The sequence below is a fragment of the Sceloporus occidentalis genome, unplaced genomic scaffold, assembly GCF_023333645.1.
Source record: "Sceloporus occidentalis isolate IW3139 unplaced genomic scaffold, rSceOcc1.0.p SCAF_9, whole genome shotgun sequence".
Taxonomy (NCBI): domain Eukaryota; kingdom Metazoa; phylum Chordata; class Lepidosauria; order Squamata; family Phrynosomatidae; genus Sceloporus; species Sceloporus occidentalis.
This window is the reverse complement of record NW_028316989.1, coordinates 20,533,011-20,605,099: the sequence shown is the minus strand read 5'-3', so window position 1 is coordinate 20,605,099 and position 72,089 is coordinate 20,533,011. Positions and strand designations below refer to the sequence as shown.

Here is a 72,089-nt window from a genome sequence, read left to right as displayed (position 1 = left end):
TAAAATATAATGGCTGAAATCCTACATAGTTTCAGCATAATGTAAATATCTACCGGTGGAGTTACATTATGCATCCTCTGTACTGGATAGCAACCTAGGGCATGGCCAACAACCCACTCTGAAACTTCAATGCACAATGTATGAAGGCAATGCACATCAACACTCTAATGTACAACCACATGTGCAAATGCAAATGTGTTTTACACATCAGTGTAAATAAATAAATAAACTTCATATGTATAGTGCAACCTTTGCCTGCAAGATGTTGGCCAATGAAAGCAGTTCAACCAAACAGCCGAATTCAAACATTTGCTTATTCCCCGAAAAGCTGAACCAATAGGTATGTTTTTCTCTGGCTCCTGAAAGGGAAGAATGAGTTGGGGAGACCCTTAAATTTCTAACAGAAGGGAGTTCCATAACCCAGGTGCCCCTTTATGGCTCAGATTACTGAGTCCTGAAGAAACATAAGCCCGTTACAGATGGGCATAAAGTACAGACTGGGTCCATATTAGGGTTAGAAAGGGGCATCCCAAAATGGTGGCACCCGTTCCACACAGGGGCCACCATCTTTACGTAGCGGATGCGCTGCGTCCGCACGTTGCGTGGCACATATGATGCTGTGAGTGTGCCATTGGCGCCTTGCGGCATATCCGCACCACAAAGAGAAGCGCCATTTTTGCGCTTTTTATTTGCAGCACGGAGGAGCCTCGCGGTTTGGACGCTGGGGCTCCTCCGTGCTGCAAATGTTCCAGAGAATTGGATCGGGGCTGGAAAGTGAAGCAAAAGCTCTTGCTATCTGTAAGCAAGAGGAAAGCTTCATTTCAAATGGACAGCCTCCCTCTCTGGGGGAAGGAAGGCTGGGAGGCACAGAAGTGTGCTCCGAAGATGTCAGTGCGCAAAGAACTGGTGGAGATGACAGGATCCTATAGAGCAGGCGGCTTCTGCCAAACCTGTGCGCAATCACAGCTGGGAGAATGATGCTATCAAACATTCCTGAAGGAAAATCAGAGAACTTGACTCACTTGGCTTGGTGCAAACTCTTTCACACACACACACACACACACACCCATTAACTCATCTCCATTTGCATTGTCACTCGAATGTGAAGAAGTCCAACATACCCAGTAGGAAAGTTTTTATGTTCTTACCCCATAGCCCCACCCCTGGAAATGAACCAGGAGAAAGCATTTGTTCTTTTGTGCACACAGAACATGTTTCAGGTCTTCATCCCAAACACTGGAACAATGTGCGATGTTAGGAGATCTGTTTTGTTCCGAATGACCTCTTCTTGGACTCACTGTTGGCTTGGGCCAATGGGCCCAGAAGAGGTTCCACAGCTTATGCCAACAGATTTTTTTTTGGTGCTCTATGACCAGTTTATGCTTGAGTAAAAGAAAAGATCCCACACACATCCAGACCACTTGAATGTTATTCCTTCCCATCTGTGTCTGGACTGTGCAGAACACCATGTTGCTCCCCTGTTCCAGTATGTGCTCTGGGCTCAGTGTGAACTCTAAAGGAGCTATCCAATGAGCCAAATTTTATCTCCAAAATAGATCCAGCAGTTTGGATAGGTCCTTTAAAGATTGGCATTTATTTGGGACCAAGTTAGCCTGAGCAGGGAATATTAAACTTGTTTAATTCTGTACTAGGTGTAGTGGGTTGAGTATTGGACTACAACTGTATGAGACTAGGGTCTGAATGCCAGCTCAGCCATGGAAACCCATTGGGTGAACTTAGGCACGTCACACTCTCTCAGTCTCAGAGGAAGGCAATGGCAAACCCTCTCTGGACAAATCCTGCCAAGATCCCATGATAAGCTCACCTTAATTTCACCATAAGTCAGAAATGATTTGAAGGGACAAAACAACAACAACAATGACAACAACAGAAGGGACACTTAGAGTACCTTGGGAACTGTAAACATTTCCAACATAGTGGCCATGTGTCTGATGAAATAAGATGGAATACAGAAAAGCATATGGCAGATAAAACTTGTTATTTTTTAAGGAGCCACAACATTCATTTCTGAGGTTGTTTGTTGTTGTTGTTGTTGTTGTTGTTGTTGTTAGTTCTGGTGGTGGACCAGAGTTGTCTAGCAAAGAATGCTAAATTGTTGCACCAATCTACAAATCCCATAAAGATGGCAGTGTCCTTACCAAACAGACACGTTTTTGGAGGACATAAGAGAGAGCCTTCTCAGTGGCTGCTCCCTCTTTTAGTCTAAACTGGTTTTTAGCCTGAACTTTGAAGGAGCTATCCAAGGTGCTGAACTGATTTCCTAAAACAGGCTTCAGATCCTCAGAGAGCACCTTTTACTTCAGACCGAAACCCTAAGCAGATTGGCTAACTCCCTGAAATGGGTGCCACCAGCTGTCTCTCTTGCAAAGTAGGTCAAGTGGCCATCATCAGTCTAAAGGCTACAGTTCATTGCGTTGACTGGCCACATGGGGTCCAGTTTGTCCCAGTAGCCACCACTAGTTGTGACTAGTGTGTAAATGGCTTGGAGTGTGGAGGAGGCAATAAAAGAAAGGGGATGCACGTGCTTTGCTTGCACATCACCTTGAATGAGTATTGTCATTAATTCATTCATTATTCAGTTAATTAAGCATGAAGAAGAGAAAATTGGGAGATGAGATAAAAGCCATGAGCCAGAATGGCGTAATAGTTTGAGTGATGGACTATGACTATGGAGATCAGGGTTTGAATTCCTGCTTGGCCATGAAATCCACTGGGTGATCTTGAGCAAGGCACATGCTCTCAGCCTCAGAGGAAGGCAATGAAAAACCTCTTCTGAACAAATCTTGCCAAGAAAACCCCATGATAGGTTTGCCTTAGGATCACCATTAGTCAGAAACAACTTGAAGGCACACAAGAACAACAACAACAACAACAAATGAAAGCCATATTTTAATATCTGAATGGATGCCAGATGAGTAAAAGATCAAGTGAACTTGTTTTCTGCTGCTCCAGAGATGAGAGCACAAACCAGTCAGCTCAAATTACTACAAAAGACATTCCAGATAAACATTAAGAACAACTTAACTGTAAGAGCTTACCAACCATGGAATAAACTGTCCCAGAGGGTGGTAAACTCTCCTTCTTTGAAGGTTTTTAAACAGAGGTTGGATGGCCATCTTTTGGGAATGCTAGTCTAGCATGAGACTAGATGGCCCTGCAGTCTCTTCCAACCCTATGATCCTGGGATTTCCTATCTGAATTTTCTAGTGCCATGAGGTGAACGCATTGTGGAGCCAAGCATGGAAAGGAAAGAAGCTGTCTGGTGGCAGTAAATTAAAACTAGATGAAGCAGAGGAAAAATCAAATAAAGGAACAGATCTGTTGCATGGGGTGGGGTAGGGAAGAAAGGTGAGAGGTTGGACACAATGACCTTGTCCTTTTCCATCTCAATCTCAGCTTTTGTTTCCAAGGCCTTTGGACTCTGTACACAGAAGCCAGAAGGATGGATGACTTAACAGAGTGTGAGCAGTAAACAGCAGATGGTTTGGCCTGATCAGTGTCAGCTGCAAGTTTCAGGGGAAAATCCGGAAGGCTTCTAGTACCATTTCAGTGTCCTTCTAGTCAGGAAAGCAGGATGAGTTTGGAAAAGTTAGCTTTCTGGGATACAATTTCACCATGCTGGCTGGAAGTCTCTGGGAGCTATAATGCAAAAACCTACCTTTTCCAAGCTCTAGTGTTGAACTCACTCACTGTGGAAGTTTTCTCCATGTGAGGGAGAAATATCACCTTCTCCAGTACTTAGGGAAAGAATAGAAATTGCATTAACAAATTTAAGTCTCCATCCATCAATCCAAGTTATACATATGCTCTGTGTCCTAACTATAAATAGATCACAAGTTGAACATGAGTCAACAGTGCGATGCGGCAGCTAAAAAGGCCAATGTGATTTTAGGCTGCATCAATAGAAGTATAGTGTCTAGATCAAGGGAAGTAATAGTGCCACTCTATTCTGCCTTGGTCAGAGCCCACCTGGAATACTGTGTCCAGTTCTGGGCATCACAATTAAAAAAGGACATTGAGAAACTGGAGTGTGTCCAAAGGAGGGTGACTAAAATGGTGAAGGGTCTGGAAACCATGTCCTATGAGGAACGACTCAGGGAGCTGGGGATGTTTATCCTGGAGAAGAGAAGGTCAAGAGGTGATTTGATAGCCCTGTTTAAATATTTGAAGGGATGCCATATTGCGGAGGGAGCAAGCTTGTTTTCTGCTGCTCCAGAGAACAGGAAACGGAACAATGGATGCAAGTTCCAGGAAAAGAGTTTTCACCTCAACATTAGAAGGAACTTCCTGACAGTAAGGGTTCTTCGACAGTGGGACTCACTCCTTCCTCTGAAATTGTGGTGGAGTCTCCCTCCTTGGAGGTCTTTAAGCAGAGGCTGAATGGCCATCTGTCAGGGATGCTTTGAGTGAGAGTTCCTGCATGGCAGAAGGGGGTTGGACTGGATTGCCCTTGGGGTCTCTTCCAACTCTAGGATTCTATGATTCTATAACATAGAGCTTTCACCAGTTGTTCTGGTTGTGTGTCTTTAAGTCAACTCCAACTGATCACGACCAGATCACACAGTTTTCTTGGCAAGATTTATTCAAAGGAGGGTTGCCATTACCATTGTGTGTAGTTGTCACCTCGTTGCAGAATGTACAATGCACAGAGGGAGTGTGAAATAAGTCAAACATACTACTTTGGGTACATATTCAACGATTCTGCATGTGGAACTGTGACCCTATCATCACTAGCTGGATATATGTGTTCTGTAGTGCCTGGGTACAATATGTTACCAACAGTATTCTGGCCAACATCTCTTCATGGCATTGCCGTCAGGTGATGCGCATGCATGTATGAGTCAACCTTGAGAAGAGATGCAGAGGACCCAACTCTGGAATGAGTTGATGGAGAATGGTAGCCTAACACATGTTCATTTCTGTTTTTGCTTATCTCTGCCCAGAGACTCTAGTCTAGTCTATGCCAGTGGCCATGCTGGCTAGGAGATGCTGGGGACTATAATTCCCTCAAAAGCCTCTGTAAGAAGAGGAGGAAGAGGAAAAGGAGGAGGAGGACAATGGGGATAATTATACCTTCATTGGTAAATAATAAACTAAAGCTCTAATTGAACAATCTTCACTTAGCATTCACATGCATTTGGTTCTAAAAGAGAAACACCTAGTTCAGTGATGGCGAACCTTTGGCACGCGTGCCAGAGGTGGCACTCAAAGCCCTCTCTGTGGGCACATGTGCCATCGTCTCAGCACAGAGTTTGCCAGAGTTTGTTACTAGAAAGTCATAGGGACATGGCACTTTGCAATAAATAAGTGGGTTTTGGGTTGCAGTTTGGGCACTTGGCCTCAAAAAGGTTCACCATCACTGACCTAGTTCTTAACTTCCATAGACACAAATATCTAATTCTCTGTTGCAATAAAGAAGAGAACTGAAGAGATAAAAAGGAGACCTTTGGCTCTCTCAGAGCCTCAGCCAAACTTTTGCAAGCTCCCATGGGAAAGCATAGCGTAGTGAAACAGATGAATGATTGTGAAATGACTCCTCTCTTGGCCTTGCTTGCATATATTCAGAGGAAGCATGCTAAATTCTTTGGAGGCCTCACCTTCCATGTCTTCCATTGTGTGTGTGTGTGTGGGGGGGGGGGGCACAAAGTGGCTTTTAAGGACCTCCTAGTATGGAACCGGTCAGAGGAAGTACAAAATGTAACTCTGCAGGACCCAATTCCAGATTAACCACTTACTCTTAGTACAAAATCCCTTCTCAAAGATGTCATGTTTGCTGGAATAAAAGCCCCAAGTGAATGAAAAAAATATGCAATTGAGGGGCAGCTGTCTGTGTTTGGGTGACACCACTTCAGATACCAGTTGGAGAATCATGGAGGGCCCTTCCATACTGCACAATGGTAGCATTATGATTCCACTTTAAATGCTATGGAATCCTAGGAGTTGTACTTTCATGAAGTATTTAAAATTCTCGGCCAGAGAGCCCCAGCATCTCACCTCACCATGACAATTAACATTAAATAATAATAGCAATATAAATGTGTAGTGACCTATAATCCAAAATATTTGCTCTGCATAAAGTCCTGCAGGCAGAAAACTAGTATGGAAAGAAGTAGAAGTATGTAGAAGTATAGCATATCCAAGGAAGGGGTCTATGATGTACATCACATCAATATGCTATATTTCTATGTGCAAAGATTTTATTAACAAATTTTACAACACAACATATCAATCTTTTAGCATACACAACACAACATAACATAACACAACAACGTAACCCACTCCCCACCCCACCCACCCAAACCACCCTCCAACATTTAAATTAAAACCTATGACTTCCATCCTCTTTGCATAGTATGTTACTTCTAGTATCTCTTATACACAACCTATTTCTCACCTATTCTTTTATCATCTTCTTCACTATTAACTATACTTACATCTTATTCTTCCTATTTGTTCCTTTACCCCTTATTTCCTTCTCCATTACGAATGCTATACTTATTCAATAGATATTCAAATAAAAATACCCTCGAAACAAATACAATCTACAATCAAGTTAAGTGATTTCTAGTGGTGGACTAGTCTTCTAGTTGTGGATAATGGGAATGGTAGTCTAACATATCTGGGAGGCACCAGGTAGAGAGGCTCAATACTTGTCCACTTCTCAGTTGAAATATAGATGATAATGAAAAGTGAAATCTGTCCATGGGGTATAAAAAAGGAGTGGATGAGGAAACTGCAGGGATTAAGTAAAGCCAGCATTTGCGGCGTTAAGGCATACGAAAGTGAGGGATGGAATAACTAAGAGAAGTGGAATTATCTGGAATATTATGAGGTGTAAAGGATAAAACCAAAACAGAAAAAAAAATGAGTCTGTGAATCAAAGGGAAAATAACCTTAATGGGAACATAGACAAAACTGTGCCATAATCTCCCCAAGGGAAGTGAAGGAAAGTTCACCAACTCAGCACATCTAAAATTAACCCGAGGAAAGCCATGGAAGATGGGAACTTAGGAAACAACCTGGCAATGGAAGGGGGAATGGGTGAGGTGATGTAGTTTGTTACGTGCAGAGTATTTCCATGGAATTCAACCCTGTAGGGCTTGGTGTGAAGTCAGAGGAACGGTTGCTGCTTTATTGATGGGTTCAGCCAAGGTGGAAATTCTTCAAAGGGATCTCCAGTCAACCACAATCTCACTTGTTCAACCAGCGCGGAACATGTGGCCCTCCAGATATTGTTCCACTGCAACTCCCAGCAGCCCTAGCCATCATAGTCAATAGTAAGGAAGTTGCAGTTCAACATCTGGACAGGTATAATCCACCCACCTTTAGCGCTGCCACACTTTGCTTTTAGCTCACCAGGAAGAGTTAGGAAAGTTACTTTTTTTGCATCACCTTTTCCAGAATCCAGACGTATTTTCCCAAAATGCAGATTTTCCATGCTTTGCCACCAGATTCCAACATGGTTCCGGGACACAAAAATCCCTTTGGGATTATGATACCATTGCTTGACTGAGTATTTTAGTTTGGGGCTCTCCTGGAGTCATTTGATCCATTTGCACCTGCCAAGATTGTTAGTTTTCCCTTTTACAACGAAAGATCTAGATTATTCTGCTGACCAGTGTATGGAATGAAATGTTAGAAAGCAGAGATTATAAAAATGGTCTGCAAGTGAAAAACAACATTAATACCTCTCCATGCTAAAGAGCAAACTATATAGGAAGGGCTGGACCAGAAATTTTCTTCCCAATGTACTTATTTTGTATTTGCTCAGTTTTTTATTTATATAGGAGAACATCTCTTTGTATCTCATCTACTCTCTGCTTCTGCCTGAAACCTTCATAGAATGAGAGCATTCAGAGATGAGTGAGTGATCATTCGAATGACCGAAATCTTGCACTTAACTTCATGAAACTTCAAATTAAATAAACAAATTTAATAACAATAACAACAACCAGTTTCATTGCCTAACAAGTGTTACTGACTGCGATTTTGGACCACTGGTGAATCGAATTCTTCCCAAGAATCTAGAACCCTGTGAGAGATTCCCACATAATGTGGCATGTTCCAAACAGTGTTGCTTTTAGTACTTGTGCTACTGTGATCCATTTATGACCATTTTATTCAGCTATTTTGTCAGTCCATTTGAAATCGCTCCCATGGCATCTATCACTACTGGAACCACAGTTGGTTTCTTTTCCCAGAGGCACTGAATCTCAGTTTGTAGGACTGGATATTTCATAATCTTTTCCCTCTTTTTGTCTTCCATTCTACCGTCTCCTGGGATTTTCATATCTGTAAGCCAAGCTTTCTCTCTTCTCAACCACAGTTATGTCTGGCATATTATGTTCTAATGCTTTGTCACTCTGATTCTTAAAGCTCCATAGGATTTTCATGTCACCATTTTCAACAACCTTTTCAGGCTTATGTTCCCAGCAGTTCTTTGCAGACAATAAATCATGTATTTTTTTGCAGCGGTTCCAAAGTCTCATGGTAGCCACTACGTCAAGGCATTTCTTATATTCAATCTTTGCTCTTGCTAAACAAACTGATAAAGTGGTCAACAGTTCCTCCTCCTCCTTCATTTCTGTCTTGCCCTGACTCCAAAGCTTTAAGAGGCTTATATAGTTCGCCATTCTATTATGTACTTCAAGTGTACTTCAAGTTCCAGGGGTGACTGGATGATTGGACTGACACTCCCAATTGTAATAAGAGTATAGCCCAATTAGAGGTAGGATAATAGAAGTTGCAGTCCAATGAGATCTGGAGGACCATCTGTTGTCCAGCCCTGCTCCACTTGGTTTGGTTGTTTTAAATTACATTTCATTTTATTGAATAGCTTCTCCATTAGCCATTGGTCCCAGACTCTTTTCCACCAGTTTTCTAGGGACAAAAGTCCTGCCTTCCAAGATTTGGCCACTTCAAGTCGAGCTGCCGTCAAATGAAAAGTAATCAGTGTTCTGTGTCTTAGAAATTTATTGCTCTTGGTGTACATTGAAAGTAACAAAAGAGCTGGGCAGAAGTTGATTTTTCGTTTTGTAATTAAAGCAATCTGATGGAGCACTTTGTGCCAAAAAAGATTAATTTTTGGGCAGTTGATCCACATATGGTTATATGTCCCTGGAATTGGGCATCCTCTCCAATATAAAGAGGACATGGACTTTATCATCCGTGACAGTCTGATAGCAGTCATGTACCATTTGTGGACCAGCTTTAAAAAATTCTTTCTGGTCAGGGCTGATCTTGATTTCAACAAAGCTTGATCTGTTCAAGGACCCATGTGTTTGTTTTGGGATGTCCACAGTATCCTCAACACTCTCCTCCAGCATCACATCTCAAATGAGTTGATTTTCTTTTTATTTGCTTGCTTCACTGTCCAGCTTTGACATCCATTCATGGTGATAGGGAACACAATGGATTGGACGGTTCCAATTTTAGTGCTCAGTTTTATATCTTTACTCTTTAGGATTTATCTAGTTCTTTCACAGCGGTCCTTCCCATTCCTAGCCTTCTTCTTATTTCTTGTCTGCAGTCTTTGTTCTGATCAATGTTTGATCCAAGGTACAGGAAATCTTTAACTTTTTCAGTTTCCTCATTGCCTAGGTTTGAATTTACTTAGATTCTCCTTAGTTATTTTCCCCCCTTTATGTTCAGTAACAAGCCTGCTTTTGCACTTTCTTCTTTGACCTTCCTTAATAATTGTTCCAAGTCCATGTTTTCTGCTGGTAGTATGGTGTCATCCACAGATCTTAGGTTTGATGATCCACATATGTTAGATTTCTGATGTTCCTTCCTCTTATTTTCATTCCTTCTTCGTCTAAGTCTAAACCTGCTCTTCATATGATATTTCCTGCATACAAATTGAACAAATACGGTGATGAAATGCAACCTGGCCTGATCTTCTTTGCCAATTGGGAACCATTCTGTTTCTTCATGTTCTGTTCTAACAACAGCCTCTTGTCCTAAGTACAGATTTCTCATCAAATGTAGTGGCACTGTGAGAGCCATCCATAGCTTTTTGTGATCTATGCAGTCAAATGCTTTGCTGTAGTCTATAAATCACATGCTGATTTTCTTCTGGGATTTCTTGAAACGCTCCATTAACTTTCATATGTTTGCAATGTGGTCCCTAGTGCCTGTTCTTGTTACTCTATAAATTATCATGGTACAGGCCCTGCAATTTCTGATGCAGTACATCCATTTCTTCTTCTGTTTCAGGTTAATACTAGATTTGGTCATCTGAGGGCACTCTAGGGATGAAAGAGACCCCTCTCTGGCCATGGAATTTTGCCATCAATTTGAGGGGGAAACTGAGACTATTATTTCCTAAACCATGCCGGCAAGATCTGCTTTCCATTCACCAAGAAGCATAATGGAAGGGAAGAATTGTTAAGCAAACAGAGTTCAAGTATAATCCATGGGGAAGAGGGCTGTGTTCCGACACAGAATCAAAGCCTTCATCTGTAGGTTGAGCTGCGGATGGAGCAGCCCAACTATTTCCTTCCAAACTTATTTTCTTTGGAATTTTATTATACCCCATGTGAGACATCTGGCATAAAGTTTATATGACAGTTTGCTTTGGCCATGGAGCGAGTTTGGCTCCCGCTGTGTTTGAATAGGATTGCATGAACCGAACAGTCACCCTGTTTCCATTTTAATTCTTTTTTTTAGGTAATGCTTCAAATCAAGGCCCCCACATATGTATTTAATCGATTCACTTGCACACTTATGATATGTTAAATAAATATCCACTGATGAAATAAAATGCATTCATGGAGGATTAACCAAAATATAATCTGGCAGATCCAATACAGCTGTTCAACCTCAATAAAACTTTAATGCTGTAATCATGCATTTTATTAAGATAATAACTGCCCTGTTTATAATAATAACATTTCTAAGGGCTGGTTCATGAAGGGGAACAACCCCACGCGATCTCTCTTGAGTCATCTGAGACAAGAATTGTGTGGGATGTGAGAAATTGACTACTACCCAGCAAAACTAGTTGTTCACCTCATATGGTTTACTAGAGGGGTGGGTAGAAGATAGATCTGGACCTACTGACTAATATCTTGACTTTGTATGGAAGTTGACTGCTTGGGATGCACAGCAAAGACTGCCGTAAGAGAAGACAAAATATTTATTAATTAGATGTCCAATAGACACAAAATACATAACCTTCAACATTTCACAGATGAAAACTGGGAGACATGTAGACAAGCCATATCAGAGTGTGGTCAAGAGGGGGAAAGTTATTAATGAAGGAAGACACACAAGCTAAGAGAAGCTGCACCAGTTTGCTCTTGCCTAAGCCTAGTGGGAAGGTAAAGATCAATACTACTTTAACCTCAATTTTTATTGTTATTCCCTGTATTTTGTAAGTTGCCTAGAGCCTCAGATTGGGGAAAAGATTGGCTATAAATAAAGTGAGGGCTTGATGGGTGGATATTTCTGGATTCACCAGGCTCACTGCAACTGCCATTCTTCTATATCACTGAGTCCCAACCTTCACTCCTCCAGATGTTTGGAACTTCAGCTCCCAGAATTCTTGATTATTGGCCTTGTTGGCTAAGACTCCTTTAAACAGAAGTCCAAAATATCTAGAAGACCAAAGGACTGAGAACGACTGTTCCAGATACATTCCAAAAGCCTCTCTCTCTGCCTGTTGGCCAATTTGTAGGAATTGGTAGGAAACACCACACTTTCCTCTTGCTTAGTTAGTTGAATGCAAACCCAAGCTCGACTCAGGCTTGCATCCTTCCGAGGTCGCTAAAATGAGTACCCAGACTGTTGAGGGCAAATTAGCTTACTTGCTAATTAGCTTACTTGCTGTTCACCGCTATGATCTTTGGAATAGCGGTATATAAATAAAACAAATTATTATTATTATTATTATTATTATTATTATTATTTACTTTGAACTCAGTTTGCAGCAACTGAGTTGGCAGCAGGGGCCAAATGGGGACAGTGGACGGAGGTGAGAAAAACTGGGACATTTTAAAAACAGCTGAAAAAGTGGGACAACAAAGGATTGAGACTGTTCTTTCCAAATCAGGACAGTTGGAGGGTATGAGAATGATGAGCTTTGATTGATACATAGCCCTAAATCCTATTAGTAGTCCTAATTAGAGTAGAGTTATTGAATCAAATATTGGATGGCAAGTCCACACTTACATAAATCTTATTGATTCAGTGGGTCTACGTTAGTAGGAATCACCAACAGCATTCAGGTCAAAGACTTCAGGGACAGCAGGAATAAGAGAAAGTGAGGTCCAATCTGAAAGTATCAGTCTATAGGCAAGGAAGCGGTACTCTTTACCTCCATTGCCCCTTGTAGGAACATAGTTGCTGGTGCAAACATAGTTTCACTGTCTCCACTTCCAACACAATCTTTTTGTAATTTATAGTAGATTAACAAAGACATCTGATCAAAGCATGGAAAGTTACTTTTTAAAAGCAATTCATTATTCATGCCCATTGCTTTTACACAAACCATTGCCGCTAGTTGTTGCACTGTTGAAAAAGTAATTCAGGACAGGTTACAGGAGTACTGAGACCATGGAGGACTGTTAGTGGATCACTGCACTGATGTTTTGTGCACCGGCTATGGGGAAGTATCCAGACACATCCCCAATCCTGCCTTCTTGCCATGAAGTGTGGCATGGCTTTGCAGGGCAGCCTTTAAATAAGTTGTGTGTCTGGGTAACTTTAGGCACTGATGCAGGAGGAAGGGAATGCCAACCTGAAAAAGGACATTTGAACACATAATGGACATGTACACATGTCAATGCTCTTAAGAAAATTCCACTGACTGTGTGAGTTCACAGACATTGTTGAGTTCCTTACTGTTGGCCATGCTAGCTGGGACTTTTTGCAGTACACATCTGACAAAGTCTAGGAACCCTAGACTTGAAACGACTGAAGCAAGTGATCATTCAGAATTGAAAACTGCTTGTCTGTGCCACTGTGTACACCTAAAACTGTCTGAGGTGGATGTGTGAAGCATGTGCTTGTATGAAATTCAACACGGAGAAATGTAAGGCAGGGACTTAGCCAAGGGGGTCCGGACCCCCCCCCTTCCATTAGAAAAATGAATGGTGCGTGCTGCTGCGCCACCGCACCCAAGCCCCATTATAATGGTGGCACTTAGTCTGGACTCCCCCCTTCCTAAAATCCTGGCTACGTCCCTGTGTAAGGTATTGCACTTAGGGTGGAAAAAAGAAATGCTAGACATACGAGGATGGGGGACACCTGGCTGAAGGAGACTACCTGTGAAAGGGATCTGGGAGTCCAAGTAAACCACAAGTGGAACATGAGTCAACAGTGTGATGCAGCAGCTAAAAAGGCCAATGCAATTTTAGGCTGCATCAAAAGTATAGTGTCTAGATCAAGGGAAGTAATAGTGCCACTCTATTCTGCTCTGGTCAGGCCTCATCTAGAATATTACTGTGTCCAGTTCTGGGCACCACAATTCAAAAAGGATGTTGAGAAACTGGAGGGTGTCCAAAGGAGGGCGACTAAAATGGTGAAGCGTATAGAAACCATCACCTATGAGGAAAGACTCAGGGAGCTGGGGATGTTTAGTCTGGAGAAGGTTAAGAGGTGATATGATAGCCCTGTTTAAATATTTGAAGAGGGAGCAAGCTTGTTTTCTGCTGCTCCAGAGAACAGGACCCAGTGGAGCAATGGATACAAGCTTCAGGAAAAGAGATTCCACCTCAACATTAGGAGGAACTTCCTGACAGTAAGGGCTGTTCGACAGTGGAACTCACTCCTTCCTTGGAGTGTAGTGGAGTCTCCTTCCTTGGAGGTCTTTAAACATAGGCTTGATGGCTATCTGTCAATGGGGATGCTTTGAGTGAGAGTTCCTGCATGGCAGAATGGGGTTGGACTGGATGACCCTTATGGTATCTTCCAACTCTATGAGTCTATGATTGTATGAATATATACATGCATCACACTGGCAGACTCACGTCTGTGACAGCTTGGGTTGATCTTGGAGTGCACAGATAGGTCGTGTGATGTGACCCTTCAATCCCAGAGTGGGGAATGTGTGGACCTCCAGTTACTGTTGGTCTAGTATTCCTATCACACACACCCCAGTCAAATGTGTGGGAGGATTGAGTTGTAGTCTGCCAACATCTGGAAGACCAGCCACATGTTGACCCACACCGTTTTAATCTATTACTGAGAAGTCAACATTTTCTCTTAGTAGATCCTGAGCGCAGTGTATTTGTTCACTGACAGTCTAATGAAATAGCTTCCAGTGTATTATTCAGTAACATTTCTATAACCTGGGAGGGGCTCTTTCCTTGGAAAGCAGACACATGCTGTCTCATCTGATCCTCCCACATATTCCACTCTAATTTGTCTGCCTTTGTTCATTGTTTCTGGTAAAATCACTTGCCTTTGGCATCTTCCTTTCTATTTCACATTTCCACACATCATGATGGGACAGTAAGGGAAGGACCTTGAAAGATTTTGGGTCTGATATGGATGAATTTGCCAACTATTTTTGCGGTCTAGGAAGAAGACAGTCAGTATTCCAAAATCTTGGAATCATTGTCCCATAAAACCCCTCCTTTCTGTGTCTAGTCCAACCCAAGAAGTCCGGGCAGAAGTTTGAGTAATGGACTAATTGTGTGAACAGAAATTTGTGAACATGTTTTATATGGTGGGCTGGAAAATTTGCCCATTGAGTCCAATAGTGTTTCTCCAATTGGCAGTGGCTCTCCATGATTTTTGAGCAGAGAATGGTTTTCTAGAGCTTGAGAATTATATTTGAGGGACTAATATCTCCAAATTCCTAGCTGCATATAGGATTCTGGGAACTGTAGTCCCAAAACATCATTGCTAAGATCCTGTATGGGGTGTAAATTTCCCCCCAGGGATAGCTCCACTTATTTCTTTCCTCCCTGGGCATGCTACCTTGCCATATGGGTCCCCCTTACTATGGCCATTTAGTGCCTGGAGAAAGCCAGTGGAGTGGAAAGGCTTTGACTTCGTAGGGGACTGGCAGAGGAATATCTGTGTGCTTTCCCCCCCAGATGTCCCCATCTTCCCAGACCTCTGGAGGACCCCTGGGAGATCCAGGAGGTATCCTGGCTAGCCAGCCAATTTGTACTTCTGGATTTTATTGGATGAATACTGTGGAGGAATATTCATTTTCTCCTGCAGTGGGGAAAAACTCCTGTAAATGTGAGGATGAAAGAGTTGAGGATTTACATCCCTAAAGCCTGGTGAAGTTTTTTTGGGATGAGGCCTGATGATGTACTTAAGCACAGTACATTAATCATCATGAATTGGACATTTGTTCAGAGCATGTCATTCAAATAACCCCCCCCCCCCACACACACACAAATGTAACAAATGAGATGAAGGATGGAGGGGAAGAAGGGCTCTGGAGAGTCTGCAGAAGTCACTCCAAAGCAGCCTGCATAGAATCATAGAATCATAGAATAGTCAGGCAGCTGGGATCCTGTGGTGACTGATTCCCTGAAATACCTTGCAAACGGGAGAGCACTGCAGTCATCATTTCCCAGCACCCTGATCTTGTGGCACCACAGAAACTCAGTTGGTGCCCTGCCTGCTTTAAGATGTATGTTTTGGGGCCCATAGCTGGTTGTTTACAACCATAAACATGAATTCCCCAAATTAAGAGACTGGAAGGAGCTAATCCCATGGTGTTTTAATCCATTTTACCTCTATCTGGTTTAAACCTTAATGTGGGCAGCATCCTGATATTATCAGATGTTTTTTGCCACCTAATTTGCCACCAGAATACAGTCTGGGTCCATCCCTGCTTCCAGAAGCACTCCGCCGGCCATTATCTCCCGAATCTGAAAAGAGCTGGGAGGAGCAGCTCCAGAAACGGGGATGGATCCAGGATGTATTTGGGTGGCAAATTAGGTGGCAATAAAGTCATCTGATAAAATCAGGATGCTGCCTGAATTAAGATTTAATTCGGATAGAGGTAAAATGAATTAAAACGCCATGGGATAAGCTCCGAAGTCTGTTTTACAGCTGAACGGGATGCTAGCCTTTATTTTCAGGGCAGTACTCCTCTCACTCCAAAGTTCAGAAAAGTGGGGGAAGGACCTGACACTCATACCAGCCCCTGGGATCTGGGAAATCTACCGCTGGATGCCTAGCCTTCCTCTATCTTCCTCTGGCCACTAAACGGTCATGAGGAGCACCCAGAGAGTAGAGGGCTAGGTTATGCAAGTAGGGGGGTTGTTGTGGACTGAAGTGCTGGTCTTTGCAACAACAAAAAAAGAAGTTGTGTATGCCACCAACAGGATTCCAGTCAATGTTTCCAAGTGGTGGTCTTTCCTTCGCCTGCTACCCAACACTTTTTGCTGGATATGGCAGGGATCAAACCTGTTCTTTGAGATATCTGCCAGTTTAATCCTTTTGAATGATGTGGTGGAGGGGCAATCTCTTGAGTTCTACAGCATGCACTGCTAGAAGGCAACCTTTCCTGTTTGCTTTGATTCTGGATATGGACTGCTACACTCCTTTGTTTTCTGAACAGGGTCCAAGGCTGACTTCCTGCGTGTCTGAATCCCTCCAGCTTGACGCAGCTTGTCCTGGCGATGAAATCACCAAGTTGGCTGGCATTCTGCCTGGAAGGAGAAGAAAAAACAACAACCCTTCCTTGAGTCTTTTATCTACACAGAGGACATTGGTTCTCAAACAGGGGTGGGACTTTGCCAAGTTCTTATGGCCTCATGCCCAAGTTGCCTGGTGCTCGTCTGTTTGGTTTTGTGCATTTTAAACCAACTTTTAGCCTGATAGGATTTTAAAATAACACTTAAAAATGTGGTTGAAGGAAGGGGCAGGGAAGAGAAAGAAAAACAGCCATTCCATTTTGTTGCCTTCTGTGAACTTTAAAGGTGTGTGTGTGATTTGCCAGCACAAATGTGAATTATGCAAAGGGAAAACCTTCATAATGTGCAAAGTGGGATTTAAAAGGCTCAGGAGGTGGGATCAAGTTCAGAAGGCCGCAAGTGCTTTCTAAGGCCCAGGACAGCATCAGATAACCTGAAATGGTGGCTAGAGATTATCTTTCCCACGGGTTAAGCTTCAGATACAGATGATTATAACTCCTATCATTCCCAGACAACACTAGAGACTCAGTGGGGATAGTAGGAAATGTATTTATTTATTTATGGGATTTATATCCTGCTTTTCTCCCAAAATGGGATTCAAGGTGGCTTACAGCAATCTAAAAAACAAAAACAAAACATCAAGTACAAAAGTTAAAGTATAATTAAACACTACTAAGCAATTGTAGTTTCCAAGAAGGTAGTTTTGGGGGTTGCTGCTCCTAGAATCCCCCCACTGGCATGGTGTTCTGGGAGATGTAGTCCAACAAATACAGTGATGCATGTCCAACAAATACATTAAGTTGGAAAAAATGAGGCCAGAAAGTTGGGTTAAAATGTGACATATGATCCTGCAATCTGTCAAAATTTTAAAAATAACCCAGTTGACCCTTGAATCTTCCTTTGCTACAGCACTGGGCTGTATTGGCAAGTGGCTATCATGTCTGTTGGGCTATGAGTGTCTGCTCCAGGTTGTATCCTGAACTTTTAAGGAGCCATTGATTCAGCACCTTGGATAGATACTGTACTGACACTGAAGACATCAAACCAGTAGTTGTGAGAAAGGGTCATGTGTGTGTATGTAGTTTCAAGTTGCCTGTGACTCATGGCAACCTCAAGAATTTCATAAGGTTTTCTTAGTCCAAGAAGATTCAGAGGGTCCTAATTCCTTTAAAATATAGCCTACAGTGGCATGAGCTTTTGTAGGCTTCAGTCTACTTCTCAGATGCATCTGAAGAAGTATACTGAAGTCTACAAAAGCTCATGCTGCCAACATCTGTTTTTCAGTTAGTCTCAAAGGTGCTACAAGATCTCTCTACATACTTATTATTACTTTGTCATTGCAGAGAGGTTGACATTTTAGAAGCCTATTGCTGAAATGATAACAGAAGGTACTCATGATGCTGAATTCTGGGCTTGAAACCAAACTCCCACCTTGTGTGATACAGTCCTGGAAACATGGGATGCAGAAGAAGCAGAACTGAGTTAATGGATTGCTGTTTGGGTGGGACTACACTGTTTTTGTTTCTTTTAAGGACGAGGAAAAAGAAAGATAGAAAGAGAAAAAACAAAGTCATGCTCAAATCCTGCTTAGCTTGTTGAGACGCAACAATACTGTGGTTGAATGGACTCAAATGAGTGGCATGTTCTGGGTACACAAATACTATGACACACCCAGTCAGCTTCAGACAATGCGGCAAGTGCTCTGCTCTTCCATGTCCTTGCAAATCCTTTTCTCTGCTGGAAAAAGGTCTGAGAGAGAGAAGTGTGAGCGAGTCTCCATATGGTTATCATTCAGTATTGGGTGTTGCGGGGAGCGCATATGGCAAAGAACCCAGCTCACATTTTCCTCTGGACCACACTCGGTCTGCCTGTTGTTTATTGCGAGGGGGAAGGCCTGGGAAATACATCCATAGAGCACTGAAAAGGCATTTAGATCCTTGCAAGGAAAGTAATTCTTCCTAGGCAAGCTTTATTTGGTGGATGAAGTGGCTTTGGAAGAAGCGTGCTGTTCTGGAGCTGGTAGAATGGAAGGGAGAAGAACAGAAGTCTGCTTCTTTCCTCCTGTGCTCCTTGCAGCCCTCCGGCTTGAGGCCAGCCCTACTGTTAGGCAACTAGCCTGAAGTAGCTAATTTTAAAAACGGGAGCCTATTGACTGTCTCTGGAACCACACAATTGTGAGGACACTGGGTGTGTAAACTGAGCTGCATGCACTCACATTGTTCCTCATAATCTTTATTCCAGGAATGCAATGAAGGACTATTGTTAATAGCTAGGATTCACTAAGAGAGCAGTTTCACAACATCTGCCCATATTCAGTAAGGGGCTGCCATGACATTTGTATGTAGGGGAGATAGTGAAGTTACCGATGCACAATGAGACTGATACACATGGGATACATGCTCAGGAGTATTGATGTTCACTGGTAGAGCACATCGGTGCACTCTTGCTGGCATCCCATTATGGGACTCTGTTAAGATGCAAATGGACTTTAAATTTCCTGGACTTTGAAAATCTTCCTATTGCCACATGGTCAGAAGGAGGAGGACCCTGCTTGCAAAAGATATCCTACCCATCATAACATCTTTACTGAAGACTGAAACAACATGCAGGCATCTGACTAACATTTCCAATTGTTTTTCCTCTCCTGTTTGGCTTGTAACATCTTGCCTGATGAAGAAGTCCATGGAGCTTTGAAAGCATGCAACAAATATATTGTGCATTTTAGTTGGTCGTTGAAGGTATCACTGATGAATTTTTGTTTGTATTTGTTAAATGACCAACACAGCTACCCCTGAATGACATCTTTACACTAATCTCTGCTATGTGGCTAAGTATGCGTAAAGATACTTAGCGTAGACTGAGATACAGAATTATGGCAATCATCATCATCATCATCATCACCACCACCACCATCATCCACTTGAATCCTGTATGACCTTTTACATAATGTAATTTTATGTGCACCTAGCTAAGTGGCAAAGGTGCTAAGAAACCTGGTTACTGAATTGCAAAAAGGTGTAATGGGACATGGGCAAGGATGCCCGATGCACATTAGTGCCTGAAACATAGGTCTGATGTGCATTGGTCCTGTTGTGCATCGGTCCCATTGTTCATCCAGCACAATGCACACTGGGCCTTTTGTTGGCTCTGCTACCTGGTAGCATTAACCCTCTATTGGATGCAGACATTGCACGACTGCACAATTCTAATTCATGCTAACATAAGTCCACTTGCGAATATACAACTCCCATACAGGTTTCCAGCCATCATCATCATCATCATCATCATCATCAACAACAACAATGTTAATAATACAAATTTTTTTATATCTCATCTTTACATCCCTTTGAGACTCAAGATGGTTTACAACAAGTTAAAAGAACATAACTTAAAAATACACCAAATGCAAAAGTTAAAAATATAATTAAACTCATACCCTGCCATTTGAGTGGATGCTGGCTCTCAGTATCTGTGGTCATTCTGGAGGTGTGCCCTCTCCATAGCCACTGGCCAGAGATTCAGGGAGTTATAGTCCCCAAAACTAATATTCCCAAATTTCTGGGCTGTAAGTAAGAACTTCTAAAGTTTGACTTGTTGAATATTTTGAGCCTGAAATCAGGGGTTGGTACCTGGGGTGGGTCCAGGTGCCAATTTTATGCCCCTGGGACTTGCTGAGATCCAAAAATTAATTAATTAAATTAACAAAGCAGCTGATCTGGGAACCCAGCCAGATTTTTAGTTCTGAGGCTGCACTTTCCCCACCTTTGTCTTTAAGTATATTTCCCATGTCCCTGATCTCATCTCCAGCCTTGTTATTCTCACTAAGTGCTGTTTGCAGTAGGGATTCAAATATAACATACAGTATATCTTTTATCCAAGTTAACTCTCGTTTCCATCATCATCATCGTTGTCATTATCATTATCATCATGAAAACAGCAAGGCTTCACAGCCATCATTTAGTTAATGCTATGTACAGCCAGGTTGGCAGCAACACCTGTACATAAATAGTTGGATAGACAGGCAGCCGCCCACACACCATGGCTCACTGAATTCTGTTCATTAAATTCTACTCTCTCTTCCCCGTTTTTTCTTTTTGTTTCTCCAAATATCAGTCGGCAGTTTGTGACTTAGACGCTATGTGATCCTGGTGGAATATAAAGCTTCATGAGCATGAACAGGCTGGAGCTTTGGGAGGGTAATGGCTGCAAGACACAAAGGGCAAGGACAGGAGTGAAGTGCGATGCTCCCATCCTTATGGCATGATCACATGAAGATTATCAGATGACATTGTGCTTATCCTGTCATTAATCCTGCAAATGAAGTGGAATTGTCCCATCATTTACCTCCATTTTGCATAAATAGATTATCCCGTTAATACCGAAGTGATGGGACAATGCCACTTCACTGACTGGATAATGGCAGGATAAGTGTAATGTGTCTAATAATCTTCAGGCAATCATGCAATAAGGACAGGAATACCATGCTTCATTCCTGCCCTTATCTTGTCCTTACCCTCCTGTCTGGTAATCTCCTCAGACTGAGCAGCCAAGGAGCTTCCAGACGAGGCTTTGCCAAAATGTCTTGCTGGTCTTTCTTTGGGGGACAGGGAGAGAATCCGTTGGCCCACTTCAGATGGCAGGAAAAGGGAGGGATCTGCCTTTGGCACAGGCTTTGGGTGATATAAAAGAGGAGGGTATGCTTATATATTTTGCTCTTTTAATTTTACTTCCATTGGGCCTGAACAGACAGGTCAAAATAAAGCTGCTTCGGGTCACTTTGGAGATATGCTGTTTAAATGCTGCATGCATAGGCCAGAAGCTGCACCAAAGCTGCACTCCAGTCCTTAGGACTGGAGCATGGCTTTGGCGCAGCTTCCAGCCTCTTAGGATGCATGCTGCATTAAAAAACATACCTCCAAACTGACCTGAAGCAGCTTTATTTTGCCCTGTCTGTTCGGGCCCATTGATTGGGAGAAGCTCTTGTGGGATTTTCTTGCTTCATATGCCCAAATAATTTGGCTGGTGTGGAGTCCTAGGCACCTTGACTTGGAAGATGCTGGGTGCGGTGAGGAACCATTTCCTATATTCCCTTGGGCAGCAATACATCTTGGGCTAGCCCTCCTGGAAATTGTTGCTTCTTCTCCCATCCTTCTACCATAGTAAACATGAGCTGGTAATCAGATATAGTGTTATACATTAGATTTATGATGTAGGAGATTATCAATGCATCTGCTACAGGATCTCAGCAAGCACTAATAACACTGTGGCAGATCCCATGGTTAGTGGGGCAGTGAATCTGCTTCATATTTTACTTTTTAAATTTTAAAGGAGTCACCCAGCATGTTGAACCCTATCCCAAAATAGTCTCAGCATCTCAAGGGGCTTCCTTTAAGTTTCAATTAATATCCAGCGTAAAGTCACCGTATCACTAACACAGGAATCTCCACTCTGATAATAACAGAGATAGACCCCATTTGTTCCCTTTTCTCTCTCTCTCTCCTTCCCTCCCGTCTTCTCCCTCCTTCTCTTTGGGCAATCATCAAACACAACAAATGTCCAACACATCCAAAGTTAAGACTGCTGTCCAGCAATTTCAACAAACAGCGAGAGAGGACTGAGCATCTGGAAGGAGCAGATGGTTTTAATAGCCACGGAAAGTACATTTCAGCACATGCCTGCCAGTGTACATCTGCCTACAAAGAAGCAGAACACCACCCTTTTAGAAATGGGGGTAGAGAATGGGACAGAACAGAACAACAAGGGTGCATCTGGACCACTGCTTTTTGTACACTTGAACACTTTGGTTTTTGTCCAGCCCTGTCCTGATGGTGATATTTATGTATTCCCTGGACATTCCTTTTTCTGAGGCTGTGAATTCTATCTCTACTTTCCCTCCTTAAACAATCATAAACGTACACCGTTTCTCCCAAATGCACCCATATGCTCTCCAAAGAAATACTACAGAAGCAGTTTTGTGAAATATTTGGTAGAAAAGAGGGAGAAAGGGAGGGAGCCAGGGAAGGGGCTTGAGAAAGGATTGAGCTGAGTTAGACAGGTTTCAGCTTCTGTTAAAAGAAATTCAGGAACCAGTGTGGTGCCATGGTTTGAGTGCTGGAGGAGGACTCTGGTAGATCAGGATTAAAATCACAAATCGGCCACAGATACTCCCAGGGTGATCTTGGGCAAGTCACACTCTCTCAGCCTGAGATGAAGGAAATGGAAAATTTCAGCCAAAATTAATGTTGCCAAGAAAACTGTAGGAAATGAGTCAACTGGAAGGCACACAACATTATGATCTCTTGGTGTTTGTTTTGCCAGAGCTTGGAAATGTTATTTTTGTGGGATTAATTTTTTGAGGGTGTGTGGGATATGTTAGTCTGTTGCAGCATAGACAAGGGTCTTGTGACACTTAAAATAGGCATGGGCAACTGTGGTAGGCCAGGTTACAATCGTCTGCCTCCGCAACCTGCAGGGGCTGCATGGATAATGCAAAAATAGATGAGGAGCCAGAACAAGTCAGGACTTTAGTTGTTGTTTTTTTTTAATCTTTTAGGGTAAACATTGCAGGGACCTTGGCCATTATACTACATCAAGCAGGTGGAATGCAACACTTGCATAATTCCATTTCTGTCCCCAACTCCTACAACTGTCAGACCTCAAAAGTGCCTCTCCTGCTGTGGGAGTGGTGGCAATTCAGATGATGAAGAAGCAGCTGGTCATAGCTCAGAAAGGGAAAGAAAAGACAGCTGTGTACTCACAGATGGAGTGCACTGTCCTTTTTCTTCCCCTCGGAGTCCAGACCAGCCACATCTTCACCTTCTGATTTGCCTCTCTTCTCCCTCTCCACTGATAAGCAATGACATCCCTTTCTGGGACATGGCAGCTGCCAGGGAAAGGTTTTGGATGAGGCCAGAAGTGCTTGCCTTCTGCATCCCATTCAAAAGGAGACACATGTGTGTGAGTCACACCTAGCAACAGCAATAGCATTTACATTTCTATACCGCTTATCAATGAAGTCAGCATTCTCTAAGGGGTGAAACAGACCGTCCCGAAGGGGTGGTGTGATACTGCCCCTGAAAAAGCTGGGTGTGTGTCGCAGCAACCACACGCTGCAGCCCCACTCCAGCTTTTTTTCCAGCGGCAAAAAAAGCCGCTCCTTTGCAGTGTTTCTGCAGCGTACAGCGTATAAACACTGCAACACCAGAGTGCTGCAAAGCTGCCCACCATGTGGTTAATCAGGCGGAGTGACGCCAGCTTGGAGGCCACGTCAGACCATGTGGCATCTAAACGCCGCACTCAGATTATGCTCCCAAAACAGAGTATTGTGCCAGTCTGTGGAGTTTATGGCATGGCTTAATAAATTGATTTACCTTTACCCAGATTAAACCTTAATTCAGGCGGCATCCTGATATTATCGCAAGGTTTTTTCTGCCTAATTTGCCACCCGAATACATCCTGGGTCCATGCCTACCTCCAGGAGCGCTCTGGTGCCATTTTCTTAACTCAGGAAACTCCTGCATCTGAAAAGAGCTGCAAGGAGTGCTCCTGAAAGTGGGGATAGACCTGGGATGCATTCGTGTGGCAAATTAAGCAGCAAAAACCTTGTGATGATATCAGGACGCCATCCAAATTAAGATTTAAGTCAGGTAGAGGTAAATTGATTTATCAAGTCATGGGATAAGCTCCTGCTTTGGCCCCGAGTGATTTACAATCTATAAGCCAATTGCCCCTAATAAACTGGCTACTCATTTTACCAATGTCCGAAATGATGGAAGGCTGAATCGACTTTGGAGCCCCTCAGAATTGAACTCATGTTGTGGCTGAAATACTGGCATTTAACCACTGTGCCACCAGGGCTCCTACACACATATGTGTCACTATTGGCATGATAGTGGTCCTTGTGAATTATTTGAAAGGTTTATCACTGTTCCCAGAGGCTTCTAGATGAACAAGTCGCCCTCTTTTGGGTGTGACAAAATGAGTAGTTGGGGCCATACGAACACCCCAAGGGACCCATTTTGCCCATCCAGTGCCTTAAAAGGCTAGCATGTTTTATTTGGCATCAGCTTTTGTGGCCTCCAGCCCATTTCATTAGATGAATGGAGTGTATCTTAAGTCTTGATCATCTGAAACTCTGTGCAATCCATCCTGGCTGGAGTTGATGGGGAGGTCACAAGTTTCCTACTAGAGATGTGGCTGTATCACTAAACCAATTTTGCTCTTTTGGCCAATGAAACAAAAAATGCTACCCTGCCTTTGTTAATGTCTGAGCACAGTTCCAGGGTCAGCCTGTATCTCGATGACATGTTTGGGAATGATATGCTTCTCGCTCCAGTCTTTTGCTTGGAACATATTGTGGGGATGAGCCGTCTGCTCAGCATCTTTTGCACTGACGTTTATCATGACCAGGTGCAAATCTTCTTGTTCTGGCTGAGGGCCATGGAGCTAGCATGTTTGGAAGAGAGGAGTGTCCCTCTCCACTGCTAGTTGCTGCTGCTACCAGACATTGTCTCCCAGTCTTTCGCTTTAAATCTTCTGCTGTATTTGATTAACCAGCACCAGCTGTTTTTCCACTTGGACAACAACCATAAATTCTAGGAGCTGGTGTGAGAGAGTGTCTGTGTCTGAGAATGTGTGCTAAGTCTGAGAGACCGGGCGGCTGTGTGTATGCATCCGTCTGTGAGTGAAAATTCAGTCTCTAATCTTTTCTTGCCAGAGTTAAGAAATCTCCCAGTTCCTTACTCATTTTGTGTCTATGATCCACAGTCCAACTACAGCTCCCCCAGTTAGTCATGCTGACCAGTTCTGGAGCTTGTAATTTCACAAAACTAACTTTGGAAGTTCAGATCACCTACACCATTGGTACTCATACTTTTTACCCTTGGGATCTCCCTTTACATCTACATGCAGACATTGCCTCCCACTCAACGCAGTACAGTGGCCCCTTGGTATCCACAGGAGTTTGGTTCCAGGACCTCCCATGGATACCAAAATCCAAGTCCCACTAAATACATCGGCATAGTAAAATGGTGTCCTTTATAAAAAATTGCAAGAACAAGGCTTGTATCTTGAAATTTATATATATATTTTTAAAAAATCTTCAAGCCAGAAATGCTTGAATCAGTGTATAAAAAATCCATGGATACAGTGGGCCAACTGCATATGAATAAAAATATTTTGTTTATTTAGTGTGCCTATTTTTATTAGCACATTAATGTATACTTATATTATAACATTTATAACAGTCAAATTAGAACAGTTTTATTTGAGTAAATTCAATGCATGTGTACATTTTACACATAAACAAGTTTGGGAAGAGGAGGAATAGGCGGGATCAGGGCCTCCAACTCTTGCACCCCTGGGGGGTCCTGCCCTAACATTTGAGAACCATTGACCTACACATTTTATATATAGGCAAAATATGTGGACTGTGTCTTTTGTGAAATGATGATAATGACTGAGGAATCCTCATTCTCTAAAATATATATGTTCTGATTTACATTCCATAGAATGAAGTGTTAAAATTCCAGATAGTAACAGTTACATTTAAGAATGCTCTTCCATGAACTCCTCAAATCCTTAGACTTGGGGTGCATCTACACTGCAGGAATAATGAAGTTTGACACCATGTTAACTGCCATGGCTCAGAATCCTGGGATTTATCATTTTGTGAGGCACCAGCACTCTTTGGCAGAGAAGGCTAAAGTCCTGGTAAAACTTCAAATCCCAGGATTCCATGGGGTGAAGCTGTCACACTTAATGGGATGGACGGTTTCATATAATTATGTCCATGCTGTGCCAGTTTACTGCATGTGAGGAACTTTTTATTTTTTAATATTAACTTTTTATTTTTAAGATTGAAGACATTTGAAAGGATACAGTATATACTGTGTAGCACAGGAATGGGGGAAATGATGGAATGCCTGGCCCTTGTTTGGTTAGCTAGTGGTCATTGGACTGTAACAAGTAACAACTAGCTTGTATCTCCAGTGGCATCCCTGAGATTGGTGTCACCAGGTGCAAAAGGGGGTGAACCACCTTGTCCTCCCCTCTGCTGCCCACAAAACCCAAACTGATGTAGTGCCCCCAAGGCCTTGAGTTCGGCATGGCTGCAACAGTGCTGGATCCACTACTAAGGGGGGCAGCACTGAAGCCTCTGGGGGGGCACGTCTAGTGTCCTCTGTGGCTTCTGGCGAGTGAGAATGCACCCTTTCTTGCTTGCCCAGTAGCCATGCCACCCTCTGAGTGTACTGCCCCATTGGGTAATACCCCCACTAGGTTGTCTCTCGGTGCAGTCACCACTCCCCGCATCCCCTAGTGATGCCACTGTAAGTTTATCAAACTATCCAGATCTGTTGGCTGGAGTGGCTATCCCACTCTGGAGAATGGTAGAGCCAGCCCTGTTGGAAATATTGGATTTGCCAAGCCAATCAGCTTTCCTATGTTTTAAGCATGAGCCAGGAACAGCACGACTGGAATCCTATCAGTATTCCAAAGTAGAGTTTGTTGTGTGCCTTCAAGTTGCTTTCAACTTATAGCGACCCTAAGGCTAACCTTTATCATGGGGTTTTCTTGGCAAGATTGATGCTGAGAAGATTTGCTATTGTCTTTCCCTGAGTCTGAGAGCATGTGACTTGCCATGTGTCACCCATGGCCAAGTGGGGAATCGAACCCTGGTCTCCAGAGCTGTAGTCCAACTCCCAAACCATTACGCCATGTAGGCCCATTAAATCTATGGCATTTAGCTATGCATTGAGACAACACTGAACAGTTGATTCAGTGGCTTTGTTCTAGGTAGGATTCAGGCCCATGTGTGTCAGGGGTTACAAATGCCTGCACTACTTTTGGGGGACGGAGCCCCAACTCTGAGCTGTTGAAATGGAGCAAGGAAAAGAGTTTGATTGTAATGTTTTTACCTTATATATTTTGCTAAATGAGAAAGAAGGGAATGGAGCGGAGGAGGGAAGAGAGAATTGAGGAGTGTTATTCAAAGACTATAAAAGGCAAATGTTTGGATGAAGGTGATGTGGAGGGTTTGCCAAGTTATTGGTGTATGTGTGTGTATGTGTGGAATCAAGAGCACTCTGCAGCCAGGGCTTGGCGTGTGCATTTGCACTTGTATAAATCAGCAACTTGAGTCCAACGGTTGTTCTTGCTGACAACCTTTCAAGCACTTTGGCGAGATGAGCAAGGCATGTGCTTTATATGCTCTCACAGAAGAGTAAACTGTTATTAAAAGTTGGGGCAGAGAAAGAGAGAGAGAGCGGAGGGGTGGTGGTGGTTGTGGAAATCCCTGGTATGATTTACGTGTGGTTTTTGCCTGCTTTGCTGCCTCAGAACAGAACAAACTCCTCCAGACCCAGAGCAGACTGTGTTTAAGCCGCAGAAGGCTAGCGATCGACACCTGGACAACTGTGCAACGGCATTTTTTTTTTTACCTATGTGGCTTCTTTTAATTTTGCTTTGTCATTAAAAAAATGGAATAAAATAAAATGAAATGAAGTAATCACTCACATGTTGAATGTCACACAGGGTTAGCTCTGAAGCACGAAAAAATTAAGTATTTACTGAGAACCCAGAACTGCTGAGGGTTTCACATCCCAATGCAGTGGCATTTTTAAAGAATGTATTTTATGAGACTTCTTTTTAGTTAAAAAAATACATTTTTAAACTACCCCCAAGCTGGGTTCTCTGGTGAACAGACTGTTAAAAATATAAAGTACAACAATGCAACACTAATACGAGAAGACAATGGCTAAAGAGAGGAGGATAGAAAACCAACAGAAAAGCAACAGCAGAAAATAAAACATTACAGCAGAGTATGTACTCTCAGATCCCCAAATGCCCATAATTCTTCCTGTGACATCATTATCAAGCCTTCCAGCCTCTCTCTCTCTCTCTCTCTCTCTCTCTCTCTCTCTCTCTCTCTCTATATATATATATATATATATATGCTATCATTCTAAAAGTTTTCTTTACAAATTGAAAAAACTATTATTACAGTCAGCCCTCCTTATCCACAGATTTTGTATCCACGGCTTCAAAATATTCGAAATAAGTATACATTCCAAATAACAAACCTTGATTTTCCATTGTATATAAGGGGCACTATTTTACTCTGCTATTATATTTAATGGGACTTGAGCATCCACGGATTTTGTTATCCACTGGGGATCCTGGAACCAAGCCTCAGCGGATAACAAGGTCCCACTGTACTTTTTAGAATAAACTTTGAGAGATTCACTTGGAAAGATGGAGGTAGTGACCGAATGCTTGGTCTGTATAACCACTTCTTTCAGGTGAGAGGAGCCAAATAAGAAAATCCTCCATTCCACTATTGAAAAGGAGGACAGTGTGCCCTTGGGCCACCGAGTTGTTGTATTCAAATCCCACCCATCCTCTCTTCTGCTTGTTGCACTGTATTCATTATATGTCCTATCTTCTTGTCCTGAACAAACTTCTGAAATAGGGTATCTTAAGATCCTGAACAGATAGGCCAAAATAAAGCTGCTTTGGGTCACTTTGGAGATATGCTGTTTAAATGTTGCATGTGTCCTAAGAGGCCAGAAGCCACACCAAAGCCACACTCCAGCCCTAAAGGACAGATTTTGGACCTCTCCGGTTTTCAGTCTGGCAACCCTTTCTGCAATTCATGGCTACAACAAGTCATAAGCCATGAGTAAGGTGGCAAAGACCAGATTGTCCCCCTCTCCGTAAGCATCTGAACATCCCCCAATATATCTATCAATCCAGTTATAGTTTAATTAGACTCCAGCATGAGCGGACATGGCTGCAATGGCATACACAGCTTGAAAATATATAGTATAAATGACATATAAACCCAGCCATGTGGAATGGTGTGGCGATGGAAAAGCTTACTGAAAGAGCACTCCCCCACCATTCTGTACTTCAGACGGAAACCAAAAGCCAACAGATGAGTTCTGCCAGATCAAACAAGACCAGAATCCCCCTTTCGTCTCTTGTGTATTCCCAAACACCCTTCCTGCCCTCTCATTTCTGGAGATTCCAGATCTTGTCTAGGTGTTGTAAAGTCCATGAAGCATCATCAGTGAAACCCAAACCTCTCTCATCTCCCGAATATCAAAAACAAACTCTGCACTTTGGAAAACTTTTTCATGTTCTCCTGAGGGCCAGTCAAGCTTTTGGTTTCCCACTGAACCTCTATGGATCGGGGTTGACTTTAAAGGTATAAATATAATCCCAAAACGTAATCTGTCTGCTGCAGTAACCCCCCACCCCACCCTTCATGTATGGCAACTGTTGCTCTTCCACATCATCTGCAGCCTTATCAACTGGAGATGTTGGGGTTGAGCTCTGAAGGTAAAACATGTTCTGCCTCTTTCCTTCCTTCCTTCCTTCCTTCCTTCCTTCCTTCCTTCCTTCTTTCCTTCCTTCATTGGGAGCTAAGGTCCCTTCCTTCCTTGATTTGGTGTTGTTCACAGTGAGAAAGAGTGCTTATCTGTCAAAAATTGGGGCTTCTCTCCCTTGTCAGCAACAATGTTCAGGGTACCGAATTAGGGTTGCTACTTCTTTTTAACACCGCCATAGCAGACATGTATAACATAATACTGTAGCGACAGCCAATGAGAGTGAGTGGATAAGAATTCTTTTCTGTTTTGTTTAGAATTTATGATTAGAACATGCTCAAATCTGCAAATTTAGGGCATTTGCAATAAATCAGGAAGCCTTGTCCTACTGTGAACCAGCAACAGTGCAAGCATTAACTTGTACCAATGTTGGGAGGGAAAAAAGTCCATGTATGGTATGTGGACCAGGCTGTCTGGCTTCATCTTGGAGTTGGGATCTGGATTTTGATCTTTTGGACTTCTTTCAGATCTGATCCTCTGAGCGGGTTTGGTGCCATGGCAGTTTGCTGTACAGTGGCTTCCCGAACAACAGACATACTCAGGTTGCCAACTGGCTCAAAAAGAGAGCCACCTGGTCTCTTCTCTTTCCCTGTAGAGAAAATGGGAATGGGAACTGATACGGAGAAAATAGCAGGTGAAGCTTTGCAGAGGCCAAGGAGGAGCATTAATCATCTGCTAATTGCTCTGTGGGATGAAAACACTGTCCAAGGGAAAGCAGCAGGAGACAGCCCAAATGCTGGCAGACCTTGCTGCCACCTGCAGTTCTGATTTTTAAAAAATGTCCTCGCAATCCATCAGTATTTGCAACTTCTTCACAAGATAAAGCACAATAGGGGAAATGTAAACAACAACAAAACCTTTTCAAGGTGTAACTCTCCAGCAATGCATATCTAATTATCAACCATGGGTCAATCAAAATGGGTTGATCCAGGATTTCATTTGACACCCCAGGGGCTTGAACAATGCAGTTTCTGATTTTGTATATATAATAACTGGCTATCCAATCAAAGCAAATTTGTCTCCATTTGTCCTTTTGATGCTCTTATTTGATATGTCAACCTATCAATATTTGCAACGTCACTTTCGGTCACTGAATTCATTTTGTACTATCCTCCTACATACAACCTACCCTGAACTCTTCGTACTCCCACTTTTCCCTTGGTGTTTGAATACTGGACCATGACTTTGGAGACCAGGGTTTGAATCCCAGTTCATCCATGCAAACCCGCTGAGTAACCTTGGGCATACTCAGCCCCCCCCCCCCCCCGGAAACTTGCCTTGAAATCCCTTAGGGTTGCCCTAAGTCGGAAATGACTTGAAGGCACCCAACAGCAACAAAGCATGCATGGGCAGCCCAGGTTGTTATTCCCATCAGCCCTGGCTAACATAACTGATGGTGAAGAAAATTGGGAACTGCTGCCCACCAACATCTGGGAGGGTACCAGTTGCCGACCTGTAATAGCTTTCTGACAGGCATGTGTTAAGAGCCCTGTGCCAAAGCAGAATGCAGTTCTGTTAATAAAGCTTTACTTTGCCAGCAACTATGTGCCACTTGAAATTAATAACCAAGCTGGCCACATCATTGGGTTCCTGCATTTAGAGAGGGCTGGTTCTGCCATTAAGCAGAATGAAGCAGCTGCTTCAGGGAGCAAATTCAGGAGTTGGAAAAGTAGTAAGGGAATGCATGTGCTGCACAGCCTCTTCTGAAGTACCATTTCCACTCATAGCACTGTCTTGTTGCTAGTGTGATTTAGCAGGGGTCCAGCAGGCCAGGGATGAGGAATGAGACCCTGTATGTTCTGTGAGTCTACAACTTCCATCACCTCTTGCTTGTGGCAGTATTGGCTGGGGATAATGGTAGCTGTACTCCAACAATATCTGGAGAACCAATAGTTGCTTATCCTTGGTTTAGGAGACATACCGATCAGGGAACTTAGGCAGAATAAGACCAGGTGAGGTGGCTGATACTGAGAGGCAGGAAGCAGTTGGAAAGTGTGAAGAGATAAGGGCTCCATGTGGCCTGCCGTCCACTCACTAAATTAACCAAAGGATTAATCAGGACTATCCAAGACAAATTGGCATAGTTGGAGGTTATACTGCCCCTGTTCCTCCTCTTCCTTGCTGTCCATTCCTTACTCACTTGTCCTCCCTTAAGTAGAAAACAAGAACAAGAAGCAACAAGAACTTGCTCCTCTAAAGTATAAAACAAGAACTTGTTACATTTGTCTCCTTCTAGGTCCAGTGGAAGGTAGCAAGCAAAATAACCAAGGCATGACGGTGGAGATGGTCACAGTAGTGATTCCTCTCAAAGATGGGCCTCACGCGGGCCTTGCAAGAGCTCCAGCCAGAATTGATGCTTCTGAGAATCTCCTTGGTTCAAAAGAAAGCCCATCCAGCATCAGAGTTTGAAAATGGTGTAGCAAGGAGTATCCAACTTCCAAGACACTCTTGAGAGTGTTTAACCTGTATTTTCCCAGATGGAATGTCCCAGTTCTGCAAGCAAAACAGCAGTGCGGAGCCCCATGGAAAGAATAGTACAGTGGGCCCTTGGTATCCACTGGGGGTTGGTTCCAGGACCATCCGTGGATGCTCAACTCCCATTATACGCAGCAACATAGTAAAATGGTGTCTCTTACATAAAATGGCAAAATCAAGGTTTGCTCTTTGGATTTTTAAAAACAGTTTCAAGCTGTGGATGTTTGAAACTGCAGTATTCATGGATATGGAGGGCCAACTATAGTCACACAGAGCCCAAGTCAAGACATAGAATCAGAGAATCATAGAATTGGAAGAGACTGCAAGGGCCATCCAGTCCAACCCCATTCTGCTATGCAGGAAATCTCAATCAAAGCATACTCAACAGATAGCCATCCAGCCTCTGCTTAAAGACCTCCAAGGAAGGAGACTCCACTACACTTCGAGGAAGGAGTGTGTTCCACTGTCGAACAGCCCTTACTCTCAGGAAGTTCCTCCTAATGTTGAGGTGGAATCTCTTTTCCTGGAGCTTGCATCCATTGTTCCGTATCCTAGTCTCTGGAGCAGCAGAAAACAAGCTTGTTCCATCCTCAGTATGACATCCCCTTAAGTATTTAAACAAGGCTATCATATCACCTCTTAACCTTCTCTTCCCCAGGCTAAACAGACCCATAGTTTCCAGTCTCTCCTCATAATGCATAGTTTCCAGACCCTTCATCATTTTGGTTGCCTCCTGTGGACACTTTCTGGCTTGCCACATTTTTGAACTGTGGTGCCCACAATTCTTCAAGTGTCTGTAAACAATATAGGATTGAAATAAATGCAAACGCCGACATTACCCTACTGGCCCTTGCAAACAGAACTCTATTTCTGCCTCTTAGCATCCAAATGTTTTCCATATAACCTCCTCGCCATAAGCCTTCCAGAGGAAAATGGCTTTCACAATCCTTCCAATCAGCATTTCACTGGGATTTGTGTTACTATAATACCCTGTGGAAGAAAATGTCAAAGTAAAAACATTTATTTAACTTAACCCGTTCTCCATAGAGCTTCTTTTTTCCTTGTTTGCTTTCCTCTTTGACTGTATTAATTTCAAATCAATCAACTGGCGGTTACATAACAGTTGTTTATAATTTGTGTCACGTCAGCCCTGAAATGAATCTGTAGCCTGCCAACATTACGTAAAGGGAAAAATTTCCCTTAACTGGGGAAGAAGAAGGGGCCTCCCCAATGAAAAGTTAAGGAAAGTAGAATGCCATAATCCATCCCATGCATCACAGGCAACGCCTTATTTGAGTGTGGTTATTGTTTTCTCAGTAGATGAATCTGTGGTTAAAAAAGTATAAATACAACCATGAATAGAATATTACGTTTTAAAAAATAAAATAGCATCTTTAATTTTCATGTTAAATATGTGAAGAAGTCATGGACAAGGAGCCCAACCACTTTATGCTGCTTATGTTGGAACATGGCAGAGGAGTAAAGATTTACTCCAATTTTCAGCTAACATTCAGTTTGACTCCCAATTCAAATCAAATGTGACCCCTAAATCAAACTTTTGCCCCAAACCTGATGAGTTCTTCAAAAGTCTAATTTGAAATGGTTTGAGACTCTGAAATTTCCAAGCCAGGACATGAGCCACACATTTCATTCTGAGATTGCCAAGTGCACAACCAAATCCCACACTCAACACCAGATTAACATGTTTTTTTTTTTAGAAACACAATTATAGTTTGCCAGAATATTGCTTTTGGAAATAAATGTGCGAAGCATGACTTTTCCAAGGTATGCCTTTCCATACATTAAATTGCTGAAATAATTCATCCCACTCTACGAGGAGAAAATGTCACAGGACATCACTTTTGATCTGTACAGATTTACTGCAAAGCAGCAGCTCCTTTACACCTTGTGTAACTAATGAGGCCATCTTGGCACACACTCTTAGTCTCAGAAGATGGTAATGGCATATCTGCTCTGAAAACCCCATGATAGGGTCACTGTAAGTCGGAAATGACTTGAAGGCACACAACAACAACAAAGAACTAATATATATATATGAAGACTCATAGTTGTGCTAGTCTGGATTATTATGCAAAGGGATATTATACAAGAAGCAGACTTCATAGCAGACTCAGCCTATGAAAGTAGACTCAACCTATGAAAGCTTATGCTACAAACAGTCTCAAATGTACTACATTATCCCTTTGCTAGAAAAGGAAACTGCTTTATATTATGGTAGCTCACTGATGTGTCCAGTTGGGCATTACCCACTACCAAAACTCCTAAGGATTCAGGCAGGAAAATTCCCCAGGCCTGCCTGGAGATATGGAGGTTGAATCAAGGGTCTGTTGGCATGTCAGAAATGCCCAATCGCTGAGATGAACTTCCCCCATATGTAAATTTCACCTCACAGGTTACATTCCATAAGTTTAATAGTGTGGCCGACTTTTCCTGATGAATTATGGTAAGTCTACAGTGTTGTTGGATGGTATGCACCGTGTACATTTTCAAAGCTGTCATCTCACACAATTCAAGTGACCACTAATTCACATTCATGTTTCACTTGCAGTGTATTCTGAGATGTCCTTTAGAGATTTGCTTAGCTACGTGAGGAATGTGTTATCTCTGTCCACACCATTAGGTTGGATAAATGGTTCCCCCATTGTCCAGAAAACATTTTAAAATACATCTTGGATTCTGCAGGGTCAGGTTTAAGGTGACTACTGACAGTATGACTTTTGGCAAAAAAAAAAAAAGGATGAACATCAAGTGGAAATGCAAAGCTACACAGTCTCAAAATTAAGGAGTAAAGCAATGAAGAAGGAAATACTGAACACAATCAAGGCCAGCAGGGATTTGGATTACGATGACAATCTATAAGCAAGAAGGGTGCAGTGAGGAAGAGGTCCATGGAAGAACAGAATGAAAACAAGGATGTCAATGTCAGAAAGGGATAAAGGGGGCAAGAAGGTGTGGAATGAGAAGGGAAGAATGTGTTGAGATGCGATAAAGAACCAACTTAAAAAAAAAAAAAACAGAAGAAAATCAGAGCAACGGATGACTTTGCAGGCACTGGAAGACTGTATTCTTGGGAACATTCACAATGAAACTGCTATCTTCTATTCCCTTGGAAAATTAATGTGACTAAAGCATAGTGGCAGAAATAACAGAAGAGTGGTTACCTTTCTATATACAGACTAAATAAAAGGAAGAAATAGAAAGATAACATTCTATTGCACAGGGATGGACAGTTTGTGGCTCTCCAGATGCTGAGCTGCAACTCTCATGAGTCCTAGCCATAACAGTCATTGAGGAATATGTAGTTACAGTTCAGTTATTTTGAGAGCCATAAGTTATCCACTCCCGCTGTAGCAGAAAATGCAGTAAATTACACTAATACTATACCCATTAATTGGCTGTCCAAGGGAGCATCACTGTCAAGTTGCAAGCAGCTGAGTTCATACCAAATAGTGTTCAGCTAACAGATCTGCCCTAGGAACTACTATTGTTGGGATACAGCGGGAGTAAGAACTGAGGAATGAAGACAAACACTGTAGTGAGTTACATCTTGAGAAAATTGTAAGCCAGACCATACTAGAGCCAGGATCCAGCATTTCATCATGTCTATTAGTAAACACTTCTTTGAATGCATACTGGGGTTGGTCATTTTCATTTCTGGATGCATATGTTTCCATAATCCAGGGCAGTGCTTCTCAAGCTATCTCATGCAAGGGACCAGCATTCCCCCCACTAATATGCCAGCAACCAGTATCATATTTGTACCCATTGGCTACAATGCCTTCTCATGGGAGGTACAGTAGACCTGTTTTCTTTCTTTCAGGAGGCAAAGATTTAGGCTGATCTTTGGTTTCTAATTCATATGTGTTAATGTGGTGTGCTATGATTTTGTTTTTGTTATGTTTAAATTGTATTTTAAATTGTTTTAACTTTTTACTTTTAGCAGAATTGATTACTTAATTTTGTAGGTGTACTTTGTTTTAATTTGTTGTAAGCCACCTTTGGTCTTGTGCTAGGTGAAAAGTGGGATATAAATCAAATATAATAATAAAAATGAGTTCTTTCTGGGAAATAAACTGGCAGACAATGGCTTGAGGACCTGCACTTGTATAGGGAGCACTACTTTGAGTAGCCCTGGGGATGACATATCTTTAAAGAAAGTTTTTACTAGCAACACAAAAATCAGTAGTGGAAAGCAAGAGCCATTATTTCCTTTGAACCTTGATGAATGCATGGAACTTCTACAAAATCTAACCTGAGAAAGGAATGAACAAGAGATTAAGAAGAAACAGTTGGCATATTCTATAAGCCATGGACCTCCATCAGCCTCATTTACCATAGGTGATGATAAAGAGTTATGGTAGTTGCAATTCAAAACAACTGGAGGGTTAAAAGTTTCCCATCATTGGCTTATATTCTTCAGTAAACTAGGAGTTCAACTCTGCAGACCTCTTTTTAGATCCCATTTATACTTAGGTACATGAATGTTTGTACCCTTCACGACCAACTAAAGTGTCTAAACAAATGTGCAGAAACTTCAGCAAAGGCTACAAAACCTCTGACTGGTTCTCTGAATTCCAACAACCCTGTATGCAAAGCTCTGAGTTTATATATAGGCAGAAGGTATACAACTGAAGGGAGCATAGTAGAAGAATGTTGTTGTTGTTGTTTTAAACACAGGCCTTATACTACATTTCACTTCCTATTCACCCGAAAGCCTGCACAGCCAGAGTAATAGTTTACATTCCAGACAGTCTACCTATTACAGCGCTTAGTCTATGAGACTGTAATCTGGCCTCGATCCATCTGTACAGAAAGTTCCTCATGAACATTTTCCTTATCCACAGATAATGCTCACAAGCTCTTTGTCTTCATTGAAAGTGATAAGCCTAGAAATATTGTTAAAATAATGACAGAGACGTATGTGCTTACTCCATAAAACATTAATATTTTAATGAAAAATCTTAGCATTATGTTTCTATCCAAAGACACTCAAAACTAGTTTTTCTTCCCGCTCATTTTGACTTATGAGACCAATCTGGAGATATTTTTTTTTAATTTTTGAAGGCTTTTTTTTTTAAAGATTAAACAACCAGGCTAGCAAAAAAGGTACCCAATACATATTCTTCTTATATCAAACAAGCTAATATTTCAGTACAAGGTAACTATACAGAATATATACATTACACGGAGAATCACAAAAGCGAACACTACAGGCTCAGAACGGATTTCGAAAAAACCATGATATTCACATTGATTACAAGAACTCTAGAAATGATTGTAACAGTGAAACGGCACTTTAGTTTACAAAAAGTCACAAAAATATATATATAGCCACCAAGAACTATGGGTTCCTGAAAAATACTAATAGCCAGATATAGTATATAAAATGCAAAGTGTATTTCAACATTAAAAAAAAAACCAAACCCAAAAAACATTTTTTTTGTTTTCTCCATTAAGTCAATAAACATGCCAAGTAGCCTAGCTGTGGTCGGCACAGACAAGAAAAGCTCTATGAGATGGCGGCTGGTGACTGAAGACTGGCACAGTTAAATGGGGGAGGAAGATTCACACTGTTGCTGGAATGCCCTTTGAGGATTCAGTTTGCACTTCTGACTCCAGCTTTACTCCAGCTTTACTCCCTTCCCATTTAAGGATTCTACAAAGATCCACAGAGAGACAGCACTGCAAGAATGGGACCAGGAAGCACACTCAAGCTTCCACTGGCTGGGACTGGAGATAGAATAAACTGGCAGCATGCAGCAGCCTAATAGACAAACAAAACAGCACCATCCTTTTCGGGTGTTTCTCAATTCTCCATAAAGCAGCTGAAGTTCTCTGATACCACACAGAGAATTTGACATAAAAACAAACAGAGAGCTTTAAATCCACTTATATTTGCATTTTTAAAAATTCTGTATCATTTCTTTTCTTTCAAAAATACCAGCTTTATTCTACCGAAGAGCTGTAGTATTTATTATATCCTACCCTGACTTATTATTTCCCCACTTCCCAGCCAAATGTGACCTGCAAAGTCTTGTAGTATGGAAGCCTGATTTCAGACAGAAACTGCTTGTTTCTACAGAGTCAACAGACTTACCAAGATTTGTTCTGTCTCTTTTTATCAGGATAAGAAAAGCTAGCTTTGCCTTCTACAGAAAGGCAACCAAGAAGGGGGAAAAAAAACTGCATCTCTTTTATATCAAACACCATCCAAAACAATTTTCAGCATGCCAAATTTGAAGACTTTAGGAAAGAGGCAGGGATTTTTTTATCTAACCCTCTGCTGTCTTGAGGCTGGTGAAGAAAAATTAGTGAAATGCCCCCAACCCCCCCCAAAAACCTGGCTAAAGCCATTATTTAAAAATTTGCAAATGCACTGTTAAAAAAATACAATTTCAATCTCTTTTGGGACCTGGGGCCTAGGGAATTATAGTTTTAGAAAATATAATATATATAATATATATTTGCTACACTGGCACTGGTTAATGAAAAAAAAATTTCACATTTACACTTTTCAGACAAAAGGTAAGTGCCCAAACTAGAACTGTTCTCAAAGACGTCACCGACTGTTGTGTTCTGCATCAGAACTGGGAGCATCGCACTGGTTCAATGGCGAACAAGGCGCCAAACTGATTTTCAAATAATGCACTCAAGGGAAATTGGACTAGAAGCTGGTGATAGGATGCTTTGCAACATGGAACTGGCATTCTATATTGTGATTTGAGGGCTTGAGATCTGATCTCCCCATGTACATAAACTCCCCACTGGGTCCATGGCATGGGCATTAAGTGACTTGTCCTACGTCCCACACCCCCTTTTTGAACAGCATGTGGGAACAGATGCTTTCCATGTGCATATGAATCTTTCATAAGTCAGGGAAAGAGAAGCTGCACAGTTCATCCTGATTCCTGGGGTGCTGTATTTTGTATATGGCTCATATTGAGCCACTATATGAGTAATTTGGACAGGACAATGCAAACATTCTGACGATCACCAAAGGAAACCCATTATAACTATCTTGAGTTGGAAACTTTTTGCCCACAAATGAAATTCATAGAATGACAACCTGACAAAGCAGGAATAGACCTTATGTTTAAGTGAATTTAAAAGGATGACTAACCTTTGGTATAATGGGCTGTAAACATTATTCGGTTAGCTACCTAGGTTCACGTTCTCTGGAAGTGATGATTTTGGGCTGCAATTTGACAGGGAAACAGTCATTCTCCTTGAAGAGCCTAGATTGGGATGGATACACCAAGGTCTGATGCTGAAATTTGGGCAAGATAATGTTGCTGCTATATTGAGCAGGTGTGAAAATGTTTTCCTACAATGCTAGCCAGAATCCAGACTGTGAGGGAACTAATAGTTATATTGAGGATTGGATCCACCACGTGGATATAACAGTTTGTTATCCCTGACTTAAAATATGCAGTGTTTACAGTTCAGTTTAAAGTACGCGAGCTTACAATTTTAAGTTAGAGTTGCCCAAGGTGTTCAATATCTTGCTTTTCAACCTTGACTGTTTACCCACAAGGTTTCCTTTTAAATGCTTGTAAATGAATACTCACTGAACAAATGAACGTTTCTAAATTATTAATTATTTTTTAAACAGTGAACATTTAAATCTAAAAAGAGCTCTCTCAATGGGAAAGAGAATTCTGAATTGCTCCTTTGCTGGGTAGAGTTTTTAAAATTCTGACTTATTATCACAATACATAACTTTTTTGTACTGTGATGCAACAGAATAGCCATCGTTTTTACACAAACACTGATTATGTCTATGCTTACCTTACGTAAGAATAAACTTGAGCTCCAAAAGATTTCTTTGGAGTATCTTTTTTCAGTATTTTCCATAAAAGCATATTTTCAGGAAAGATAACTGACTGATATCACATTTTAAATACCCTAAAAATCTGTTAATGTAGATCACCTGCTCTACATTTGCACATATCAAATGTACAATTTGCACTAGCAAATTATGCCTCTTGAATGGACCTTACACAAGATAAAATGCATTGTGTAGGCAGAACAAAAATCTGTGTATACAAAAGTAAATTATACAACATTAAGAATGAACATATATGAAACTGATATGCATCTTATACCATTTATATCACTTAGACTTATGAACCTAATGTGATTGCTGAAATTTGTTGCCTGAAACCATTTCATCCTGCATTTGAGGAAATAAATAAATAGCTAGTCCTTACAGAAATTACTGGAATGATAATACCAATGTACATACAACCTATTTTTTTGCTAGCTTTGGGGTTTTTTGGTTTCGTTGATGACAGAACCATCACTGGTCTGTCCTGAAAAGGAGGACAGAACCTCAGCATGGACATCCCTTCTGGAAAATACTGAATTTACTAATCTGTAAGAATACTTTTTTAAAATTCAAAATTAATGGGAAGAAAAAAACAACCCTAAAGCTGTTTAGCAGAACACCTAAATTTAAAGTCTGTTAGTAGTTCTCTGTGAAGCCCTTTACAAGAATAATGCGAAGTATAAGGATTAGTTTCTCTAGATTCGGTGGATTTGCTATTGGCAGAAACATATTTCTTTGAAACTATAACTTCCAGAGTTTTCAAAGACCTCAGTATTGGTTGCATAATATATCCACCTTGTTATTTCACCTCTGCAGCTTTTTCACTATACTTCCCCATCAATGCTTTACTGTTTTATCCTGTTTAATGATCATATGAAATTCAAGCACCTTCTCAATTAAGTCTCACACTTCTTAAAAATCAATAGGTAAATGATGAAACTTGGGATATTTTAGGCTACCCAAAACCGAATGAACAAAAAAAGAGTTTAATTTAAATTTCTAAATTTTACCCATAACAGAAAACAGTGGAAACAAAACAAGAACTTGTGGCCTTTCAAATGCCCCATCTTGTGTTTTAAGCCTTTTAAAAACTTAAGAGAGGAAAATTAAATGGAAAAGCGTTCAGATTATTGCTTGCTGGAGTTGTGAGTGTCGCCAAAGTAATGGCTTTTGTGAAACTGGCTTGGCAAGGGCATAAAAATGTTTTAGAATAGGAACATTTTATCATTGCTAACAGGCCTTTTGTAAACAACCCCAATTGGTTTAGAAACATGGCCTCTAAAGGAAAATACATCGCTTGTTTTATCTAAAAACAGGTTAATAAAACTGTAGTTCACACACACATAAGTGTGTGTGTAAATCATAGGAGAGTACATTAATGCACAAACGCTCATTTGCTTTTTGTAACCTCTCCCTCCTTGTCATAATTTTCTACTCTCCCAAATGCTTACATACAGTATATCCAGAATTTCCTGCTGTGAAAATTGTAAAGTATCACTTTAGAGAAAGAAATCCATATAAGGCCATTTGTAGGAGCAGTTTTTAAGGAGGAATGGCATACCAAAGGTAAGCATACCTGGGTACACTGCCCTTGTTTTGCCAAAGCCAATAAATCATACAGTTTTAAAAACAGAGGCCCTGCACATTTTAATAATGATTGCAAATAAGCATGCCTAAGGGAAACTGAGATTCATTCTAGGCAAAACTATTCAGAGGTCTACCACCAAATGTAATTTGACTGCTCAGTACTTGACAGCATACTCAAAAAGGATTTAAGAGCCATCAGTTCCTCTTCCATTATCAGAAGATCTTTGAAACTGAGGGTGGCAAAACAAAACCCTTATGATTACTCCTACCATAAAAACAAGAAACTATACTAGTAATTTGTGTGTGCTTAGCTTTTCTTTAGAAGTGCGTGTGATGTTCTGACAAAACCTTACTGTGCATTTCAGCCTTAAAATGTTTCCACAAAAGTGACCATTTGGTTGTGAAGAATAGTGTAACATTTGTTGCAGTTCATGGTTTCAACAGCATAGCTTACAAAATAAAAAGGGGTACATTCTCCCCCCCCTTCTGAAAATTAAATTAAAATGTACAAGACCAAACACAGGCACTTTCCAAAAAGACAAAACTGAAACCAAACTTTTTACTTATTCAATAGTAATGGATGAGAGCCCTGGTTTCAGGGGGTCATCTCGGCTTGCCTCGGCACTTGCAATAGTCTTTGGATGCTCTGGCATGTCTTCTTCCTTTTCTGCCAACCCACCCAGAGGCCCTAAGGGAAAAGTGCTTTCACAATTCTGAGTTGATGAAACCTGTGAAATAACAGGCATTTGGACAGAGGAGCTGCTTTCAAATCCATGCTCTCCTAGCTCATACTGGCCGAGGGTCTCTTCTTGTTCTTGGTTTAAGTAGTCCGGTACTAGGAAATCACTAAAAGGGAGGTCAAAAGTCAGGAGAAACAGTTACTTGTTAGTCAAACACTTGAAAATAAACATAATCATGGCAGCATTGCATATGGGAAGCTAATTTAACACTCCACTCCTAAGAATCCTCAGGAAAAAATGTAACTAAGGACTAGCCTACATAGTGTGTCTACTATGGGAAAGATCTAAAATTTGCTTCATGCAGCATCTGTTATGTAAGTCACTCCTTTGGAACTTTTCACAGTATACCTGCATTTATGTACCACAAAGCATTGTTTTTAGATGTCTGCACTGGCATGGAGAATTACTATGTGCAGCAATCCCAGGAGGCTGCTATGCCTAGGCCAAAGCTTGAAAACGGCCCCCAAATTGCAGGAAATTTAAGGTGAAAGTACACCAGAAGGGTTTGAATTTTTTCCCATACCTTGTGCGGATTCAAATTCTGACACCTCTCAAGACATTTGAGAAATGCATGGTACTGTACATCAAATAGGAAATGTGTTTATGCTAAAATGGATGAGTAAAAAATGGTTGCTTATTTTTAAAAAAAGGAACAACAGAGTTGTTAATAAATGAGAAAAAAAAATGCAAGAGCCAGACGTACTGAGAGCACCAATGCCTTTCCTCTTGCCTGCAAAGCTCAATACTGCTACTGTGGGGCAAGCAAGGAACCAGTTGCTTTGAGAAAAACACAGTGTGAAAGAAGGTTATGGGAAAAGGCCTTGGTTGGAATGGGACAAGCTACGGATCTAAAACTGCCAACCTGACCCTGCACAAGTACAACGAAGGAGGAACTGCATAGGTTACGAATAGGTAATTCACTTTTACTCAATAGATTTCGAACAATTCAAAATGTGTGCTTAACTTGGTGAATTAAAAACGCATCAATGAAAAATTCATCCATTCACCCCAAAAATAAATTCTGAAAAATTTGATACACAAAAGCACACACACCAGCATTGTGCATCTATGACAAGAGTCAGAATTAGAAACCAACATGGTGTACATAAACAATAGCTGAATTTTTAAAAGAAACTGGAAAAAAAACCTGCTCCACAAAAATTCAATCAGTTTTATGTTTTGCGCCAATTTAATATAAGATGGAAGTGATACAAAGTAGGTAATGAAATGAGACTAATAGCAAATTCCTCTGTAATGGGCAGGTTTTAAGGTGTTCTACTGATTACAGTCCAGTCAAAATAAAGCAGTTTTACACCCCATTAATTTCAATAGGACATTTAAGCATCTGATTTTAAACTTTAACATTTAAAGGACTGACCCTCTGCCTGAATCAACTTTGGTTATGTTTCTTTCTTTCTAAAACTAATATGACTATCTATTCCATGTTATCTACATTGCCCCACATCATAAACTAGTATTTAGGCATAGCAAGACTGTTCAAACCAAAAGATGTATGCTGTTTTGTTGTTTTTGGATGCAGCTGTTTAACCTAACATTAACATTGTTTAACTGCTCATTGATATTCCTAAAGAGCAAAATGACTGGGTCATTAATGTGAAACAGTTTGAATATTAATATAGAAATTACTGACAATAACTATGCAATAGCCCACTGGACTGCAGTAAACTGGCAACCTAACAGGAAAAGGCTACTGTAGGCTGCCCTGAAAGCAGGAAAAGATGATTTAGGAAAAAAAGCATGTTTCCCTGATAGGTTTTTTTGCGGTGCACCTCACCTGCTCTGGAAGTAGTTTGCTAGCTCTGACGCTTCATGGTTCAGACTCCTCAGATGAACGATTAAATTTCCAGAGTTGGTGAACATGGCGCCACATGTTTTGCACTCGTAAATCCGAGGCTTGCGGATAATGTGCCGGGAAACCCGCATATGGTGTTTATATTCCCCGAAGGAAGTGAAAGTGGCACTACATATCTGGCACCGGAAACAGCGTTTACCTTCGTGCTTCAGGCGATGCATCTTTAGCGAGTAAGCCCGGGTGAACTTTTTCCCACAACGGTCACACTGAAATGGTTTAATGCCTGTGGGAAGATAGGGAGGAAAGGAATTGACTCTCCACATTTGGAAACCATCTTATTCCAGCCCATACTCTATACATGACAGCAGTTATACCCATCCAAACAGAAGCTGTTATCTGAGACAGAAGGGACTGATGGGAAAAACTCTGCCAAGGCTTTAGATCAGCAGTAGTTGTTTCCAAAAAGCTGAGAACAAAAAATTTTGTATCATGTACTAAGTAAAGCCTGGAGTGACCAAGTACAGGATTTTTACCAAGGAATGGCTAGATCACATGCAATATCTTGATGCCTTTTAAAACATTTTTTAAAAAAAATAAACCTCTTAATAGATCTAATTTTCAAAGTATACTTCTTTTAAAAGCCAGGACTTTGCCAAAGTGGTCCTCCTGTTCTCATCTTCATTTTCTAGGCTCATTTAAATCAGTGCATTAAGGCTGCGAACTAATCCATCCGTGATTTGAAAATATTTTGTCATTTTATATAAGGGACACCATTTTACTATGCCACTGTATGTAATGGGACTTGTGCACCCATAGATTTTGTTATCCACAGAGGGTCCAGGAACCAAACCCCAGTGGATACCAAGGGTCCAGTGAACTGCAGTAAAACTAAGAATAGAGCTGCAGTATACCCTGCCAGGTGTGCAAGTCCTGAATTGTTCCAAAGCCAGAATCAAAGTGGCCCATCCACTACTGTTTGGAGATATACGGATGAGTTCCACAATCTCTCAGGTCTCTAGAAAGGAAAGGCTGATTCATTCTTCGGTTTGCCTGGATTTTTATATTTCTACTATACATCCTGATGGAAAGGAAATAAATGTACTGTGAGTGGTGCTGCTGGAAAATTGGAAGTCACCTGCTTTTCAAACCACTAAGCTTTGCAAATCAAATCATGCCTTTTGGAAGCACAATGAACGTTCTTACCTGAGTGGATGAGCATGTGTTGTTTTAAATTCTGAATACGGGTAAACCGAACACCACATGTTGGACACTGAAAAGGTCTATCAGGGCCATTTGGACTGGGTCTTTCTGTGCTACTGGTTGAAGGAGCAATATAGAGCTGGTAAGGATACTGGACATTTTCCAATCTGTAGAAGCAAACAGTGGGTCTTTTAAAAGCAGAACAAGAACAAAATAACAAAATACAATTTATGTGGTCAGAAAGGATAATATTAAAAAGGGTAACAGAAAGCTCTGCTAAGATCTATGACACAGTTAAAATCCTCTAAAAGATAGTTTTGCCTACAGTGGAAAGCATGTGAAAACTGATGATCAGCAGGTGGTCAATGTGTGATAGTGAACATTTTCCATTAAAATACTATCAGTAAATTACAACTAAAATTGCTAAACATTTAAGAAACCCAATGAATGCATGTGCAATAAGCAGGTATAGGCACATATTGTACACATGACATTAGGAAAGGCCTAACATGTCCATAATGAAGTCTGGAATGAGGTTAGGGTTAAAATCCTACTTCAAATCTGGATTATTCTAGGATGCTTGAGCAAGTCATTTCATTTTTAAAACAAAAACAACAGTGATGCACCTCACAGGGCTGGTATGGATTCTTCGATTCAACTACAACAACAATAAATTTCTGCCAAAGCACACAAGGTGGCTGATACAAAACCATTACAGTACAAAGAGGAGTGGGCAACTGTGGTCCTCTGGAAACTGTTGGTCTGCAACCTCTAAAATCCCTCACCATTGTCTGTGCTGGCTAGAGCTGATGGCAGTTAAAGGTTAACAACTTCCGGAAGGCCAGAGTTGCCCATCTCTGCAGTACAATATAAGATGACAACGCAAGACAAAATATACCTTTAAAAAACAAAAAGACAAGCAAAGCTAGCAACACTTCAAAAAAGGATTACTTTCACAAGCAGCACAAGACACAATAAAAGACCGGGAGCCATGGGACTGCATGCTTCTTCTCTTCTCTATCTTAATTCCCCCCCCCCCATAGCATTAACTGGGGCTCCCTGTTTGAAAGCACCCCACTGTAGGGATGGAAATAAATACTGCATACATAATAAATGACAATGGTATTTAATAAACACTATTACCTTGCTATCCAATTCTTCTTCCAAGAATCTCCTCTTGTGTACAAGCAAGTTAGGTCAGGCTGAGATACAGTGACTGACTCAGGATTACTGAAGAACTGAGAGGGACTAGGAAGGAATTTTAAAACCAATCTTCCTTGCCCAAAATTAACATTACAATGGCCAATTCTACAGCACCAAACATTTCAAGGAAGATGCTCAGCTAACTGAATTATTCTTAATAGATATGCTCAAGAATGTGGCCAATTTTCACTTTTCCTGAGAATTTTAAAATAGACCTCCATGTAGCTGCATTAAATTTTTCTGCTTTTGGCTGGCCTCAGGTGAAGTCACCAGTATGGCCAGATTTTTCCTTTTGACTCAAGGAGGTTCACCAGGAGATTTAAGAACTTCCCAATATCTAATAAGTAATGGTGACACTGAAAAACACTGGAGAACATAGCTGTGTTTTCTTAACATATAGACTTCAAGACACGTCAGAACATGATCAAACACGGCCCTTTACTGTCCTTATAAGCATGTGTTCTTTTGAACATGAACTGTGGCTTATTCAGTGCAGGAAGTACGCTTGTCCCTCCACGTTTGCTGGGGTTAAGGGAATAGGACTCCCCGTGAATGTGAAAAAAACACAAATAACAAAAACCCTATGTTTTTACCTGAGAAAACACCTCTCTAGGAAACTCTAGGTCCTCCAGTGCAACTTGGTGGTCAACATCTGCCAAATGCTGACCATAGAATTGTGATGGAGGAGCTACAAATGACTAGTGGAGTGTTCTCTCTAGGAATCTTTACTTCCTTCAGTGCGACTTTTGGTTAAGGTTGACCATAGAATTGCTCTGGAGGACCTAGAGATTCCCAGAGAGAACATATTAATAAAATCCGTGAATAATCAAATCCTCAAAAGCCAAAGCCGCAAATGTGGAGAAACGAGTGTATACATATATATGTATACAGTCTCATTCTGGATCATGTTAATCAGCATAACCAGTCCCTGAAGAATACTGTGTTGGTACATACCGATCATCATCATCTGCATGAACATTGCCACCAGAGGAACTCTGCAGTGTTGGCAATCCCTCAGTGACTCCTTCATCTATTGAACCTAGCAAGTTAAATAAACAATAGAAATTAATCTTTAATTTAATAGATGCGTATCTGCAGCAAGATGAGGCTCAGTACAAGTGAATTTGCTTCCAACACTCAGTCTAATCAACATGAATTAACAGTGACTACTGTTTTTTAGTTTTTTTAAATGGCACCAGTTTAAAGATTGGAGAGTACTTTTCATATATTGAAAAAAACAAACCCCAATGACTTAATAGATTGCCTTAATGAACAGTTCAACAGGGCTTAATATTATTGGAAAAATATTACTGTTAGTTCCATTAATTTGGTTAAAGTTATGAAAAGATTATTTATCCTATTTGAAAGTGTCAGGATTGATAAGTTGAACTGTAGCATTAATTAATTAATTAATTAATTATAATAATAATAACAACAAGGCAGCACAGCATGTGTCTAAAGCAGAGATAACAGGAAAACCTGCCAGCTCTATGGTGGAACTAAATAAAGGCAAGTTTTGATTAAGTAGTATATGATAAGTTGTATTTCTGGGCGAAGGCTACTCTCCATTCTTCCCTCTCAAGCTAGGAAACTGCTTTCTCACAGCAATAAGAGCTGTTCTAGCTGAATGGCATTGTTCACAGTGCAGACGCACCACCGGTGAAATAGTGGTCAGCAGCAAAGAGCTGCTGATAAACATCCTATCCCTTTACCTTAGAGATGTTCTGATGGTGTGGAGCTGTTTTTTATGCAGGAGAAAATCTAGAAAGACTGAGCCTGAAAAAGCTGAGCCATTTCTATGGAAACCTGTCACCATCCATCACCAAAAAGCACAGTCCAAATAACCAAAGCAGACAACAGTCTATATTCCCTGTAGAAAGATCAACTTCTCCCAAACAGTTCTGGCTAAATGTTTATTATTATGTATTGAATCTATAGCCTGCCTTTCTCCTGGGACAGGACTCAAGGTATTTTACAGTGATTTAAAGGGCCTCCCCAGCAGATCTCAGAGCATGGACTAGTTTGTAATGGAGAATATGGACTTTCAACAAGCCTAAACAAAACTCAAGCCACTAGGCAGTGCAGGATTATCTCTGGGGGTTATCTTCACAACTTTATGTGTCCTGGATATCATCAGCAGCCACATCTAGTTTAAGTAAACCAGACATTAATGTGAAATTAGTTGCATGAGAATGTGGATAAGGATTCATATTTAAACAAAGGGTAGAATGTATATTCCATGTGAAGTCTGTATCTTTGTTCTGAAACTTATCAGAATGCGAATAAAAATTGTGTCTACAGTCCTCAATCAAATAAAGAATTTGCAAGTACAGTGGGCCCTTCACATTCACATAAAGGGCACAGGACCCCCATGAAAGTGGAAAAATCACAAATAAAAAAACCAACATATTTTAACCTGAGAGAAAACCTATCTAGGAATATCTAGGTCCTCCAGTGCAATTCAACAGTCAATCTCTACTGGAGGATGACCATAGAATCGTGCTGGAAAACCTACAAATGCCTAGAGAAGTGTTTTCTCTAGGAATCTTTAGGTCCTCCATCACAACAACTCTATGGTCAACTTCCAGCAGAGTCGCACCTAGAGATTCCTAGAGAGAATGGCCCATGCTGCCAACTTCTTTCTTTCAGCTAGTCTCAAAAGGGCTACAAAATCTCTCTACCTGTTTGCAAATGTGGCCAGTAAAAAAAATCACGTGCTATGACAATCAGCATGGTTTATTTTTTGTGATCACATACAGAATAGTCTCTCTCCATAATATATTACAAGTCTTTTGCATAGTCTCAGCCCTTCATTTCTATACACCACGACTGTTGAGGCAAGTTTTCCTTACTTTTCTTTACTGTGGTCAAAAAACGGTCCACAGCAAAATGTGTGTGGAGCCATGTCCTGCTTTGTACGTTTCTTGATTCTTTACATTACAGTGCAAAGCAACAAACATTTAGAGAAAAAAATCTGTTTTTATTGACTAACAGGAACTTCCAACTAATGTGACACACTGTACTTCCAAAAAAGATGTCTGCAATTGCTAGTCCATAAAGAACTGCCAGTGACAGGTTGTGCCACTATATCTTCTCAGGCAGAAGACATGGCCTCCCGAGGTGGAGCCAACAGAAACAAAACCAAGGTCTAATCTTCCATTTCTACCCATCCTCAAATCTTGTATTGACACCTGGGCATTTCTTTATCAAGAAAATGAACATCTGCTATCAGGATATATTTTTTAAAAAATCCTTTGGTACCCTGACAAAAAGGAAGAAATTATGCCAATTGGCAGCTTTTAGGCAAGAAGCAAAAATGTCCATTTGCATTCATTTTTAGATTTTTTAAAAAAATTGTATTTTTCCACATTTATACACATTTTGGGTAAAGTCTCAAAGGGGGGCTTAAAATAGCTCTAGGTGTAGCCTGCTGTTTGCCCAGTAGATGGGCAAAGTAGGTTTTGGATGACACTGTACTTCGAAATATGGCCAACACAGCTACCTCTGGATACGTTGTCTGAGCTACTACTGATACTGCAAAACCAGGCACAACCGTTCTGTGATCTGTATTTTCCCAGCGGTCTAGTCCGTTTCTCTTAAGGGGACCATAAAAATAATGTTAACCATCGATAAAAGTTTTCAATTAATAGAAAAGGAAAGCAGATTAAACAACTTTTCACACCTTCACCGACTTTCAACTCTCCCCTAACCTGTTTAAATTATATACAGAGCAGCAACCCACAGGGTTATGTGTAGATTTACCCAGATATGATTCTACCACACACATAAGGGAACCTCTTTCCCTCACATGTCCCACTCTTCTTCCACAGACCCCTTGGCTGTCCCTAACCCACAAAACATAAAAGTCAACTGCAGAGCAGATTACCTGTCCTCCTAACTCCTCCTCATCCTGGCTTTCTTTGGTTTGAAGCCCAAGAGCAAACAACTGAGCACCCACAAACGTAACACTTTCTCTCACACTCCAGTCTGCTGCAACTCTGCCCAAACAGCACTCTAAATAAATCAGGTTTACAGTCACCCCTCTCTTTCTGCAGACTTGAGATCTGTGGTTTTGATTATTTGCAGAGAGGTGATCTCTGTTAAAGTTAATGGTGCGTGTGTGGCCATTCAAGCCTATGGGGCTTGAATATCCGTGTATTTCCAAATTCGCGGAGGTGTGTGTGTCCAGAATGGATCCCCTGTGCATTTGGAGGGAGGACTGTATATCACACTGTTAAAACCAAAATCTTTTGGAGGTCTTTCATTCATACGGCTGCCGTAAGTTGGAGCTGACATGATGGCATATAACCACCACCACTATCAGAATGAATCCCAGGGTATTATTCCAGGGCAGAAAATGATTCTCAGTGTGTGCAGGCTCACACACTAAATAAACAAAACGAAGAGTTGATCTTCAAGGCAGCTTTCCTTCTACCTGCACCAATGAACTTCACAAATAAAATAAAACAAGCCAATGTTCGTTTTTCTGCAAACACCAACGCAAAACAAATGGTAGCTGTGTAGTAACCCACCCAGGCCAGGAACCAACATACCAGCTGACTGGCTTGAGGCAATTTTTCCTTCCTGCCACATGTTGCATTGTTCTCCTTATTGCTTCAGGATATAGGAAGCCTTTGCCTATGAGGACCGCTCCTGTATCCTTAAGGGGAAAAGTATGTGTGGCTGTGAGTTTTTCTATGAAGGGACTTGACTGGAGACTTCTGCAAAAATAAGACTGAGAGAAGACTAGGAAGGAAGCTTAACAGCCAATATCATACCCCATGAAGAGGATATAATGTATATACTCAAGGATAAGTCTAGAAATGTTAGTCAAAAATTGACTAAAAAAACCCCGAGTTGACTTACCCATGGGTCAATGTAAATACTGTACTTTAACTCTTATTTTTTAAAAAGGAACTGTCCCTCGGTGAAAGGCAAGAGTATAATCTGTCCAGAAGCACTGACCCCCTTCTACTCTCGAATACAGTCTGCAGTATGACCACAAACAGTTATGCCTGCTGGAATTTTGGAAGTTCTCTGGCAATGTTTTCCTTTGCTTCTTTCTTTAGATCCTTTGTTACATGACCCTAGGTTTTACTCTAGAATTATCCTATCAAAAGCCATAATTTTGGCCCCAAAGCCTGCCATCAATTTATACATGAGGTCGATTAATAGTTGAGTGTATATGGTAAGTAATGGTCCTGGCAGACGTGAGCTGAGTGGAGCTAGCCTGAGGTCTGGGTGGGGTTGGGGAGTGCCCCCTTTGCCCCAAAGGACCAGCATCTATTGCTCACTACCAACAACATAGTACAGTAATTCCACCATTAATGAGAAATCACAAGAGGTTTAGTTTAGCAAAAAGGCTTTTTAAAATATTTAAAATATAAATATTGTTTTTAAAGGTGTGTGTGTTGTGTGCCTCAAGTTCTTTTCAATGTATGCCAACCCTAAAGTGAACTTATCATGGGGTTTTCTTGGCAAGATTTGTGGTTTGCCATTGACTCTCCCTGAGTTATGCTTTAAATCACAAATTGTTTTTGAAATCTTATATGTTTATTTTGACATCTGTATGGTTTTTAACTTGTATTGTTTAAATATGTTGCTAGCTGCCTTGAGTCCCATTATGAGAGAAACACAGTTGTTGATGCTGATGCTGATAATAATAATAACAATTATAATGCAGTAAGAGCAAAATAAAATGATGATGGGAGCAATGCAGCGAAGAACTACAAAGATGAGTTAAAAGAATGATAGATTCCTTCAAGAAATAGCATTTTGACAATGAATCCACAATGTGCAAAAGTAAAGTGGAAAAGGCTCTCAAAGCACTTGAAAGAAATTGAGCACCAGGAACAGATGATATACCAACAGAGCTGTTTCAAGTTATAGAAATGGAATCCAACCAAATTCTACCAAAAATCTGCCAACCAATACAGTAAACAAAACAATTGTTCACAGACTGGAGATCCTCAATATGCAATCCAGTATCCAAGAAGTTTGTCACCAGTGGTTGCAGTAACTATCAGACCACTACGTTACTGCAAGCAAAGCAATGCTAAAGTTTTACTCTCCTAAAGTCTTTTGCCATATACTGAATGAGAAATGCCAGCTATCCAAACTGGATTCAGAAAAGGAAAAGGCACTAGAAATCATATTGCAAACATATTGGCTAATGGAGTGTACCAATGAATTTCAGAAGGAAGTCAAGATGTACTGTATAGGTTACAGCAAAACCTTTGACTGTGCACATCTTTTAAAACTATAGATCAGTCTAAAAGAAATGGATGTGCTACATTTCATTGTCGTATGTGTAACCTCACTGCTTCTTGGGGAGTAATTTTATACTTCAGTGCTGAGGTGTCCTTTATACCACAGGCTAGCAGTGTAACTAATTAGTTACGTCTGAATAATGTGAATGTTTAGATTACTTTAAAAAAACTAACTGACAATTAACTACTTGTGGGGGCATTAGAACTTAATGAACTTTTCAAGGTCTGGTTAATTTTTGAAACAATCATTGTCAGTGCTACCTTTTCCCCTTATTTGTTTTTATGCTCATCTTAGGTTTGACAGTTTGTCAGAGCAGCTGCTCACTATGCTGAAGGAACTACTGCAGAAACCAGAATTTTACCATTCACTTAATTATGACAGACAGCTCTGGAGGTGAATATTGACAGGACATCCAGAACTACCCATGGCACTGAAATGACGTGAAGAGCCTTTAGTTTATGGGAACTCTGAATGCATATCCAGAGCACTTGCAAAGCTTTAGATAAGTTTCTTTTCTTTTGAACTGCAGGATATATAGACCTCATTATGTTTGAAAGCTGCCTCCACCCTGGCAAACCCCCCCCCCCCAAAAAAAAACCATTTCAGTTGGGTCTGTTTAGCAAAATGTCTGTTTTTCCTTAAATGATGCAAGAAACCATATGCTACCCTGGTTCACGTAATGATTTTTTAAAATTGATCACATGTCCCTGGCAATGTCTTGCCTGAACTCCCACTTCCATGTGTTTAAGGGAATGGGTCAGATTACATCAGTCTAGTGAACCAGCTTCATGCTAAGGGCTGCCAGAAAATAAATTCTGTCTCCTCCATTAATTTATAAACCACACTCTCACATTTCTGGCAGATTAGATATAAAGTGCTTAGTAAGATAATGAATAACACATTCACATTTGAATGTGCCTTATATTCAAAGAAGATTCATAACTATCAAGCCTGCAAAAAGCTCTGCTAGGTGAGGACTAGAACTTCAAGCCGAAATGCTACCGATATAGAATGTCAACATAAGAGCTATTCAAAGTGTGATGTAAAAATAGCAACAGAAATATGTGGAAGCACTGTTCCTGCTTCCTTAAAGCAATGATGCAGCTAAAGTAGTATGACTGCATGGCTCAGATATGTCCTCCCCAAAAGGATCAAGGCAGAAACAAGTGACAACCATGCTCATAGTGTGACATTCTCTAAGGCTCCAAGTGTAAGCATACTTAATAGGAACTAAGGCTCACTGAAATCAATGGGATTGTATTAGCAGTTTAGTTTAATCTGGTTTATCACTTTTATCCAGGTTTTCTATAAGACATCCACAAAGTGGCTTACAAAAAAGAATGGGAGAATGAAATACATCACAAAAACGAGTACTCATTCCTGGGGAAATATGACTAGAATTGTATTAGAAATAAAATATTTAAAGTTGCAAGAAAAAGATTAAACACTGTGCTGTAAAGGAGATCAATGCCTACACATTATTAGGACAACGTTTTGGTTGAAGCATGGTGAAAAGCATGGTTATATAATTTTTTTTGTTACCTTTTAAAATTGTTAAAAAGAACTAGAAATATTTACACTACATTTAAACCCTTGCACATACTTTCCAATAAAAACACAATGTGATACAGACAGACATGACAAACTCTACCTATAGAAGATGACTGGGGGCTGATCAAAAGGTCCTCTTGGACTTGTTCGCTCCCTGGAACTGTCTGTTGATCACTCAGCGAACTTTGCGATGCGCTCACAGGCTGTGATACTTCCTCATGAACTTCCTCATCGCTTAATCTTTCCACTTTTACACGCACGTCTTCTTCAATCACCAGAGGTGAGCTGGCCTTGGTGCTTTCACAAGTCACATAATCAGCAATTCTTCTAGACGTGTCAGATGGGCCAGGCACTTCTAGAGTCCGAGAATTTTCTATTTGTTTCACCTTTTCTGACTGAAGTCTTCGATCAATTCCAAAAGGGAAAGTCCAAGGAAAAGCTAAGGAAGAATCTACAGGGTGACTTCTAGACTCCGCATAAGAAGCTGAAGGGTTCAGAACCTGTGGAGAGTTTGTCTGAGTGCTACATTTAAGCGGGCTTTCTGGTGACATTACTATGTAGCTTTTGCGTTTCCGCCGTGACTCTCTACAAACAGGAATGGTTCTTTCTACCACGCTGCATTCTGAGGACACAGGGGAAAGGCTGCCATCGCGAGAGGTGAAGTTGCAGTTTGCGCTGCTTTCCTGTCCTGTATCTAACACCTTTTCTTGTTGGCTACTTGGAGTGTTCCATAAAATGCTGGACTTCATGAACTCAGAACAAGTGCTAGCAACACTGAACATTTGCATATAGCTAGCTGCAGCCAAGACATCGATAATATTTTCTGTGTTAATAGACAATGTTGCTGTGTATGCATATTCCAGAAGGGGTATGAATCCAGTCACCGTCACATGATGCAGGTCAAGTACACTTTTGCTGTCATCTTCTCCTTGGCCAACCAATTTGGAACGAAAGAAGTCACTGCAGGCCGCCAATACTACCTTGTGCGCTCTGAAGATTTTGTCTTGCACACGGATAGTAATGTCGCAGAAATGTCCATCATTACGTAACATGTTAAGTTTTCCAAGCATCTCCTGACTGTGAGCAGGGGAATTGTGGGTAAATGTTTTGACACCCATTTTTTTCTGCGTTTTTGCCAGTATCCACAAAAGCAGATCAAAGTGGACCTGAAGGGGGGAAAAAAAGTCCAGTGAAGAAAACAATTTTCATAATATTTAGTGCCACCAAACAATATATGAATACTGTAAATGAAAAGGATACTATGAAAATATCTCAGCACTTGGGAATTCATCAGAAAATATCTGATACTCAATGCTCAAGCCCAATACAAAAACATCTTGGTCACTACTATAATTTCTGTGCTGTTACCAACTTACAGTTCAAGTGCTCTTCTCTTTCTTTTTCGCTGTGGTGCGAACTGGATCTGTAGTATATTGTTATGTATGAACTGAGCTAAACTGTGATTTAAGAAATGACAGATCTTGGCTTGTTTTAAAAAGTCAGTTTAAATCAGTCTTCTTCATCCTGGTAGTCTCTGAAAATATACTCCCTGAGGATGATGGCAGATGTAGTCAACATACCTAGCTGGTACAGTACTGACTTGGAAGTCAGTATTATGGAACTAACCATAATTCCTAGCTTAGAAGCAATGGCAAACTGCAATTATTTTAAACACATTAAGTGGGTGAAATAAAAAATACAGTGGGCCCTCTCCTTATGCAGGGGATCTGTTCCGGATCCTCCCGTGTAAGGGAAAATCTGCCTATGCTCGAGCCCCATAGGATATAATGGGGTGCGTGCATGTGGCGGAGTGGCGCGAGCGTGCCACAGGCACACACCATTGTTTTCCTCCCCAAGCAGCTTCTGTGTATGCTGGAAGCCGCGTAAAATGCGTCCACGCAAGGTGTGGGGTCACTGTACATCTATGGAGCAGAATCTAATAATGAACTCTTGCTGGACCCTCCCTGTGCATCCTCAAAACCAGCTCTGGAGGAACTGAGCTTTCAGGTAGCATGAAGAGCTACATGGGGAAGAAAAGAATGTTCTCCCTCCACAATCTTCAATTCAGGCCATTTTGAAATTCATTCTATCTTTTTGTACTCAACACAGGCTGCACATTATCAACTTGAGGGAAAGTCCCATGGGCTCTGTCCTGATGAACAAAACTGTTGTCTGCCTTTCCGACTACAGTGCTATAGCGAGGGACATTTCACATGTTATGCAAGGAATCCCCCTATTTTCTTGGTCAAATACGAGCTCAGGGAGCCACAACTTCTGGAACACTGTGCAATGTATCCACGCCACTCATGTAAGGTAAAACATATATTCTGGAACACAGAAATACATATAACGTGCTTACTTGCAAACATGATTTATATATACAATGGGCTTCTCCAATCCATTGGGGTTGAGTTCGGAGCCCCGCTGAAGATGGGAAAATACACAGATGGTTGTGTCCTATATTATTCAAAGGGTGGTGATGTGCATGTGTCAGCACATCCATATCACCATTGAATAATATAAGGTGTGGTGATCTGCAGGTGGTTGAATCTGTGGATCTCAGCCTGCCAATGAGGGCGCTCACTATACTGAATAATGGCTTCAAGTTTGCTATCAAAAAAAAACCCCAGTACTAATGCAACAGAAGAAACTTACATCAACAAATGTCATTTAACTTATTCTTCCTCCCCTTCTACTATGCAGCAAACTACAAGTGCTACTTCCTTCAGGAAATGAAGAAGCAATGGGTTAAGTTGTAAGTTTATGGAAACCTCTCTTGTTGTACCACTAATTATAGAAGATAGTTTAGGTTCTCCATACTGTGACCTTACAACCCTATGTCAAACATACCCAGAATTAACTATGACTAGCATGCCTGCAAACAACTTACTCCTACTTCTCCGTTCCAGTGGAATCCTCTTGAGGTGAAGGACAATTCCCTTCAAATGAACATTTTTCAGTCAAAACACACCCTGTGACAATACTAGCACAATACTCTACTTTTATTAATGTTTCACAAAATCCCCCTGCTCACATTTTATAATAAATTATATAAAGTTTATGTATTTCCCGCCATAGAAACTAGCATACTATCAACTGAATTACTAAAGGCTTATAACACAGCAATCACTCTGTTGATTTTCACCAAAGGTCTATTTGGTGTAGCATTATTTTTTGACAGCAGCCAACTGGGCCCCACTGAAAAAAAATTCCCAGGTAGCAGTTAGCTGTACTTTAGATCATAGAGTTGGAAGAGATCATAAGGGCCATCATGTCCAACCCCCTGACATGCAGGAAGACACAACAAAGCACTCCCAATAGATGGCCATCCAGCCTCTGTTTAAAAACCACCAAAGAAGGAGACTCCACCATCCTCTGAGGGAGTGTATTCATAGAATCATAGAATCATAGAATCGTAGAGTTGGAAGAGACCACTAGGGCCATCCAGTCCAACCCCCTGCCATGCAGGAAATCCAATTCAAAGCATCCCTGACAGATGGCCATCCAGCCTTTGTTTAAAGACCTCCAAGGAAGGAGACTCTATCACCCTCCGAGGGAGTGCATTCCACTGTCGAACAGCCCTTACTGTCAGGAAGTTCCTCCTAATGTTGAGGTGGAATCTCTTTTCCTGTAGCTTGCATCCATTGTTCCGGGTCCTGTTCCCTGGAGCAGCAGAAAACAAGCTTGCTCCCTCTTCAATATGACATCCTTTCAAATATTTAAACAGGGCTATCATATCACCTCTTAACCTTCTTTTCTCCAGGCTAAACATCCACTGTCAAATAGCTCTTACTGTCAGGACGTTCTTCTTGCTATTTGGTGAAATCTCTTTTCCTGTAGTTTGACTATATTGCTCTATGTCTTAATCTCTGGAGCAGCAGAAACCAAGCTTACTCCATCCTCAATATGACAGCTCTTCAAATATTTTAAATATGGTTATCATGTTGTCTCTTAACCTTCTCTTCTCCAGGCTAAACATACCAAGCTCCCTAAGGCAAACCCATCATGAAGTTTTCTTGGCAAGATTTTTTCAGAGGAGGTTTTCCGCTGCCTTCCCCTGAGGCTGAGAGCATGTGACTTGCCCAAACTCACCTTGGGTCAAATATTGACCAGAAAGAAAACTGCAGTCAAGATACCATCAGAAGTTTATGAATGGGAAGGACAGGTATGAAAGAACTAGATAAGATCCTAAAGTGCAAAGGTATACAACTGAACACTAAAGTTAGAATTGTTCAATCCATTGTATTCCTCATCACTATGTATGGATGTGAAAGCTGGACAGTGAAGACGACAGATAAAAAGAAAATCACTTATTGGAGATGTGGTGTTGGAGAAGAGTGTTGAAAATACCATGGACAGTCAAAAAGATAAACAAATGGGCCCTAGAGAAGACCAAGCCTGAAGTCTCACTGGAAGCCAAGATGACAAAACTGAGGCTGAGACTTTGGCCACATTATGAGAAAGCATAACCCATTACAAAAAGCCAATAATACTAGGAAAGGTAGAAGCCAGTAGAAAGAGAGGGAGACCGCAAAAAAGAGGGAAAGACTTGATCTAGGAAGTCACGGTCCTGAGTCTGCAGGAACTAAGCAGAGCAGTGGAGGATAGGGGGTTCTGGAGATCTCTCATCTACAGGGTTGCCATGAGTGGGGTTGACTCAAAGGCAGTTAACAACAGCAGCAACAACGACAAGAAAGTTATTCTGAGTGTTAAAAGGTGTAAATCATGGAAGGCAGCTTATTAACCTTGCTTTCAGGAATTCCTGATCAATAAATCAATCAATAAAGCCTATAATTTAAAAGAATAATGAACGACCTATTGGACAACTAAATCTCCAATTTGGAATTTCCTTATCTGTGTACATATACAAAAACTATCAGGGAAAGTGTGTTTTCCAGTAGTATTTCGTAGGATAGTGAAAAAATTACAAGAGATGAGTCAACAACATTTCAAGTGCTGGAAGAGTTTAATTGCTCCATCTGATACTGTGGCTGCTTTCAGTAATACTCATGGATTTCTAAATATAGCACAACTTTCTCCCTGGAGTGGACATCTAAGGTCAGTTTCTTAAGACAGTCTTGCTGAAAGATACATGTTTATGTATAAATGGTGTCGTTACAACGCTGTATTATCCAAGATACACTTTACCAGCTCTTTGTTGGTTATGTGGATCGTAGTCCTGCACAGAGTTAGGCTGCCTAACTCCTGATGAAGACTAGTGGATCTACTTTTTCTTCCAGACATTACCTTCCTTGAATTGTTACCCTAATGAGATTTATAGTGCGAAGCATTAACGTATATAAATATAAAATTAAAAAAATAAAACCATTTAAAAAGTTAAAACAGCTATACCCTAAAATGTAAAATGTGTTAAAAACTCTATACAAACCTTAAAATCTAAACTACACAGCATTTAAAGCCCAACCTTTGTCAGTTTGTAAAAGCCAGATGGCACAAGCATGTTTTTATCTGCTGCTGAAAGGTGAGCAGAGATGGGACAACCCTGGCCTCTTTAGGGAGGGAGTTCCAGAGTCTGGAAGCAGCCAGCGAGAAGCCTCCCTCTTGTTCCCACCAAATGAGCCTGAGAAGATGATGGGACAGAGAGAAGGGCCTCTCCAGATGATCATAGAGCTCTAATGAGCTCATAAAGAGAGATATGGTCCTTCAAATAACCTGGACCCAAGCCATATAGGCTTTTACAGGTTGAAACCAACACTCTGAATTTGTGCCCAGAAACTGACAGGCAGGCCAGATCTATCTTCTTCAGGAACGGGTGCAGTTGGTCCACTAGGTTTAACAACGCAAACACACTCCTGGTCACTGCCAAAACCTGGGCCTCCAGGTTCAGTGCTGAATCCAGAAGTACCCCCAAACTACAAACCTGAGCTTTCAGGAGGAGTGTAAACCCAACTAACACAGGCTGAGTCCCTATTCCCGATCTGTCTTTTGAATGACTAGGAGCACCTCCATCTTGTCTGGATGAAGCTTCAATTTGTTTGCCGTCATCCAGTCCATTACAGCGGCCAGTCATTGGTTTAGTATAGAATCAACTTCGTTGGAATTAGATGGAAAGAGTGATAAGAGTTTGGTATGATCAGCATACAGGTGACACCTTACTCCAAAACACTGGACAATCTCTCCCAGCAGTTTCATGTAGATGTTAAAGTCCATGGGGGACAAGACTGAACCATGAAGGACCCCACAGGGCAATGGCCAAGGAGTTGAACAGGAATCCTACAGCACCACCTTTTGAGGGCGCCCCTCCAAGAAATAATGGGGCCATTGTAAAACTGTACCTTTAACACCATGCTGGCTCAGGATCCACTGCTTTTTTTGTATTCTGTAACATCGGAAATCACCTAACAATTGTTAAGCAACAATTCTATAACTACTAATAATGCTACCCTTGTATCTTAGACCTGAAACTTGCAAAAGCAACAGCATACTGTACTTTAAAATGGATCATTTTGAAAAAGGATAGCCCTTCCTAAGAGGGTCTTCAGCTTTCTACTTCAGGCTTTTAAAAATACTCTCCCCATATACAGAAACACATGCATTTCTGGGGGTTTTCACTGCTACATATTGTGCTACTACTCTTCTGAAGTGTTCCAGGTGTGCATGCATTTTAATAACCCATCCCTTTTACTTACATAAACCATTTCTTTAAAAGGAAGTGACTTTCAGGAATCTTGCTCAAGTTTAAACAAGACAAGTATCTGGTAAGGTCCTTACCTTTCTACAATGACTTAATTGTACACTGAATCATTTGTCTGAATGAAATGATTCATTGTATACTGAGCACCATCCTCCTTAAATAAATCCAGTGCTGCCTTAACACCCTCCCTATGGAAGTCACTTTGAAGTATAGAGACAATCTGCTTGCAATATAATAAACATTACCAACTGATTGTATCTTTAGTTTGAAAAGACATACTTCAAAATATCTTCAGCAGAAACTGTCTTAGAAACATTACATTTTTGTATCGTACACGTATTGTTGTTTATATTTTGTACGTGGATCAAGGCTCAGTAAATGCACATGACTAGACAAGCAGATTTCTCTCTATATATATATGGGAGGGAGGGGGAACACACGGAAGAAAGAAGTGGGAGAGTGTGTCCCAGGAAGGAGCTCTTCCTTTCATTTACCTTTCTCTTGCCCAGAGCAATAGGGAGATATGTCAAGTGAACTCTAGTTAGCATTTGTTGCAGCTGCCTAAAAAGAAACCCCTTGGACACTGCTTTGCTATGGAGCTTATATGACAGCTATGCAAGACTGCCTATGCCTATCTGCTAAACATTAAAGGCACTTTACCAATGCTCAGAGACCATCTACGCATTGTTTCCAAGACACTCGGGATAAACTGGCAGTAAAAATCTCTTTTGCCCTGAATTCTGGTAATCTCTCATTTAATTTAATTGGGGAGAAGAAGGAATTTCACTGTGAAGCCCTACAGTTTTGTTTTATGTAGGCATTAGCTTTTACACAGGCAAGGAGAACTACTGTTGTATCTTTTGTCAATAAAACTGTGGAAGGTAACCAGTAATGAACAGGTTTTATGCAATTGTGGCTACCAGTGCAAAAGTGCAGAATTTGTTTCTTTATAGTTGTATCAAGTTGAGAAACAAGTCTCTATACTGTACTTTTATCCCTTGAAGTGTTTACCTTAACTTTGTCAGTTTAGAACAGCAGTCTATTTTAGCATGTGCTGGGAGTTACACTTTTGGCCTTCCAATAAATGATCCTAACATCTGGGTACAAGCAATTGACTACTAAAGCTACTTGTAAATTTATTGGCCTAAATACTCTAAAGGCACCAATTCCTGTCTGATCTTGAAAGCTAAGCAGGGTTAGCCTTGGTTAGTATTTTGATGAGAGATTGTCAATGAATACTTGGGGCTGAAGGTTGTATTTCAGATGATAGAACTAGCAAAACTACTGTACTTTTGAGTATCTTTGTCTAAGAAAACCCTATGAAATAAACCTGCCCTAAGTCGATAGATGACTGAAAAGCACATGTTTGTGTAGTGTAATTATGTTACAATTATGTTACATAGCTGGACCAACACCACTGAACACACTTTCCTCCCCTGTGTGTGCATGTGCTTTTAAGTCACCTGTTAACTTTGGGTGATCCCATGGATTTTTCATTGGGCTTCCTTATGCAAGGAATACTCAGAGGTAGTTTTGCAAATTCTTTCAAATTTAGCAATAGCAATAGCACTTACATTTCTCTACTGCTTTATCGTGCTGAGCATTCTCTAAGTAGTTTACAGTCTGTAAGCCAATTGCCCCCAGCAAGCTGGGTACTCATTTTATCGACCCACGAAAGGATGGAAGGCCGAGTCAACCTGGAGCCCGGCAGGTTAAAATTAAAGGGGGGAAAAGGTTAAAAATAAGATTTAATCTTCCAAATTGGGGGTGTTTATCCCCGTCTCTGAGGAAAATCCTTAGAACAGCGGTTCCCAACCTTTGTTGGGCCGCGACCCCCATTGCGGGCAAAAGTCCCACCCGTGACCTCCCTGATTGGTTGGGAGGCCAGGTAGGGGCGGGACTTTCAACCGCCTACAAGCCCCAGTGGCCTTTGTGGCCGGAGGTCCCACCCCTACCTGGCCCCCCAACCAATCAGGGAGGCCACCGGCGAAGGGGCGGGACTTCCGGCCGCAAAGGCCACTGGGGCTTGCAGTCCCATCCTTGTCCGCTTCTCCTCATGGGTGCCTTCGATGGCACCTGCGGGGAGAAGGGAAGAGGTGACCCCGGCCCCTTCTAGCGCCGGCAACCGCAGGGTAAAAGGGAGGAGGGGAAGGCAGGGGAGAATCCCAACCTGGCGACCCCCAAAGGGGTCGAGTGACCCCCAGGTTGGAAACCCCTGCCTTAGAAGATACAAAAGTGGTTAACATTTCTGGAGGGCAAGGCCAGTATCCTGATCGGCCTCAACTGGTACTCTTAACCTATCACATGCTACAGCTTTGGTATGGCTGGTAAAACTAAAATGACAGCCATTTCATCCTGATTACCTAGTGTTTGCTGAATGATAATGAAAGCGAGAGTGGCAGTAAACATGGCACTTAACAAACAACAGTCCCTAATTCCAGGACGAAATTGACAACACACCAGAACAGGACTGCATAGTAACCATGGGCGACTGGAAGTAAAGCAGAGCAGAATCAGACAGTAGGGAGATTTGGGTTTTGGCTCAAGAAAAGAAGCAGGGGCATAGTAAAAGAGAAATGCAGAAAAATGATACCTGTGGTCAAAAAGAAGGAGAAGAAACGACAGATGATAGACGAAACACTTCAAACAGCTTAAGAAAAATGAAAAGAAAAAGAAAAAAGAAGCAGAATTACAGAGCCACAAATGCTACTGTCCAACGATTAGTGTGCAAGGATATTTACTGCAACAATCAATGCAGAGAAATGGAAGCTGACAACAAAAAAGGAAGGACAAGAGACTTCCCAAACAAGATTCGAGAAATCAAAGAGAAATTTAAACCAAGGGTGGAGATGCTCTACCATCAGAAAAGGAAGATAATACGATCATGATGACATCAAAAACAGTTGGAGGCAATACAAAGAAGAGCTATATGAAAAATGTGAAAGGTTGAATGACACAGGGGAAGAAGAAGCTTATGAAGATGAACCCCAAATTTTGGAAAGCAAAGTGAAAGCCACATTAAAAGCAAATGTAAAGAATAAATCACTAGGAACAGATGATACCATTAGAACTGATACAATCCAAGTATAGTTCTAACTAAAATCTGCCAACAAATATGAAAAACAAAACAGTGGCCCAAGATTGGAAGTGATTAATATACATGCCTATCCACAAAAAAGGACACATAAAAGATTGAAGCAATTACAGAATCATTGCACTAATCCCAGAAGTGCAAGTTGGTTTCAGGAAAGGACGAGAAACTAGGGATCTGACCGCAAACATACACTGGATAAAGGAGTACACCAGGAAATTCCAGAAGAAAATCTGCACATGCTTTATGGACTACAACAAAGCCTCCGACTGTGTAGATCACAAAAAGATATGACTTGCACTTGGGAGTGCCACAACATCTGATCATCTTGATGTGTAACTTTACAAGAGGTTGCTGTCAGAACAGAATTTTAGAGGAACAGAATGGTTTCCAATTGGCAAAGGTGTCAGGCAAGATTGCATACTATCATTATTCAACAGGTATGCAGAAAATATTGTTCGCACAGCAGGCTAAGACAGGCAGTAGGAATGGAAATTGAGGGATGGAACATTAACAACCTAAGATGCAGGGATAACACAATACTTCTAGCTGAAACCAACAAGTACCTGGAACAATAAATGAAGAAGGTTAAGGAGGCTTAATGCTGAACATTAAGAAAACAAAAATAATGACCATGGAAGCACTACAATAATTCAACAAGAAAATCAAAACAGTCAGAGATCCCATACCTTAGATCAAATATTGACCAGAATGGAGACTGCAGTCAAGAAATCAGAAAATAACTAGGAATGGGAAGAACAACAATGAAGATATAACTCTGAATGCTAAAGGTAGGATAGTCCAAGCCACTATATTCCCATCACAATGTATGGATGTGAAAGTTGGACAGTGAAGAAAGCATTTAGAAAGAAAATCAACTCACTTGGAAATGTGTTGCTGGAGAAGAGTGCTGAAGATACCATGGACAGCCAAGAAGACAAATAAGTGGGTTCTAGATCAGTGGTTCCCAACCTTTCTAATGCTGTGACCCTTTAATACAGTTCCTCATGTTGTGGTGACCCAAACCCATGAAATTATTTTCGTTGCTACTTCATAACTGTAATTAAATAGGTGTTTTCCAATGGTCTTAGGTGACCCCCATGAAAGGGTCATGCGACCCCCAAAGGGGTCCCGACCCACAGGTTGGGAACCAGTGTGCTTGATCAAGCCTGATCTCTTTCTGGAAGCCAGGATGACTAAATTGAGACTGTCATACTTTGGCCGCACCATGAAAAGGCACAAATCATTAGAAAACAAAATGGTGATGGAAAAAGTAGAAGGCAGTAGAAAGGAAGACCAATTACCAGATGGTTAGACCAGTTCAGGGAGGCCATGGGCCTGAGCAGGGCAGTCAAGGACAGGGACTCTTGGAGGAGTCTCATCTACAGGGTTGCCATGAGTCAAAGTCAACTTGAGAACAGTTAACAACAACGAAGTCTCTTAGTTGGTGCCGTGTAGTTGTTCCTTGATGTTCTGGCCTTGTAGTTAGAAGAAGTGAGAAAACTAACAAAAGAATGGCTAATCAATAGAAACTACACTTTAATAGGATGAAGATATGTTTTTGACATTATCAAAGTTCCTCAAAAGGCCAGTAGGGTCTATGTTTAAAAGATCTGAATAATTAAAGCTGTACCTTCACCAACTGCATCTTGGCATTTCTGACTAAATAATAATAATAACATTCTTACTTTATATCAATATCTGAAATAAAACAAATTGGTTCAACATCAAATTGTCAACTACCCTCTTTCTCAGCTTCATTAAGTAAAAACCTATTTCTGTATAAATATGGTTAAGGAAACTATTGCTATTTTAAAGCTAAAATCAATGGAACTTCTGCTAAGTAAGCTTATGTTTATGATTTGAAACACTGTTGAATGTTACCTGCCTGCTGTGTTAACTTTAGTAAAACCAAGAGGCTTGTCCCACAACATTACAGTAAAATAAGTAAACATTACAGCAAAGTAAGAGATGGTCACTTTAGTTCAGTTCAGTACCTCTCTCTCTCTCTCTTGCAGGATTGCTAGATGGACAATGTTTTCATGCAGATAAAGACAGGAACAAGTTCTTGTCCAACCTGTTCTATCAGCATGAGAGGAAACTAGTTTTTATTATCACGTATCCTAAATCTTAAAGCATTAAATATCTGCCTTTGAATTTCACCAGAAAGCAGTTTATAGCTACTAGGCATTAGGTTAATTGCACCAAGCACTTATCATATGCCTAATGATGTAGCTATTAAATTATGTCCTTTCTTCTTAATGGAGCTAATTAGTCTCTTCTGCAGTCAATCTAAGAACTTCCAAGAATTATTTTGAGTATGAATGAAGCTACTGCCGAAAAGGCTCACGTCTCAAAACCTTACCATTACTGAATAGTAAAACCTGAACGTTATGGAAAGTGCTTGATCACAGCAATGTATGGGTGTAGGGCTTTCAAATGTCCCAATGATCTATGTTGCCTAGTTGTAAACCTTATACAAGAATTCTGCAAGGTGAGTCATTATCACCATCCCTGCCCTGCAGATGCGGTTTTGAGGCTGAGAGTGAGAGTGCCTGGTCTAAGGCAACCTAGTGAGTTCATGGCAAAGGGAAGATCTGAAGCAACTGACCACTCCCTTAGCCACTATGCTACACCAGACCATTCAGCAAAGTATAGTGCGTATTACTTCTCTTGCCCCCATTATATTTTTACGCTGGTGTGATGCAATGGGTGCAGCGCTGGGCTGGACATGAGAAATTCAAAGCCAGCTTCAATCTTCATTGACTATGGTGCTCAGCAGGTAGCTAGTCTAGTCACTGCCCCTCAAATGTAATTTGTGAGATTAAGGCAGCATAGCTTTCACTTCTTTCTTGGAAGGATGTAAGAAGTCCTTAAACAGTGACTTGTAACAACAGAAGCAGCTGATGAGTGAAACCAAAGTTGGATATAGATTAAACCTTTCCCCATTACTCCGTAATGTATTCCTATATAAATAAATACAACATTTATAAAGGGAACTCAAGGACATTACTCTGTGGTACAAAGAGATCAGCCTTCCCCTACTGCATGTTCCCCTGTGTTTCAGTCTATATTTCTCACCACCTCTGAGCACCTAGATGGGACGCATGGGAGTTGTACCCATACACATTTGGAGACCACTAGGTTAGCTATGTCTGTCAAAGAAAGTTAAGTTGTTTCTAACTTAAGACAACCCTATAATGGGTTTTTCTTGGCAGGTTTCTTCAGAGGGGGTTTGCCATTGCTTTCTTTTGAGGCTGAGAGAGTGTGCCTTGCCCATGGTCACCCAGTGGGTTTACATGGCCGCCCACCTGTAATTCACAGATGGGCAAATGATCGTGCTGACAAAGAGTTCACTTTAAGCTGCCAGCAACACAAGAATAACATGAGAATGGGAGGACATATTATGACTAACGCAAACCAGGATTCCTCACCAGCATAAACAAGGATCAGCATAAGCCCCAGTCAACAATACTGTGAAATTCCCTGTATCCCTGATCTTGCAAACTGATCCACTGCCTGTAAAAGAAGGCACCAATAATGTCACAGATCATTTCAGCCTGCTTTCTTTGGCTCGCTTGCAAACAAGCTCATACCCTGCCTTTTAGGTCAAGCCTTGTTTGAGGCAGATATCCCCTGTCTTACTGCAACCTTTGTTGTTTTATAACAGAAATCTTGTGTTGTTCCTAGAAGTCTCTCGGAAGATAATAAGCACATGTTTTAATTTGAAGCACACCGGGATATGTGCCGCTTAAGGGGGATTATGGATCTCTTTTATCAGTGCAGCCTTCATGCTACATACTGAGAAAATAATTCGAAAAGAGATATTGTATAACTGTATACCTGCTTTAAGGAGGAACAGCTGCATTCCTATGCATTCTACCAAGATCCCTATGTACATTATTAACCATATAGATGTCACTTTAAGGCTGCACTCTTATGCATTTTAATGCACCTTTGATAACTCAATAGGATTAAATTATCCCAACTCTTCACAAATAATGCTGTATTAATTTAGAATCCTTTTGTGGAAAAGTCTACAAAGCAGATTATTAATCTGCAAAATAACGTCATCTGAAATAGTTCATCATTCCAAGACCATCCAAAGTTTATGACATGAGCTAGGATTTGATTCTAAGTTATTTGTATACAAGTTCAATATCATCAGATGGCATACAGCTGGTTATCTAAACATACAATGTTTACTAGGGAGAGAAGAATAGGTGTTATGGAAAGGCAACTAAAGAGAAGTCGCCTTAAGGACAAAGCTCTGGAAGGTATCAGAAATGGCAGCACTCCATGAAGCAAAATGGTAGCAATCTAAAATGTTAAGTTTGGTCTTTAATACAACGTTTTATCCCATCTGTATTCTACTCAGTGGCTCACTAAATAGAAGTCTTATTTCCAGTGTTTTGAAAGCCTACGTTGCCCTTCCCCTTGCACCCTTTAGCATCATACCACCACAATATTTCTGGCTAGACGTCTGTTGGGCATTGTGGCGTACCAAAGTAAAATGATAGAGCTCAAGAGCTGAGGGAGACGCAGGTTACAAAGGAGAGGATTTCAGAGCTGCTGCACAAACAGATGAAATACTAAGGAAGGAGGCCTTTGGGGTTCTTCTTAAGAAACTGGTCTAGGAAAACCCCCTTACGTTACAAAAAGAGGGCAGACAGTAGTTCTCGATCTGGGGCAGTGAGCCACGTCAGTGTAAAGAAAAGCAACCAGGTAAACAGTCATGCCACAAGTGATGGTATTGGGTTGAAGGTGACGCCAACCTGTTTGCAAATGAACTGACAAACCTAAACAAGGAGCAGCAACGTTATGATCAGGGAGATTTGGAAATATGGGAGGGTAAAGCGTGCCAATGCAGAAAAGGACAGCGGCAAAGTCTTTCGAGGGAGCAGAAATGACACAAGAAGGGATTACGAAAACAGGGTTAACTGCCACTAAAGGTAGCTGTGATCGAGACGCAAGGTGCGCGGCTGCTAAACTGGGCCCAATTCCAGCACCGGGAACAAAACAAAACAATTCTTATCACACAAAGCAAGCACGAAAAAGGCGGTCTAGTGGACAACATCACCATCAACACAGAGAAAGATAAGAACTGTTAGGCTTAAGGGAGTGATAAAGCCATCTACTTCTTTAAGAGTATTTACTACCTGCACATAGATGTATACTGTATGCCCATTTCGAAAGTGTGAAACACAGGAACAGCTGAACACAGGTAAATAATGCGGGAGGGAGCATGCTTTACAGATTTCTGTTTGTGATCACACGCAAACATAGTAAGTTGAAGCATGTACTCAGAGAGCAAGTGTGGTGTAATGCTCTGAGTGCTGGACTAAGGCGGCATACGCACCCCAGAAATAACCCAGATTGATACCACTTTAACTGCCGTGGCTCAACGCTGTGGAGTTCTGAGAGCGGTAGTTCTGTGAGATGTTTAGCCTTCTCTCTCTCTCAGAGAGCTCCGGTGCCACAACAAACTACAAATCCCAGGATTCCACAGCACTGAGCCGTGGCAGGTAAAGTAATGCCAACCTGGGTTATCTCTGCAGTGTGGCCTCTGGGAGACGACTAGCTGATCTTGGGCAAGTCACACTCTCTCAGCCTCAGACGATGGCAATGGCAACCCTCCTCCCAAAAGCAGACCTTGCCAAGAAAACCTCATGATAGGTCTAACTTCGTTGTTGTTGAGTGCTGAAATGTACATAATAACAAAGAAAATGAAGGCGAGACAGGACAGCACACAAGGCCCTGAGTGGCATAGTGGTTCAAGCATTGGACTATGACCGTTTCAATGCCAGCATGGCCGTGATGAAACCCCAATGGGTGGCCATGAGCAAGTCACACTCTCTCAGCCTCAGAGGGTGGCAACAACAACAACCACAACAACAACACCCTTCAGAAACCGTCCAAGAAAGCCCCCTTCAGGCATCATTGGTTGACCATGCCACACTCTCCCAAGTCTCAGAGAATGGCAATGGCAAAACCCTTCTTAAGAAACTGGTCAAGGAAAACCCCCTCTGGGTGACCCCCTCCTTGGCCAAAAGTCACACTCTCTCAGCCTCAGGAGATGTAAATAGCAAACCCACTTGTAAGAAATTGGTCAGAGACCTTCCCTGAGAAGGTTAAGAGGTGATATGATAGCCCTGTTTAAGCATTTGAAGGGATGCCATATTGAGGAGGGAGCAAGCTTGTTTTCTGCTGCTCCAGAGACTAGGAGCCAATGGAGCAATGGAGGCAAGATATAGGAAAAGAGATTCCAGCTCAACATTAGGAGGACCTTCCTGACAGTGAGGGCTGTTCAATAGAGGGACACACTCCTTCCTTGGAGGTCTTTAAGCAGAGGCTGGATGGGCGTCTGTCAAAGGGGATGCTTTGATGGAGAGTTCCTGCATGGCAGGATGGGCTTGGACTGGGTGGCTTTTGAGGTCTATGATTCCGTGACGATGCCAAGGAGCCCAGGGAAAGGGAAGGGGTCACTTGAGGCCGAGGGAAGCCAGCCAAAGCCAAGGAAGCTCAGATAGTAAATAAGGAGGCAATGGAGGCCTAGACAAAAAGGGGCGGGGCCCTGGACCCAAAGGGGGCGGGGCTTGTCCCGTAGGGGCTCTCCTTCCTCTTCCTCCCCCTCCCCACAAACAGTCATTATTACCTGCGATTGGCGAGAGGCCCTCTCTTCCTCCGGGCTCCGTTTCTTTTCTCTTACCTATATTGGTCCGCGCGAGGACCCGTCTTTCTGCCCCCCCTCCTCCCTATCTTTTTTGGCCCATGGCGGCCGCCGTCGTCGTCGTCACCGCCAACCGCCACTACAGCCGTTGGGGGGCTCTCCCTAGGAAAACAGTGGAGGGAGGGGGGCAAAAAGGAGATAGAGAGAGAGGGGTAGTGGGCCCTCCGTACGCAGGCGCGGTCGGTGATTGGGTGACGTCGCAGGGCCCAGGCGCTCGCTCTCTCTCTCTCTCTCTCTCTCTCCCCCCCTCCCCTTCCTTCGCACTCCAGGCAGCCTTAGCCGGGCACTTTGTTTGTGTCCCACAATGCAACGCGGCGTCTGCTAGGAGGGGGAGGGAGGATTGGAGGAGGGGGGGTGAGAGTAGGCGGGGCCTCTGGGGAAGGCGGGGCTAAGGCAGAGCGAGAGGGAGCGGGAGCGAGCGCTCAGAACCCTCAGAGGGGAGCGCGCTTCGTGAGTTCTATGCGCTCGCCTTTGAGGCGGGAGCGCGCGGGGCTTTCTGAGGGGAACGTCGACGTTCCCCTCAGAAAGCCCCGCGCGCTCCCGCCTCAAAGGCGAGCGCATAGAACTCACGAAGCGCGCTCCCCTCTGAGGGTTCTTCTGACTTCTGAGGAGAAAAAGAAAGAAACATACACACACTATATCTCTATCTATCTATCTATCTATCTATCTATCTATCTATCAATAAATAATATATAAACACACACACATATATATATGTGTGTGTCACACTGTTATATACATATAATATACATATATACAATATATAAATATACACGTAATATATGATATATAAATATACATATATATATATATATATATATATATATATATAACTATATATGTCTACACTTTTATATATTATATATTATAATGATGATATATAATCTATAAACATATATATAGGCCTGT

The 72,089-nt window shown here is 41.5% G+C and overlaps 1 protein-coding gene across 1 annotated transcript; it reads right to left on the bottom strand.

The window, feature by feature from the left end:
* Positions 1-37,445: 37,445 nt before the first annotated feature.
* LOC149307012 (zinc finger and BTB domain-containing protein 44) lies at positions 37,446-71,456 on the bottom strand. Its single transcript, XM_089537602.1, has 6 exons — positions 71,106-71,456; positions 54,805-55,870; positions 47,838-47,922; positions 45,684-45,847; positions 44,463-44,763; positions 37,446-42,773 (listed from the first exon to the last, which is right to left on the bottom strand). Exons 2-6 carry the CDS (start codon positions 55,820-55,822, stop codon positions 42,491-42,493), a joined length of 1,851 nt encoding a protein of 616 aa, XP_089393728.1. The 5' UTR covers positions 55,823-55,870; positions 71,106-71,456; the 3' UTR covers positions 37,446-42,490.
* Positions 71,457-72,089: the final 633 nt, after the last annotated feature.

What these genes read in the sequence shown, in the direction of transcription:
- LOC149307012 (XM_089537602.1), bottom strand. Translation starts at nt 55,822, where the DNA reads ATGGGTGTCAAAACATTTACCCACAATTCCCCTGCTCACAGTCAGGAG. An exon ending in CATGCAGATGATGATGATCG is followed by an intron (nt 45,848 to 47,837) that starts GTATGTACCAAC and finishes TTGCTTCTACAG; the next exon opens with ATTGGAAAATGTCCAGTATC. An exon ending in ACACATGCTCATCCACTCAG is followed by an intron (nt 44,764 to 45,683) that starts GTAAGAACGTTC and finishes ATCTTCCCACAG; the next exon opens with GCATTAAACCATTTCAGTGT.